At 34.5% G+C, this 72,089-nt stretch overlaps 1 protein-coding gene and 2 long non-coding RNA genes across 4 annotated transcripts; all 3 read left to right on the forward strand.

Moving 5' to 3' along the window:
* Nucleotides 1-1,508: 1,508 nt before the first annotated feature.
* On the forward strand, nucleotides 1,509-28,472 carry LOC123541497 (uncharacterized). Of its 2 annotated transcripts, XM_053527359.1 has the most exons (3): nucleotides 1,509-1,653; nucleotides 24,060-24,236; nucleotides 27,043-28,472. In XM_053527359.1, exons 1-3 carry the CDS (start codon nucleotides 1,539-1,541, stop codon nucleotides 27,075-27,077), a joined length of 327 nt encoding a protein of 108 aa, XP_053383334.1. In that variant the 5' UTR covers nucleotides 1,509-1,538; the 3' UTR covers nucleotides 27,078-28,472. The 2 variants fall into 2 exon arrangements, with proteins under 2 accessions (XP_053383334.1, XP_053383333.1); XM_053527358.1 differs by having other exon boundaries at nucleotides 24,060-28,472.
* An 18,229-nt stretch (nucleotides 28,473-46,701) lies between these two features.
* On the forward strand, nucleotides 46,702-57,625 carry LOC128549783 (uncharacterized). Its single transcript, XR_008367948.1, has 7 exons — nucleotides 46,702-46,963; nucleotides 48,738-49,095; nucleotides 51,145-51,248; nucleotides 51,847-51,932; nucleotides 52,978-53,146; nucleotides 55,747-55,893; nucleotides 57,529-57,625. It is a non-coding gene; the product is annotated as an uncharacterized LOC128549783 (long non-coding RNA).
* A 1,713-nt stretch (nucleotides 57,626-59,338) lies between these two features.
* On the forward strand, nucleotides 59,339-61,756 carry LOC128549784 (uncharacterized). The gene is made up of 2 exons (XR_008367949.1): nucleotides 59,339-59,395; nucleotides 59,878-61,756. It is a non-coding gene; the product is annotated as an uncharacterized LOC128549784 (long non-coding RNA).
* Nucleotides 61,757-72,089: the final 10,333 nt, after the last annotated feature.

Raw genomic sequence — 72,089 nt, forward strand, 5'->3', positions numbered from 1 at the left:
ATCCTCACTGACCGTCTCTAATGCCCGTCCCCATACTTTAGTAGCTGCATTCTTGCTGAATCCCCGCCAAACACACAGCTGCGTCTATGACACGAGATCTTGCTGAATCCCCGCCAAACACACACAGCTGCGTCTATACCACGAGATCTTGCTGAATCCCCGCCAAACACACACAGCTGCGTCTATGCCACGAGATCTTGCTGAGGTTTTATCGCCCTTTCAGCAGGTCAAAGATAGAAAATGATCGGAAGAAGTCTCCAGCTCGTTCAAGTGGTGTAGTTACCAAAAGGTGACTGGTTATGTTCGAACTGATTCATTTCACTATTTTGACTTATCTTGGAAGTTTGTATTACTCGGTGCATGCCTCATGCATGCCGTGACAGCCAGAACAGACACACTTAATGACTTATTCGCCCATACTATACATGGATAAACATGTACATTTTGTGTATATATATTCTTAATTCCTATAGTTTGAAAAGATTCTAGGGTAGGTTGGTATGTTAAAACCGCTGCATGCTTTGTGTAAATAGATGAATCAGCTTCATATTTAAACTATTTAAAGCGGTATGTCTCCAGATCGTTTGACAACAACAAAAAAGAAAAGATATCTTTTTCGGATATTTTCAAATAAATGCTATATTTCTTACGGCTTTAAAACTATTGTGTTATGGAAACACATGAGAATTTGCTGTTTTTAATACTTTTTACGATGAAAATCGAAAAACGTTTGTCACACAGGAAAACTGTCTCGATTATAAATATCTATATTTCAAAGTTATTATTCACTACTTCAGCTATAACGCACGGGAAAGTTATTATTGCCGCGGTGGTCTGGGGTTCGATTTCCGACGCAGTTATCCTTTTTTTCTTGATTTGGAATTTTTATTTTAGAAACAAAAAATCATATTCTAATGTTCATAATATGACCAATTAAAAAAAACTGGAATCTGAAAGAAATATTATTTTCAGGCCAAATCTTTAAGAGTCAAAATAAAATGCTTATATGCTTATGTGTTTAACCGCGATGAGGTTTTTTTCTTTTCGCCTTGACAGGCGGATTGACATTCATGACTGCTTTAAAGCGCACCATTTGTCCTGTAGAACTTTATATTTTTTACCGCGGGAGGACATCCGGTCCCTTTCTATTTTTGGGCACGGAAATACCCGATGTTACTAATCGTTATTTTCCGTTGACGCACGAGCGATTGGAAGATACCATTTATGAAAGAAAGGGTAGAGGGCAGATTTGAAATATGAAAAAACTGAAATGAAACGTAAACATCGACAAGAAGTCAAAATAAGAAGGAAGAAATGCAACATTGTTTAGGATTCGATCAATACAGTGATATGCAGTTATTGAAAAATGACCTGCAAACTGCAAACAATTGTAAATAAACCCTTATTGCAACTACTGTCCATTATCCAATGAAATCGTCCGCTTGATTTGACCTACTATATATACGGAAATTCAAATTTTGACCTTCAGAAATATAGCACTTGCCAAGTATTACACATTGACTAACAAAGTTATCAAGATGGCTTTTCTTAGCAGTTGCTGGATTTCTGTTCACAGTTTTTGTTCTTCCCTGTTCCAGAGGTTGAGGTCTTTTGCCCTGCGGCTTGGCCAGTCGCAGGGCGAGGGTGGGACTTGTAAGTACATTTTCGATTTTCACTTTTCAGTATTTCATTTTCAGTCAATCTTGGTGGCTTTCTTTATCTTCTTATGAATTCAATTATAGAGTTAAAGAGATATGTATGTTTACTGACTGTTTGGAAATATTTGAATGTTCATGCATGTGCAGTTCAGAGCTGCACATAATACTCGCAGAGAGGAGTGCTGCAGTATAAATAGATAGATAGATAGTTAAGAAAATTGTGCTGGCGGACTCGAACTCGCACTGGGTACATTCGGCTACCAACTCCTGATACTGTACTCCTGTGATTTATATACATGTACATGTACTGGATAATCACAACCATATATTTATTACGTATTTTACTGAAGATTTGAAAAGTATTAGCATTGAATGTGTAAGATCATACCTCAACAATCACACTGGCCTAAGCTTAGCTTTCACAGAAGCGGTGGTTCCAACGCCTCGACGGTGGAGGATTCGTCACAGAAATGGTGGAGAAATATGGCCGACTGAAATTATTTACGCTCTCATCAGTACTTTTTCTAACGAGTGTTTCACGTTTGACTGAAAACAATCAGACGGGGGCCCACATGTGTATTCTTCCAGCCACAAACACCTGTTCAGTGCAATTCTTTGTCATTAATGTAAACACTTCTGTATAGTTTGACGAGGGACTTTTTTTCTTGTATAATTCCCATTAAAAATGGTAAAATCTTGTACAAAACGACCCCTGAGCACGTTTACCGCAAAATGTAAGTCTGACACTGTCAAGCAAAAGCTTTTTCTCCATAATCGATGATTTTTCATTGCAAGAATACAAAATGATCAACCAAAAATCATTCCAACGCAGTGTGCATTGGGTACAGTTACAACGCATTAAGGTAGATCTTGTTTCCTTAATTTTGCTATTGACTTTAAAGGTGGATAATCAGACTTTGACCATGTAAGGGATTTGCTTGTAACTTTAACATCTGATCATTTACACTCATTTATGTTCACTAAACACTTAATACAAGTTAGATTTTCACTGGAGGTATTTTTAAAATTTGATTTTCCTATCCTGGTTGCCCAACCAAGATAGAGTTATTTTATCGTAAGTATAAATTTGATAAACATACTTTGCTTAAGGAAAGGTATTAATATTAGATATATTGTAATATATTTGTAAAATATTTTCATTAACAATTATGTATTTAGATGGAATTCGATAGAAACGCAAGTTTAAAAAATTATTATTATCTCCCTTTGCCTATCTTGGTTGCGCAATGCCTATCTTGGTTGCGCAACCAAGATAGATTGGAAATAAATGAATTCAGAAACTAAACACAGATTTAAAGCTTGCATTTTGGTTCAGATTGTTAAATAGTTGGTATGTCTATCAAATGCAAAGTAAAACTAGAAATTGTATCGAAATAAAAAGAAATACTCAGCTTTTTAAATACTTTCATATTAAAGGGGAGTAATTACAAATTTTTATAAAAAATAATAAAACGTACATTTCTAATAGGAATCTAACTCTATGTAATGGGTCTTTTTGTTCCTTAAATAAATCTCTACCAGAATATACAAAAAGTAAAAAATGGCATTAAATGTTGTTTAAATGTGATTGACCACCTTTAAATTGGAGTAAAGAGCATTTTCCCAGAATTTTGATTTGGTAGGAACATGAGATCACTTCCACATTAGGTAGCAACAGAAACTGAATGTTTAGAATAAATATGACATCGATTCACATCCGTAAATGCATAATATCAAGTGACCATATTAATTTTCTATTTTAACAACTGGCATCATATGATAAACCAACTTGACTAAAGTACAATACAATTACTAATATGTAGCATACTTTAACAAAATGCCATTAAGCAGCTGTGTTACTGGAGTTAAGACATTTTACAAGTAGGCTAATTTACCTCTTCTTCAACAATATCATTTTATTATGCCCCCTTCGAAGGAGGGGTATATTGTTTTGCAGATGTCTGTCAGTCTGTCTGTTTGTCGGTCAGTCTGTATGTAGACCAATTAGTTTCTGGATGATAGCCTAGGATCATGAAAGTTTATAGGAAGGTTGGTCATCACCTGTAGATGACCCCTATTGATCTTGAGATCTGTAGGTCGAAGTCCAAGGTCACAGTGACCCTGAACATTAAATGGTTTCCGGATGATAACTCAAGAACGCTTTGGCCTCAGATTCAACAGAACAGAAGTGCAAATCAATAGTATATTATTACTAAAACATTAAGTTTCTGTTGCTGTCTGATGTCAAAGTGATTTCATGGACCTATCCTAATCAGAATCTCAGGAAAATGCTGTTTACTTAAAAGTCCATAACGAACATTAAACAAACAAGATCCACCATAATGCGTTGCAATTTACCCACCGCACACTGCGTTGGAATCATTTTTGGTCGATTTTTTCATATGCCTGTAATGAATATTCACCTTTTACAAAGAAATATTTTTTGCTTGACCGGGCTGAACTTGCGATTTGCTGCAAATGTGCTCAGGGGTCGTTTTGTACAAAATTTTACCATTTTTAATGGGAATTCTACAAAAACGACAGTCCCTCGTCAAACTGTACAGAAGTGTTTTCAATAATGACAAAGAATTGCACTGAACAAGTGTTTCTGGTTGGAAGAGTACACATGTCGGGCTCCTGTCTCACTGGTTGTTTTCAGTCAAACGTGAAAAGGTCATTAGAAAACGTACCGATGATAGCATAAATGTAGTCAGTCGGCCATATTTCTCCACTGCTTCTGCGATGAATCCTACACAGCAGCGGCGTTGGAACCACCGCTTCTGCGAAAGCTATTGCCAGTGTGACTATATCCATGTCAAATTTTAGACAGGCTTACTGTGGCTGAGTAGCTGCTTTTTTATTTCTGACTTTGGCAGCCACCACAGTTTGACCGTCAAATATAAAACAAACTGTACATGTCAGATTAGTTTGACTGTCAAATTTCTATTAATATCTATCTATCTTTGTGGGAAAAATATGATTTGTCGTGAAAATGAAGATATTTTAAGACCATGATATTTTAAGAAAAAGAAATGCAAGCATTCTGTGTGTTAGCCATGCAATGCTTTTGTTCCACAAAATTGGAAGCAAAGTTTTTAAAAATTATAGCGTTTTTTGGAAGGCATTCTCATTGTTTCTGTCAATCGAGCAGATACCATCCTTGTTATTGAAATGAACATAACATTGACACAGACCCCTTTTCTAAAATTTAGCGATAATATGCAATGACCAACCAATATAAAAATAAAACATAGGAGAGATTGTCGTGATGTCATGCATCAACATCTGTTTATCTGGTGGTGGGCAAAACAAATGTTTTTACATTGTGTATGGGATAGGAATTTTACTTCTTAATAACTGTTTCTCTCATTTATGGATTCTAAAAATTCAAAAAGTTTTGAAATATGTACAATTTTCATATTTTTGTATTTAAATATCTTTTTTAAATGAATAATCGTTTTAAATGACATATAAATTTGATAGCGGTGTAGTGATGTTCAAAACTTTTAGAAAAACACTGAGTTAAGTGTTCATAATTCATCCATTTCGAAATAATAGTTAAAAGTAATGAATAAATCACTTGTTTTATAACCTTTGCATTGATAAAAAATATTGTTATGATTTATGTTTTAAGAAAGTTTAGGCCGTTAGAAAGACATCACTGTTTACAAAAAAACATGGACATTCGGCAACAGTCACTCTGCCCACCTGATCGCTGTCTTATCAGTTCTAAAAATAGAAAATACAACGGATCTGTATACAAACATGATCTCTCCTATACCCATACCCTTCAGTATAAACTGCTGCCCATGCAGTGGACTGTTTGCATCTACATCGTTGATAATGATGAATTATGTCTCCCACCACACAGTGGTGTGGGAGACATATTGATTTACTCCAGTCTGTGTGTGTGTGTGTGTCTGTCACAAAGCTTGTCCGCATTCTAAGTCGAACATTTCTCATCTGATCTTCACCAAACTTGAACAAAATGTGTTTGACCATGAGACCTCGGCCAAGTTCGATAACTAGCCAAATCCGCCCAGGCACTTTTGAATTATGGCCCTTGAATTACTAATTGGATCCACTCGTCACATCCATCGAGAAAAACTAGAATTTGATCTGATCCTCACCAAACTTGAACATGAGACCTCGGCCAAGTTCGATAACTAGCCAAATCCTCCCAGGCACTTTTGAATTATGGCCCTTATTACTGATTGGATCTATTTATCATAGCCAATGTTGCAGTTGTGGGAGACATGCGCTTTTCTCAAAGCATCTCTAGTTTTAATTTTAATTAATCCTATTGTTGTTGTCGTGTAAGTTTGACATCTTTTGGGCAAATTTGGCACCCTGATGGGGTTTTAAAAAATATTAAAGTTGAACATTTATTATTTTTTGTATATCTACATTATTAAAAAGCAGCAGATGTCGCAAGCCTGCTTTCAGGGTTTTTTCTAGCTGATTTGGGAACATAGCCTATACCCCCAAAATTGGGAATTTTGACGCGTAAATGTTCCAAATTGGGAAATATTTAGTCCCATAGGATAAAGTAAGGATGTGTTTAAGCACTTTCTCATACACTTGTTTCACATTTTAGAACATCTTTAACATACTTCCATTATAAAATTGTCCATAATTTGGTCAGTTTTTGTGCAATTTTGATGACTTTTTTTTCAGAATGTAGATTGGGAATTTTTGCACTCATTTTGGGAAAAAAACATACTTTTTGTCATTGGGAATATGGCCGAATAACGGCTATAAAAACGTCCGGAAAAAAAACCTGGCTTTTATGCTGACAAGTATCTATGCTCTATTTTTTCAGATTTCATAACTTAAGCTATAAAAAGTAAAACAAAAAATAATCTTAAATTTGTTCAGCAGACTATACCACACCCTATTACCTGATGTCCACCACGCCGAGGGACGTTTATTAAAATTAATCTTAAGAAATTGAAACAAAATTGAGTTAACAAAACGAAGACTTATAGTAGCAAAACAACGTCGAAGATAGATGGAAGTTCAATCTAGACTGATTACCACCGTGTTACAGCGGAGTTCGCCATTGAAAATCGCCCATTATTAAACACAAGTATAAACAATGCATACTACAAATAATTCCATGACCTCCCAGGTCTCAAAAGCAAAACAAACGGCCAAAATAGATATTTTTACACAAAATTTCCCTCTGTCGTAAACGATATCCTATATTTTGACTCCTCGGTGGGATGGGCATCATTTAAAAATGCCCTCTGCGGTAAAGTTTATCATACGTGACTATACCCGGGTCCCTTTGGAGGGTCATAACGTCGGTGTAGATGTACGGACAGACTTGAAACTTGCCAGGATTATCCCCAGATGATTGGTCGTTTGACTTGTGAGGTAAATTTGATCAAAATATTTTGTAAACACTTCGAATTGGGCCGTTGAATATGATTTTCGCATCAATTTTAATAAACGTCCAATTTAAACAGCTGAATACTTCTTTATTTCGCAAAGTTGGCGACCAGGATTAATTCTGTAATATGTTAAGGCATTTACACATATGCTTGCACCAGAATATTTTCATGGAAAGACGAAATGAAAAAATACAGCTCAAAAGACTAACACCACTACTCATCGTTATTGATTTCTGACCTCTGTGGCAGCCGTATTCCTCGGCATGGTGGACATCAGGTAATAGGGTGTGTATACAAGTGCTTGCTTATTGTTTCAGGAAACAATATAATATTATACTCGTAATAATGTACTTTTTTATTTATTGTTGCTGCCTTCTTTTTTTTAGCTTGACTATTCATAGAATAGTGAGCTATTGCACTCGCCCATGCGTCGGCGTCCGCGTCCGCGTCCCGATTTTGGTTAAGGTTTTGTATGTAAGCTGGTATCTCAGTAACCACTTGTGGGAATGGATTGAAACTTCACACACTTATTCACTGTGACAAACTGACTTACATTGCACAGGTTCCATAACTCTATTTTGCTTTTTTACAAAATTATGCCCCTTTTTCAACTTAGAAATTTTTGGTTAAGGTTTTGTATGTAAGCTGGTATCTCAGTACTTACTAATGGGAATGGATTGAAACTTCACATACTTGTTCACTATCATGATCTGACATGCACTAAGCAAGTCCCATAACTCTACTCTCTTTTTTCTCAAAATTATGCCCCTTTTTCGACTTAGCAGTTTTTGGTTAAATTTTTGTATGTAATCTGATATCTCAGTATCCACTAATTGGAATGGATTGAAACTTCACACACTTGTTCACTGTCATGATCTAACATGCACTGTGAAGGTCCCATAACTCTACTTGGCATTTTTACAAAATTATGCCCCTTTGACTTAGCAGTTTTTTGTTAAGTTTTTGTATGTAAGCTGGTATCTCAGTATCCACAAATTGGAAAGGATTGAAACTTCACACACTTGTTCACTGTCATGATATGACATGCAGTACAGAGGTTCAATACCTCTACTTTGCATTTTACAAAATTATGTCCCTTTTTCAACTTTTGTATTCATTCAATTGACAAGGCTGTTGAATAGTGGAGCGTTGCTGTCCTCCGACAGCTCTTGTTACATTTATGGTACCATTTTCAAACATCTGAATGGAGATAATGCAAGATTTGATGGACAGTAGCTCTGTGACATTTTGCACAAATTTGTCTTGACATTTTAACCCGAAAGAGGGCGTTTTTGTTACAGAAACATGTGGAGTACTCGGCTGCAATAGTTTTAAATAACGATAATATGTTCTTATTGTATGCTAGACAATATATTTTGCTTTGCATGAATTTTTATTGTCTTTGACTATTCATACTTTTGCAGAGTCTTCTGTAGTTTAACTATCGCAGATCTAACTCCATTAATATAGATCTAGTTTTTTGTTTTTTATTTTTTTGGTGGGGTTTACGTGTATGTGAACTTATCTACTATTTATTTGAAGTTAAAACATTATTTCAGTAATTTACATACAGGCAGTTGATAAGCATTGTCTTCATTCATGGAAAGAACCAGTTACAGACTCACATAAGTCAAAATAATTCAATGCAAGTTTGTTTTATATTTGTGACAGTCACTCTAAAAGGACCAAAATAATTGAAGATAAATAACAGAACACTGTCATGTAAAGTTTTTGGTTTTTTTAGCTCACCTGTCACATAGTCACAAGGTGAGCTTTTGTGATCACCCTTCGTCCGTTGTCAGTCCGTGCGTCCGTCCGTCTGTCAACTATTTCTTGTCTGCACGCTAGTGGTTTCATTTATGATTTTATTTTAACCAAACTTGCACACAACTTGTATCACCATAAGATCACGGTTCCTTTCTTGAACTGGCCAGATCCCAGTATGGGTTCCAGAGTTATGGCCCCTGAAAGGGCCAAAATTAGCTATTTTGACCTTGTCTGCACAGTAGCAGCTTTATTTATGATTTGATTTTTACCAAACTGGCACACAACTTGTATCACCATAAGATCTTGGTTCCTTTCTTGAACTGGCCAGATTCCTTTATGGGTTCCAGAGTTTTGGCCCCTGAAAGGGCCAGAATTAGCTATTTTGACCTTGTCTGCACAATAGCAGCTTCATTTATGATTTCATTTTAACCAAACTTGCACACAACTTGTATCACCACAAGATCTTGGTTCCTTTCTTGAACTGGCGAGATTCCTTTATGGGTTCCAGAGTGATGGCCCCTGAAAGGGCCAGAATTAGCTATTTTGACCTTGTCTGCACAATAGCAGCTTCATTTATGATTTGAATTTAATCAAACTTGCACAAAACCTGTGTCACCATAAGATCTCGGTTCCTTTCTTGAACCGGCCAGATCCCGTAATGGGTTCCAGAGTTATGGCCCCTGAAAGGGCCAAAATTAGCTATTTTGACCTTGTCTGCATAATAGCAGCTTCATTTATGATTTGATTTTAACCAAACTTGCACACAACTTGTATCACCATAAGATCAATATTTTCAACAACAATAAATCTTGGATTCCATGACAAATCAGATCCAATCATATGTTCCAGAGTTATTTTATATCTGGTTACCTCCCCTGATTGTAATCAAAATGGATTTATATCAGTAAGTACTTACAGGACTTATTTGAAATTTCATTATTGTTATTAGTTGGACTGAGACAATCAGGGTAGATAACTATGGACTGATTTTATGTCATATTACCTCCCTTTATTTCAAATTAAAATTGTTATATCTCCATAACTAATGAAGATACTGATCTGAAATTTCATTTATGTCAACAGATTTATTTGGCAGAACCTTCTTTTGTCCACTTACAATATCTATTTTTTTAATTACTTCCCTTTTACGTTACTATAAATAGCTTTTTTGGTAACTTTTTTATTATTGGCTGTAGAGAAAACACAAGACCAGTTTTCTGTGGTACAACATGGATGGTACCTCCAGTTTTTAGGTGTATTTTAACATATCTATACCTTGTAAGATTTTTTTTCTTTTTGGTTAAATTTCTTCCCTTTGTTGTTCCTGTCCTTTGGACTTAGATATTTTTTCTGAGGACCTTCTTGTCCTCAAGTGCAATGATAACAGTTGAGCGATATAGGGCCATCATGGCCCTCTTGTTTTGCTTGTACTTTATGTGTAACGTTAATCATGCTAAGGGGAATTATGATAACTTTTACATAAATTAATAAGTAATTGAATCCGCCTTTTGATTAGTCTAAATAATGAGACCTCGGGAAGACCGATTTTACATTTGATATTTTATGTTGTCTACCTAAAGGGGATATCGACCAGTCAAAAAACAAACAATATTCAACTCTTGGGTACAATTATTTGGACTCCTTTTTGATACATTGTACATGTAAGTTTTATTTGAATTTATCTCATATGCGCAACAAAATCAGCATTTCAACCCAAGTTTAGCAATGACAATTTTTTCTAGTGGAGAAAACAATTCGTAACTGTTTCCTAGGATCTCGTCAAATTAGACTAAGTCACTCACATATTCCATGTAAAAAAATTGACGACTTTTTTCAACTAAAAAGGCATTGTCGGTTCCCAGATTCAAACTTATGCCCTTCAATCAGTGATGAGCGAATCCAACAACTCGAGTCAGGCACGTTTTATAATTATAGTGAAAACTAAACATGAGAACCATTATTTAAAAGAAAATTCTGCAGCAAAAGGTACTGAAATTTAGGCAGAAAAAGGCATGTAATATATAAGAGTATCTTTTTTTTCACATACACACTACTTAAATATAGTGTGCATTTTGGCAAGATTCATTTAAATTCTAAATAAAGATTATATCTGGTACATTTGTTACAATCGGGTTAAACACCCATTCCAACAGTTTTTATGAGTATTTAAATCGTCACTTCTCAGTCATGCGGCCAGTGTAAACAAGTGCATTCAGTATTTTTTACTCGTATCGGAAAGGCGGAGTTACCTGTATAGACAAGATCAAAAAATAGCTTCAGCATTGCTGATTTTGTGACGTAAAGGTACAAGTCTATCGATTTAAGAAAAGGCGAAAGGGCAATTTGATCTGCAAACAGTAGTATAATGATCTTCAGAAATAGAAAAGATTCATGTTTACGAAGTATTGTAATAACAACTGATGATAAAGTACCAAAGTCACTGATAATTTAATTCTGTTAGTTTTTAGCTCACCTGAGCACAAAGTGCTCAGGGTGAGGTATTGTGATCGCTCACCGTCCGGCGTCCGTCCGGCAGGCGTCCTTCCACACTTTCCTTTAAACAACATCTCTTCCTAAACCAACAGGCCAATTTTGATGAAACTTCACAGGGTTGTTCCTTGGATGGTCTTCTTTAAAAATCGTTCAAAGAATTGAATTCCATACAGAATTCTGGTTGCCATGGCAACCAAAAGGAAAAACTTTAAAAATCTTCTTCTCAAAAACCAGAAGCCCTGGAGCTTAGATATTTGGTGTGAAGCATTGCCTAGTGGACCTCTACCAAGTTTGTACAAATCATGACCCCAGGGTCAAAATTGACCCCGCCCCAGGGGTCACTTGATTTTACATAGGAAAATCTTAAAAAATCTTCTCAAAAACCAGAAGCCCTAGAGCTTAGATATTTGACATGTAGCATTGCCTAGTGGACCTCTACTAAAATTGTTCAAATCATGACCCCGGGTTCAAAATTGACCTCGCCTCAGGGGTCACTTGATTTTACATAGGAAAATCTTCAAAAAAATTATAAAAATAAACCAGAAGGCCTAGAGCTTAGATATTTGACATGTAGCATTGCCTAGTGGACCTCTACAAAATTTGTTCAAACATGACCCCTGGGGTCAAAATTGACCCCACCCCAGGGGTCACTTGATTTTACATAGGAAAATCTTCAAAAATTTTCTAAAAATAAACCAGAAGGCCTAGGTCTTAGATATTTGATATGTAGCATTGCCTAGTAGACTTCTACAAAATTTGTTCAAACATGACCCCGCCCCATGGGGTTACTTGATTGTACATAGAAAAATCTTCAAAATAAAGCGGAAGGCCTAGAGCTTAGATATTTCATATGTAGCATTGCCTAGTGGACCTCTACAAAATTTGTTCAAATCATGACCCCCGGGGTTAAAATTTACCCCACCCCAGGGGTCATTTGATTTTACATAGGAAAATCTTCAAAAATTTTCTAAAAATAAACCAGAAGGCTTAGATCTTAGATATTTGACATGTAGCATTGCCTAGTAGACTTCTACAAAATTTATTCAAATCATGACCCCCGGGGTCAAATTGACCCCACCCCATGGGGTTATTTGTTTAGCTTTAGCAAAGAATTTTTTTCAAGAAAGCAATTAAACTCAGGTGAGCGATATAGGGCCATCATGACCCTCTTGTTAAAAATGTTACAGGATTTTATGATTCTGATATATATGTTTGATATTTGATTATTGTTGTAACATCTTGTTGTTTTGATGATGTGGATGTTTGAAAGTTTGATAGTTGACATGGCAGTATTATAGGTTTTAAAGTGGCTAGCCGCAGCTTCGTTGGACAAAAAAGAAAATAGATATTTTTAGATATATCTGGAAATAAATGCTATATTTCTTAAGAATGTTTTAAAACTTAATTACAAACAACTATAAGTTGCGGAAACATGAAATTTTGCTGTTACTACTTCTAACGATGAAATTTGAAAATCGCTTGTAATGTTAAAGCTTTACTCCAGGTAAACTGTCTCGATTATAAATATCTATATTTTGAAGCCATAATTTAATTCACTATTTCCGTCATAATGCTATTTATTATGACGAAGGGAAAATATCTTTATTGCTGCGGCAGACTGGGTTCGATTCCCAGCATGGTCATCTTTTTTTCTTGAGTTTTATTTTAGAAAAACTTTGTGTTCTAATGTTCATAATTGACCCAACTTTAATTGTGTTAGGCAAATCTGAAGGTCAGTGCCTTTAAACAGATTATTAGCTGTTAGCTTTTTTTAGCTCACCTGAGCCAAAGGCTCATGGTGAGCTTTTGTGACCGCTCAATGTCCGTCGTGCGGTGTGCAAAGTGCGTCCGTCAACAATTTCTAAAAAATCTTCTTGAAAACCACTGGGCAGAATTACACCAAACTTCATAGGAATGATCCTTGGGTGGCCCCCTTTCAAAATTGTTCAGAGAATTGAATTCCATGCAGAACTCTGGTTGCCATGGCAACTGAAAGGAAAAACTTTAAAAATCTTCTTGTCCAAAACCACAGGGCCTAGGGCTTCGATATCTGGTGTGTAGCATCATCTAGTGGTCTTCTACCAAAATTGTTCAAATTATCCCCCTAGGGTCAAATATGGCCCGCCCCGGAGGTCACAAGGTTTATATAGACTTATATAGGGAAAACTTAAAAATCTTCTTGTACAAAACCATATGGCCTAGGGCTTTGATATTTGGAATGTAGCATCATCTAGTGGTCCTCTACCAAGATTGTTCAAATTATCCCCCTAGTGTCAAATATGGCCCTGCCCCGGGGGGTCACATGATTTATATACCGTATTTTCCCGAATTAAGGTCCCTCCCGCTCTAATTAACACCTCCACCCTTTTCTTCGGCAGTTTTAAGAACTTTTAATTTAAAAGCAGGCACATCAGCGTGTCAAACCATTGACATTGTGTATTGCGCTATTAGCTACCCGCATGTACTAAGGAAAATGTTATTGGAGTACACAGCTGTTTGGGTCATGATGTAATGTGTAATGTCACAAGTGTGTCAAAAAGCCAGACATGGAATACATGAGGTACCATATTTAAATGCATAAAAAACACACTGCATTAAATTGGATGCCAAATAAATATGTTTTGGGGGGATTAAACAACACAGAAACACTTTACAGTTAGTTTGAATGATGTTTTTAAGTTTTGTAAAAAAATTTATTTTTTTACCTCAAATGAACCTCTTTGGAAAATGTAACGCCCCCGGGGGCGTTTATTTTGGAAAATACGGTAGACCTATATAGGGAAATCTTTGAAAATCTTCTTGTACAAAACCACATGGCCTAGGGCTTCATATTTGGTATGTTACATCATCTAGTGGTCCTCTACCAAGATTGTTCAAATTATCCCCCTAGGGTCAAATATGGCCCTGCCCTGGGGGTCCCAAGTTTTACATAGACTTATATAGGGAAAAAAGTTTAAAAATCTTCTTGTCTGAAACCAGAACACTTACCGGTAGACCTTTGATATTTGGTTTGTAGCATTGACTTACGGTCCTCAACCAAAATTGTTCAAATTGTACCCCTTGGGTGAAAAGAGGCCCTGCCCTGGGGGTTCCAAGTTTTATATATAGGAAAAAGCTTTAAAAATCTTCATTTGAAACCATACGACCTAGGCTTTTGATATTTGGTATGATGCATTATCTAGTAGTCCTCTACCAAAATTGTTCAAATTATGCCCCTGGGGTGAAGAGGCCCTGCCCTGGGGTCACTTAGTTATTATGTGAGTTATATAGGAAAAATACTTAAAAAACCGTCTGATCCTATTTCCAAGACTGTTTAATTATAATTTGATGACCCCGAATTATATGATGTCACTTGACTGTGACCTTGACCTACTTTCTTGTTTTTTAAGATACAGCCTTGAAATTTACATACACAGTTTTGCACACAAATCGTAAAACTGAATTTCATTGACCATGAATGTGACCTTCTGACTTTCTTAATATATTATCATCATTTTGGCATTTGAAATATGTAGTTCATATTACTCAGGTGAGCAATTCAGGGTCATCATGACCCTTTTGTTTTAAGAAGAGACATGTATTTTAGTGTCATGTTGATGAGTTAATTTAGCATCAAAATGATGTTAGGTTTTAAATAGGCCGTTATACAATTATTGACTGATGTTCAAATATAGTTAGTGTTACTGTTGTGGATGGTGATGGTGATGCTAAGATTCAGGATAATTTTCACCTTTTTCTGTGAAAGTAATGGTGTGATATCATATATCCAAATATGATAGATGCAAATGCCGCTGCTAAGGCCACACCAAATTGAAAAGTTGTTCATCAGTTTTTAGCTTGACTATTTGAAGAATAAGTAGAGCTATCCTGCTCACCATGGTGTCGGCGTCACACCTTGGTTAAGTTTTTCGTAGTCTAGTCCACATTTTGAAAAAGTCTTTTGAGATAAAGCTTTGAAACTTTCAACACTTGTTTACCATCATTATGTCCAGTTAAAGGCAAGTGTACATAACTTATCAAGGATTTTGGCTGAAATATGGCCCCTTTTGACTTAGAAATCATGGTTAAGTTTTTTGTACCAGTTCATATTTTGACAAAGTCTTTTGAGATAAAGCTTTGAAACTTTTAACACTTGTTTGCCATCACCATGTCCAGTTATAGGCAAGTGTACATAACTCCCATTATGGATTTTGGCTGAATTTTGGCCCCTTATGACTTAGAAATCTTGGTCAAGTTTTTCGTACCAGTCCACATTTTGACAAAGTCTTTTGAGATAAAGCTTTGAAACTTTTTTTTTCTTTTTCTAGGTCAATTAAAAACTTCACAGGGTCAAGTTCCATAACTCTGACATTTATTTTGAGCAAATTATGCCCCCCTTTAGACTTTGAAAATTCAAGTAAAAGTTTTACATCAAAGTTACTATCTCCAAGACTAATGCAGATATTGATTTGAAACTTCACATGTGTCTTCAGGTCCCATAAGTTCCACCTAATTTTAGCCAAATTATGCCCAGTTTTGGACTTAGAAAATCCTGGTTAAAGTTTTGCGTGCAAGTACATACAGCTATTACCAAAAGGCATATAGATTTGAAACTTAATTTTTCATTTTATAGATCAATTACCAACCTCACTGACTCAAGTCCCATAACTCTGACATGTACCTTTGGCAAGTTATGCCCCCTTTTGGACTTAAAAAATTCTGGTTAAAGTTTTACATTCAAGTTACTATCTCCAAAACTAATGCAGGTATTGAATTGAAACTTCATGTGTGCCTTTGGGGTTATAAAACTAGTTGATAGCATCAAGTCCAATAACTCTGATATGCATTTTGGTCAAATTATGTCCCCTTTTGAACTTTTGATATTTAAAATTCTGGGTAATATTTCAAATAGTCGAGCTTGGCTGTCTTATGGACAGCTCTTGTTCTCTTTTGTTTTATTTTGTCTGAAAATCTGAGGTAATATTTTGACCCCATTCTTCAGTCAATTCTTTGAATAGTCGAGCGCCCTGTCAAGTGAGCTAAAAAATAATTTAAATATTTTTTGGTTTCTGTTAAACTCGGGGAAGAGCGAAGAAATATAATTGCCTTGATTTGCTTCTCGAGTGACTAATAACAACCTTAAATTTGAATGTATAAGCCATTTTGCATTAAAAATAATTCACCTGGGATTGAAAAAAATTGACCTGCAGATGCACTGCAAAGTGAACTTGTGAAAAAAGGTAATAATATTGGCATACAGCATGTGTGTAATTGAATGATTAGGACGGATTACACCAAACCAGAAGTGACTACTCGGTGTTACATGTGAAGTAGTCCAAAATGTAGTTCCATGCTATGGATGAAATCTGGTATAATGAGTGACATGAGGAGGTGACAGTTAAATTTTTGGCTTATGTTTATTGCTTATTGTATTGAGAATAGACATGGTTCGCACAGGCCATGAAAAGTCCTTGAATTTGATGCCTACTCCTTGAAAACTACTTGAATTTTGTAACAGTCAGAAACTACTTGAAAACTACTTGAATTTAGGAAAAAAGGTACAAAAGATGGCAAATAGTACTTAAATTCGTCAGGTGCGAAGTGAAAACGGACAAACATTATAAACGGACCAAAATAAACTAAAAAACGACAAAAAAACAAAACAACCGTTACCGCCATTAGGGCCTGCCACGGAGTCGGCGATAGTACGGTATGGTACTGTACTTTACGGGTTTTATGCTCTTTCAAGTAATTTTCACAATGTGTAATTTATCCGCGATGCGTTGAAGGTAATCTTGTGTTACATTGTTTAATTTTGTCCTAAATTGGATTTAAATTGGTTATTTCATGTCTCAGCAACAGTGACATTGCGCCCATTTTAGTCCTTGAAAAAGGAGGAAAACTACTTGAAAACTCCTTGAAAACTACTTGAATTTTTTTTGGGAAGGTCTGTATGAACCATGATAGATCTAGACCATTTTCATTGTAAATTTCCTGGAATAAGTTTTATTCTTTGCGAAAAATGTCTACCTACGCGTAATTGCTAAATGGCTGTTTTCGTTGGGGCATTTTTAGACGGTGATGTTTCTCAGAACAGATTATTTTTCTTATATACAACATAACATGTCAATATTTTTCTATTTTTGATAAGAAGACATGTTATACTAAATGACCATATATGGTTTTCATATCATTGAAATGCTCTAAAGTGCTGAAAATGAGGTCTGAATGTTTTGTTATTAATATGAAATAAATAAGGAATTGAATTGGTAGAATGTAACCATTATGCTTTAGTTTGAAAATGCGGCTAGAAAATATGTAATATATATAACAATGTTGCATTCTTTTGACTTTCCGAAGTTTTTGATAAAGTTTAATATCTTTGTTACAATTAAATCTTTTGACTTGAAACTTAAAACAGATATTTACTATCAAAATCTACACCTGGGGAAATAATCCCTATAACTCTGATTTAATTTGACTGAGTTATGCCCATTTTAAACTTAGAATATTTGGCTAAAGTTTTATACAGGGTTCAATAGGTCTGTTACTTTCAAAGTTTTATACTATTATGCCCCTTTAAGTTTTACTGGCAAAGCTCTAATTCTGAGTCCAACACTTAGAAAATTGGACAGCATCTTGTTCTAACTTTATACTTAAATGTTTTTCATCCAATTTTCAATGAAATAAATCCGATAGTAAAGCAGCTCAATTTGGTGAAAGTTTGAAGAAAATGACATATATGCATTTAATTTAGTATATTTTTTGTCTAAACTACGGAATATATAATGGATATATTGAACAGGCACGTGGTACAAATGTGATTCGCTGAGAAAAATATATTTTGAATGATACGTCTATATTCTAGATGCAAATTATAATTAAAATTTAAAATCTCACTGTTTTGAGAAAGCGAAATTTTAAAATATAATCTTCCGTTATATTTCAGTTTTCCACTAGCTTGTCTTCTATTTAAGCCCGCCACATTCAGCACTTTTAGTGCTTTGATTAGATGTGTTTTGACTTAACTTTACCTGGTAAAAAGATTTTTATGGACTTAGAAATTTTTTTATGCCCCCTAAGGGAGTCATGTTAGTTTTCAACTGTCTATCCATTCATTTGTTCATTTGTTCTGCTCCGGACTTGGGGCAGATTGTTTTAATGAGGAATATCTATAAAAATATAATAAGAAAGATTATTATCCTCTTTTTCCAGCAAGTCATAAAAGTATAAGGCAGAATGATCATACATAATACAACAAAGTTTTGTTTTTTTTTGCTTATAACAAGTGTGAATATATCAAATAAAATTGAGATCATGAAAGATTTCCACAGAATAACTCTTTTTGGATATCTTAAGAATCCTCAGCAAAATTTCGGATATCTATTAATCCTCAGTAAAATTTCGGATATCTAAGAATCCTCGGCAAAACCTGAAGTTTTCGATTACTATTGACAGACGTTTTGACATTAAACTGTCCAAAATTTTAACGAACAATTTCTAACACGACTAGCAAATTAATTAGAACTCTAAGTTATTAAACCATAGTCAATTTTTATAATATTTAAAAAACAGATGAATTTCTTAACCATAATTCTAAACTAAAATGATATATACAGAAACAAACACAAAAAATATCACTTACCTATAAAAATATAATAAGAAAGATTATATCCTCTTTTTCTGGCTTTAATGCACTAAGTCATAAAAGTATAAGGCAGAATGATACTGCCTGCTGGAAAAGGGATGTTTTAAGGGGTTCTCTCACTGTCCATTGGTCAACATTCCTTGACCAATTGAAACTTAGCATTTCTGGTGAGGTGGGGCTGAAAAATCCTTGTTTATGGCTTCAAAAAGTGTGAAATACCTTCCATAATTTTTTAATCTAAGTCATCTTACTTAACTGCTAAAGTTTTTATAAGAATTCTACTTAAAAGATGTTATTATTATTATTATTATTATTATTATTATTATTATTATTATTATTATACCAGATTTATATAGCGCCCTTTTCATGATCAATTTCACGTTCAAAGGCGCTTTACATAGTCCAAATGCAGCCACACAGGGCGTATAATTCATCCTCTACTAGTACAGACACAGAGCGATCTGACCAGAGGGACAGAGTGAGACAAAGCCCCCAGGATAGAGAGATCAGAAATCAGATACAGGCTTGTCTGGCTAACTAAACCTAGCTCATTGCGAATATACAGCCTGGTTCTTTAACATGCCCAGTGTTTAGCACTGATACATGCAAGAATTGCCTGGGTTCCTGACCAGTACACCTCTAGTTGGGTGGGAAACACTGAAAAGCGTTTCTGAAAATTTCCGAGTAGCTGCTGGGGATCGAACCCCTGACCTCAGGATTGGAAGGCCAGTGTGCAAACCACAGAGCTATGTTAGAAGGCTAAGCACTTTGTACTTTCTTTGTACCCCTTGATTGTTATCACACTTAAGCTGACTATGTAATTAAATGTCACTGGTTTTGAGACAGTTTAAGTGAAACCAGGAACTAACTTATCAGATGCCAAGCTTGTAGAACAAAGATACTAAAGAAACAGCTTTTAAGAGATTATTGAAGTAGGCTTGGGAAAGAATTTATTCCTAAAAGTGTTCAAAATTTTACCAATGTTTTATATTAAGAAAAATAGAAAATGCCTTTTCTGAAAATAGCCAGTGCAGTCAAAAGATAAATGAATAATAAAGCCAATAATAAATGAATAATAAAATTAATAAAAACACTGAATTTGTATAGCATAACACGACCTCATCCGGCATAAAACATTCATCACAACGTTAACTTTTTACATGAAGGCACTTTACTCGTGAACCACTGCACCCAGGACCTTCAAACTTCACATGCTGTTAGTACTTATTGAGTACAGGATCCCTACTGACTTTGGGGTCACCAGGTCAAAGGTCAAGGTCACAGGGGCCAATGTTAACTTTTTGCATGAAGGCATTTTACTCACGAACCACTGCACCCAGGACCTTCAAACTTCACTTGCTGATAGTACTTATTGAGTACAGGACCCCTAATGACTTTGGGGTCACCAGGTCAAAGGTCAAGGTCACAGGGGCCAATGTTAACTTTTTGCATGAAGGCACTTTACTCGCGAACTACTGCACCCAGGACCTTCAAACTTCACATGCTGATAATACTTACTGAGTACACAAACCTTTTTGACTTTGGGGTCACCAGGTCAAAGGTCAAGGTCACCAGGTCAAAGGTCAGGGTGGTGCGGCAGGCATTTGTCACCATTAGTGAAGCTCTTGTTTTTTTTTGAGTTTCTTCTTTTTGTTGTTCCTGTCCTTTGGGCTTCAACAGTCAAGTTCTTTAAATTTTGCTCTCATCCTCAGTGCCTTTAACTCCAGTTTCAAACTTCAGGAGAAGTAAAACATTTTTTAAATAAAAATTTATAGTCACTGAATTGATATTTCTGTGTACATTGAACAGTGATTATTTATAATCTGTTAATTGACATTCATCAAAGACTATGTATGAAAAGACTTTACTAAAAAATTATTTAGAATCTGCCACTGAAAGTCTTGGTGCAGAAACAAAGTAGGTAAGAGCCCTGATCAACTTTTTGCAAAAAATTATATTTGTCAAGTAATGGACTAATTGTCTATATAGGGTTTCTGTACAAACGTTTTACCCAAGCCCTGCTAAATTTCTATAATGAACTTGTCCATCTTTCAGGTTGGAATACACCATTAACTGTTAAAGGTGGATAATCAGATTTTGGCCATGTAACGGATTTGTTCGAAACTTTAGCATCTGATCATTTACACTCATTTATGTTCACTTAACACTTAATACAAATTAGATTTTCACTGGAGGTATTTTTAAAATATCATTTTCCTATCCTGGTTGCCCAACCAAGATAGAGTTATTTTATCATAAGTATAAATTTGATAAACATACTTTGCCTAAGGAAATGTATAAATATTAGACATATTTGTAATATATTTGTAAAATATTTGCATTAAAAATTATGTATTTAGATGGAATTCATTAGAAATGCAAGTTTGAAAAATTATTATTACCTCCCTTTGCCTATCTTGGTTGCGTAACCAAGATAGATTGGAAATAAATTAATTCAGAAGCTACACACAGCTTTTAAACTTGCATTTTGGTTCAGATTGTTCAATAGTTGAAATGTCTATCAAATGCAAATGTAAAACTAGACATTGTATCGAAATAAAAAGAAATACCCAGCTTTTTATATACTTTCATATTAGAGGGGAGTAATTACAAAATTTTATAAAAATAATAAAATATACATTTCAAATAGGAATCTAACTCTATGTAATCAGTCTTTTTGTTCCTTAAATAATTCTCTACCAGAATATACAAAAAGTAAAAAATGTCATTAAATGTTGTTTAAATGTGATTGACCACCTTTAAAAGGAGTGCTTACCTAAAAGATACTGACTGAATGGCAAACATTGCAGATCTTGATCAGACTGCATGGATGTGCAGGCTAATCATAATCTACACTGGTGTTTGTTCTTATTCCAAAGTGTACTCTACTTTTTACTATAAAAAATATTTCATTTTGTATTAAAATCTAAACATAGTACAGACAGAAAAGTTTGTGGGTATCTGTGTGGTGTGGTCTACATTATGAACCTGCACACTTCCGAAAGATAATTTATTGTTGAACACTTCCGAAAGATAATTTATTGTTGAGCCAGCTTGCAGAAGCGAAGACATAGTTGTCCAAATGGCTGTTCGGTGTATGTGCATGCGTGTGTCAGTGCATGCGTGCGTCTGTCAGGATTTGTTTGTCCGGACCATAACTTTGACATGCATGGAGCAATCTCGTTTATATTTGGCATGAATGTTAACCTCAGTGAGACGGAGTGTCATGTGCAAACCACAGGTTCCTGTCTCAAAGGTCGAGGTCATACTTGGAGGTCAAAGGTTAAATTCAATGATGACTTTGTGTGGAGCATTTCTTCTTCATGCATGGAGGGATTTTGATGTAACTTGGCACAAATGCCCCCTTTAGGACTTAGAAAGTTCTGGTTAAAGTTTTGCATGCACGTTTCTATCTCCAAAACTAATGCAGATACTGGATAGAAACTCTATCAATATTTTAACATGTAGGGTACCATTTTCCTGCTTCTGGGACAATAATATGAATAGTCGGGCATTGGCTGTCTTATGGACAGCTCTTGTTATGCTTGCTGTTGTGACTGGTGTTGGATGATGATGACTATAACATTGTATGGCAAATGAATCTGATCTAGATAATCCTGATTGAAGGTTCACAATGTGGGTTTTATGCTTGTTTTCATGACTGCCATTGCTGCTGATGATGATGATAACTGTAACTTTGTATTGCAATATCAGTTTGACATTGAAACTGTTGCTTGAAAATCTATAATGTGGAATTAGTGTGATTGTTGTTGTGATTGCTGCTCTGTTTCTTGTCCGGTCCATAACTCTGCCATTGATGAAGGGATTTTAAAATTACTTGATATAAATGTTCACCATAATAAGACGACATGTCATGAGCAAGACCCAGACCCCTAGCTCCAAGGTCAAGGTCACACTTACAAGTCAAAGGTTAACATGGTCTTTTTCTTGTCCAGTCCTTAACTCTGCCATTGATGAAGGGATTTTGAAATTATTTAGCATAAATGTTCCCTATATTGAGATGAGGTGTCATGTGCAAGACCCAGACCCCTAATTCCAAGTTCAAGGTCACACTCAGAAGTCAAAGGTGTTTCTTGTCTGGTCCATAACTGTGCCATTTATCAAGGGATTTGAAAATAATTTGACACAAATGTTAACCATATTGAGAAGATGTGTCACACTTATGACCGAGGACTCACTCATTCACTCCACACTGGAGTGACGGGCTCCAGTTTCCTCAAATGTGCCCAGTTTCACTGTCAAGCATCGAAATAGTCTAGCATGCTGTCTCCTGTGACAGCTCTTGTTGTGACTACTACTGCTACTGTAGATGATGATGATGATGCAGAATTTGGAATTGTTTAAGCTTGTGTTATCACTGTTGCTGCTGCTGCTGATACTGATGATAGTAATGATGACTGCTGCTTCGAATTCTTAATTATTCAACTGTTATTGTCACTGGTCTGAAAAGGTGAAAATGATGATCAAGATGTTCATGATAGAAACAAAGTCACAATGCTAAATAATTTACTACGCATAATGGTTGTCAATTTAATATCAAGATTATTCTTAGAAATTTTAATGCTGCTGCTGCTGATGATGATACAGTTACTACTGCTAACTTTCAGTGGTGATGCTGATGATGATACTTAAACAAAATTTCTGATAATTTACAAGGTGCTATCAATTTGAAAGTAAGAATATTCTTAGGAAGATAAAAATGTGAAATTGGTTGTGATTGCTGTTAGTGATTTTAATGGCATTGTATTCCATATCAGTAACCAGGTATTACCTGTTTAGTATGTACAATGTTTCAAGATTGTAAAAATGTGGCATTGTTTACATGTATATTGTTTAAGGTGATGTTGTTTTTTGTTGCTGAAGAGTTTGCTGCTTTTACTGATAATTATCACAATGATTTCCTAATTTTGGTTAATGGGGTGCTGGTATTAAAAATGTGTGCTCTGAAGGCTTATCATTATGTGATATTTAAGAGATTATGGATTTGAAAGTCTTGTTACAACAGTTTTATAACTTTCAGGATTAAATTTATGACTAGAGCATTATGTACAAAATCAAGGCTGCTTTTTTCTTATTACATATTTTTTCTACTTTCAGGTACTGAGGTGACCGAGGCTATGAGGGCACTACCTCCCGGTAGTGATGAGGTCGTTGCTTTGGCTGTGACGGAGGAGCTGTCTACTGAGGTGACTCCCTTCGCTAGCCAGGACCCCGTCCGCCCTGTTGTAGATGTTGCGGTAATCCCAGAGGATACGCCCGCCGCTGACGTCGAAGGTATTGGGGAAGGGGCTCCTCAGGGTGGCCATCCTGAGGAGCATGAGGTGGGTCCTGTACCCCAGGTGGATCCTTTCCCTTTTGTACCTGAGGTAGAGGTGCCTCTCCCACCTCTTCTTGTCCCAGAGGTAGAGGTGCCCGATCCTTTTGTGCCACAGGTATCCCAGGTATTCCCAGGGAACACCAGAGACAGGGAGTCTCTGGGAGGGGTGGTTCAGGGATTAGAGGTTAATCCTGAGGGTAGGCCAGAGTTAGATGTACAGGGTTTTGTCCCACGCAGGTCAACTAGGCCCCGTCGACCTCATGTGCCTATGCAGATTATTTGGGGCAGGGGGGTTAAGTCCTATGATTAGCCAATGGCCTCACACCTCCTCCCTTCTTGTGGTTGAGGAGAACATGACAGAAATAAGGGTGTTTAGTATACTTTAACATTAAGCTACTTCATCATCATACATTATCATCATCTGTTCGTCGTCATCCATTGATCATTATAATCATCCATTCATCATCATCATCCATTCATCATCCATTTATCATCATCTGCACATTATCATCATCATCTAGCCAGCATCATCATCTGTTCATCATTATCATCATCCATTCATCATCATCTCTATTCATCATCATCTGTCATCATCATCATCTAGTCATCATCTATTCATCGTCATCATCATCTTTTCATCACCATCATCTCTGTTCATCATCTTCTGTATCTATCTATCATCATCTGTTTAGCCATCAGTACTTGATTTTTCTACAGACACTTGTTGGTTAGTCCCAATCCCCCCCTCCCCTCCTCTGCCCCATGCCATTTGTCAGCATCAAGATTTAGAACATGATCAAAGATGTACTCTTATTTTCCATCATGTTCTGCGTTGGTCGAGTAGGCTTATGTGATGGTTTGTTTGCATTTTTCTGGTCATGGCTGCTGTTTCCTTGCTGTTGGGGGCCGTCTTTTTTCTCTTAAAAGAGAAATTAGATTGACGGGAAGTGAATCTGTGGCCATGACAAAGAAACATGCCTATAGACCAACACCTTAGTCTGCTCAGCTCTTGCAGAACATGACTGAAGATGACAGCTCATCTCTGATAACCAAATACTACTACTAATAATAATAAATTTGAATATAGCATGTTTTATAATCACAACCATTTCTCAGTTTATTTTAAAAGACTAAAAGTTTGCCGATAGTTGTCAGGGTCTTAGGAGGGGAGTTGGGCGAACCCACCGGTGAATGTGGATTTTCCAAGGAAACTGGCATCACTGCTTATCATTCATGTCCATCAATCATCATCCAGTCTTCATCATCATCATCCATTTATCATCATCTACTCATTATCATCATCCATTCATCCTCAACCATTCATCATCATCTACTTATCATCATCATTATCTCTATTCATCATCATCTGTCATCATCATCATCATCTAGTCATCATCTATTCATCGTCATCATCATCTAGTCATCACCATCATCTCTTTTCATCATCTTCTTCTCTATTCATCATCATCATCTTCATCTAGTCATCATCTATTCATCGTCATCATCATCTGGTCATCACCATCATCTCTATTCATCATCATCTTCTCTATTCATCATCATCATCTGTTTAGTCATCAGTACTTGATTTTTCTGCAGACACTTGTTGGTTAGTCCCAATCCCCCCTCCCCTCCTCCGCCCCATGCCATTTGTCAGCCTTTTAAAAAACTAAAAGTTTGCTGATAGTTGTCAGGGTCTTAGGAGGGGAGTTGGGCAAACCCACCGGTGTATGTGGATTTTCCAAGGAAACAGAATTGGCATCACTGCTTATCACCATCATCAGTCATTATCATCCTCCTCCTCCACTTCCTTCTCCACCTCCTCCTCCTCATCTTCATCTGTTTTATCATCATTCTTATCATCCTTATCCTTATCATTTATCATCATCATTATCATCAAACATTATCATATCTATCTGTAAATCATGCCCAAACTACATTTATTCAAGGTGTTAAATGTATACTAAACAGTCAGATTTCTTGCCAGTTCTTTGAAACCATTTCTTAGTTAAGTGGTGTGATTGTTGTTGTTGTATGTGTGGAGTTTGAAAGCTTGTATTATATGTTACCAGTGACACTATGTGTACTATAAATACTTAAAAGACAATACTAAATTAGCCAAGGAGGCTTTGTTAATAATGGCAAACATTGCATGCAGTACTGGATTGTCCCAGGACCCAGCAATTTCCAGGACCCTGCAAAATTAGTATTTATGGTAACTATCTTCTATGCACGGTACTGGTTTTTTTCCAGGAAGTGAAAAGAAGAATGTGTGAAAAGTCATGTGTGCTTGTTTTGTATGGTAGTGTGTGTGGTGTGATTGTTGTTGTTGTATGTGTATGTTGTTTGTGTATGTGGAGTTTGAAAGCTTGTGTTATATGTTACCAGTAACACTATGTGTACTATAAATACTTAAAAAGACAATACTAAATTAGCCAAGGAGGCTTTGATAATAATGGCAAACATTGCATGCAGTACTGGATTGTCCCAGGACCCAGCAATTTCCAGGACCCTGCAACATTAGTATTTATGGTAACTATCTTCTTTGCACGGTACTGGTTTTTTTCCAGGAGTGAAAAGGAGAATGTGTGAAAAGTCATGTGTGCTTGTTTTGTATGGTAGTGTGTGTAGTGTGATTGTTGTTTTTACAAAAAATACAAAAAATACAAAAAAAAAAAAAAAAAAAAAAAAATAAAAAAAAAAAATTTGTGCATGTTCTTGTTTGTAGTATTTATTTAATGTAATAATTTATTGTGACCATTGCAGGCTGCAAGAAAGAGCATCATAATGCAGTTAACTGAATTCTGTTATGAGCAGGAAAGCGACACCAAAGAACAGTGGACAAGATTTTTTATGAAGCAAAAGAAGGGACATCAGAGTGCAGTGTACAAGATTTTTTAAGAAGGAAGAAAGGAATATTAAAATGCAGTGGATTGGATTTAATTATGAATCGAGAAAAGGAACATCAAAGTACAGTGAATGGAATTTTATTATGAAATGCAAGGAAGGGACATCAAAGTGCAATGGACTGGAGACTACTGGGGAGAAGATGTTGCTTCAAAAGATTGGCAGAGTTGCTTTTTGCTACAGGTGCAAAGCCGTGACAGATTCCTTTACTATTTATTGAGACATGCTAACGTTACCTTGAGGACAATCCGGTGTCTATATGTCAGCTGGATTGTGGCATTTTTTGAAGCGACTGGTCTGCAACATTGTGTCGGCAATGTTAAGATGATGGTTGTTCCTCTTTGTTTTGAGAGATGGAATCGGGGATTGTGAGGATTTGCATTTCTTCCATATCAACAGACTGCCAATGACAACTGACTTTATGTCCCATTCATATGTACAGTCAGGGATTGATCTGACTTTTTTATGAAGCAGTAGAGGAATATCAAAGTGCAATCAACTAGATTTAACATAAAGCAAGGAAGGATTATCAAAGTGTTATGAATTAAACTTTTTCAGGACAGGATCGAATAAACAACATCAAATTCTAATTGACTGGATTTTCTCAGGAAGAAAAGAAAGAACATGAGGAAGGAACATAAAAGTGCAATTAATTCAATTTTATTATGGAGAAAGGAAGAAACATCAAAGTGCAATCTTCTTGGATTTTATTTAAGTGCAGTGGACGGACTGGATTTTCTCAGAATGAAGAGAGGATATTCTGATGTTAATGTGACCCATAAAAGTGACTGTATTCATTTATAGCATTTAAAGTGAAGAAATAACATAAAAATGTAAATCATTGGAATTGATACTTTTTGTGGGGGTGGGAATATCTGTCCTGTGTATACCATTTCTTCCCATTCATCCTATCTTATTTCATCCTGACCAGGCCCATCCCATCCCTGATTGGTTACCCAGATATTATTGCACATATAATAAATAATATAGCATATTTGAATTAAAATATAAATGTAGAACATGGCCACAAAATAAACAGAGAAAAGATGTGTATAAATCAGTTTAATATGAAATATGTTGATATGAAATCATGTCTTATTCATGCAATTGACACTTTCTATATTCAGACTATATGAAGTGGTAAAAGTACACTTTTTTATAAGCAAATGTATGTATATGATAGAAAAGGTCGAAAACTTGAATTTTTCGAGACATTCATAATATTATTATGGATACAGTCTATTATGTGAAGTGGAATAATTATTAAATCTGGAACCACGCTTGTACGGTTTTTCTAGAAGTTACACTCCTCGCGATATTTTGAAAAGAATTATTTTTTAAAGGTAATTATGTTTTTCTCTTTCTTACATATATGCAGAATTACAGGAGTAATTTATATTTCTTGTTGCCATGCTTATTTACAGTACTTATACCAGTTCATTTTCATTCAGTTTGAGCTGCAAGGTGAAGCAAGAAAATGGTGTAAAGTGTCAAGGCAAGCCAAAGATGCAGTCCTGGATTTTCCTTGGAAAAGTATGAAGAATGTCTGTGAAAAAAGTGACTGTGTTCATTTGAAGTGTTTAAAGTGAAGAAAGAAAAAAAAGTTTAAGACAGCAAAAGAAGACCATCGAACTTAAATAGATTATATCACTTTGTATGAAAGAGCATTATTATGCAGTGAACTGGAATTTATTATGAAGCAAGAAAAGGACATCAAAGTGCAGAGGACGGGATTGAATTATGACACAAGAAAGGAACATCAAAGTACAGTGAATGGAATTTTATTATGAAGAAAGGAAGAGACATCAAAGTCCAATGGACTGGAGACTACTTGGCAGAAGATGTTGCTTTAAAATATTGGCAGAGTTGCTTTTTGCTACAGGTGCAAAGCCCTGACAGATTCCTTTACTATTAATTGAGACATGCTAACGTTGCCTTCGAGGACAATCCGGTGTCTATATGTCCGCTAGATTGTGGCGTTTTTTGGAGCGACTGGTCTGCAACATTGTGCCGGCAATGTTAAGATGATGGTTGTTCCTCTGTGTTTTGAGAGATGGAATCGGGGATTGTGAGGATTTGCATTTCTTCCATATCAACAGACTGCCTGAATGACAACTGACTTTATGTCCGTTCATATGTACAGTCAGCGATCGATTTGACTTTATTATGAAGCAGTAGAGGAATATCAAAGTGCAATTAACTGGATTTAACATAAAGCAAGGAAGGATTATCAAAGTGTTATGAATTAAACTTTTTCAGGACAGGATCGAATAAACAACATCAAATTCTAATTGAATGGATTTTTTCAGGAAGATAATAAAGAACATGAGGACGGAACATAAAAGTGCAATTAATTCAATTTTATTATGGAGAAAGGAAGAAACATCAAAGTGCAATCGACTTGGATTTTATTTAAGTGCAGTGGACGGACTGGATTTTCTCAGAATGAAGAGAGGATATTCTGATGTTAATGTGACCCATAAAAGTGACTGTATTCATTTATAGTGTTAAAAGTGAAGAAATAACATAAAAATGTTAATCATTGGAATTGATACTTTTTGTGGGGGTGGGAATATCTGTCCTGTGTATACCATTTCTTCCCATTCATCCTATCTTATTTCATCCTGACCAGGCCCATCCCATCCCTGATTGGTTACCCAGATATTATTGTACATATAATAAATAATATAGCATATTTGAATTAAAATATAAATGTAGAACATGGCCACAAAATAAACAGAGAAAAGATGTGTATAAATCAATTTAATATGAAATATGTTGATATGAAATCATGTCTTATTCATGCAATTGACACTTTCTATATTCAGACTATATGAAGTGGTAAAAGTACACTTTTTTATAAGCAAATGTATGTATATGATAGAAAAGGTCGAAAACTTGAATTTTTCGAGACATTCATAATATTATTATGGATACAGTCTATTATGTGAAGTGGAATAATTATTAAATCTGGAACCACGCTTGTACAGTTTTTCTAGGAAGTTACACTCTCGCGATATTTTGAAAAGAATTATTTTTTAAAGGTAATTATGTTTTTCTCTTTCTTACATATATGCAGAATTACAGGAGTAATTTATATTTCTTGTTGCCATGCTTATTTACAGTACTTATACCAGTTCATTTTCATTCAGTTTGAGCTGCAAGGTGAAGCAAGAAAATGGTGTCAAGTGTCAAGGCAAGCCAAAGATGCAGTCCTGGATTTTCCTTGGAAAAGTATGAAGAATGTCTGTGAAAAAAGTGACTGTGTTCATTTATAGCGTTTAAAGTGAAGAAATAACATAAAAATGTTAATCATTGGAATTGATACTTTTTGTGGGGGTGGGAATATCTGTCCTGTGTATACCATTTCTTCCCATTCATCCTATCTTATTTCATCCTGACCAGGCCCATCCCATCCCTGATTGGTTACCCAGATATTATTGTACATATAATAAATAATATAGCATATTTGAATTAAAATATAAATGTAGAACATGGCCACAAAATAAACAGAGAAAAGATGTGTATAAATCAATTTAATATGAAATATGTTGATATGAAATCATGTCTTATTCATGCAATTGACACTTTCTATATTCAGACTATATGAAGTGGTAAAAGTACACTTTTTTATAAGCAAATGTATGTATATGATAGAAAAGGTCGAAAACTTGAATTTTTCGAGACATTCATAATATTATTATGGATACAGTCTATTATGTGAAGTAGAATAATTATTAAATCTGGAACCACGCTTGTACGGTTTTTCTAGGAAGTTACACTCTCGCGATATTTTGAAAAGAATTATTTTTTAAAGGTAATTATGTTTTTCTCTTTCTTACATATATGCAGAATTACAGGAGTAATTTATATTTCTTGTTGCCATGCTTATTTACAGTACTTATACCAGTTCATTTTCATTCAGTTTGAGCTGCAAGGTGAAACAAGAAAATGGTGTAAAGAGTCAAGGAAAGCCAAAGATGCAGTCCTGGATTTTCCTTGGAAAAGTATGAAGAATGTCTGTGAAAAAAGTGACTGTGTTCATTTGCAGTGTTTAAAGTGAAGAAAGAAAAAAAGTTTAAGACAGCAAAAGAAGACAATCGAACTTACATAGATTATATCACTTTGTATGAAAGAGCATTATTATGCAGTGAACTGGAATTTTAATTAAGCAAGAAAAGGACATCAAAATGCAGAGGACGGGATTGAATTATGACACAAGAAAGGAACATCAAAGTACAGTGAATGGAATTTTATTATGAAGAAATGAAGAGACATCAAAGTCCAATGGACTGGAGACTACTTGGCAGAAGATGTTGCTTTAAAATATTGGCAGAGTTGCTTTTTGCTACAGGTGCAAAGCCCTGACAGATTCCTTTACTATTAATTGAGACATGCTAACGTTGCCTTCGAGGACAATCCGGTGTCTATATGTCCGCTAGATTGTGGCGTTTTTTGGAGCGACTGGTCTGCAACATTGTGCCGGCAATGTTAAGATGATGGTTGTTCCTCTGTGTTTTGAGAGATGGAATCGGGGATTGTGAGGATTTGCATTTCTTCCATATCAACAGACTGCCTGAATGACAACTGACTTTATGTCCGTTCATATGTACAGTCAGCGATCGATTTGACTTTATTATGAAGCAGTAGAGGAATATCAAAGTGCAATTAACTGGATTTAACATAAAGCAAGGAAGGATTATCAAAGTGTTATGAATTAAACTTTTTCAGGACAGGATCGAATAAACAACATCAAATTCTAATTGACTGGATTTTTTCAGGAAGATAATAAAGAACATGAGGAAGGAACATAAAAGTGCAATTAATTCAATTTTATTATGGAGAAAGGAAGAAACATCAAAGTGCAATCTTCTTGGATTTTATTTAAGTGCAGTGGATGGACTGGATTTTCTCAGAATGAAGAGAGGATATTCTGATGTTAATGTGACCCATAAAAGTGACTGTATTCATTTATAGCGTTTAAAGTGAAGAAATAACATAAAAATGTTAATCATTGGAATTGATACTTTTTGTGGGGGTGGGAATATCTGTCCTGTGTATACCATTTCTTCCCATTCATCCTATCTTATTTCATCCTGACCAGGCCCATCCCATCCCTGATTGGTTACCCAGATATTATTGTACATATAATAAATAATATAGCATATTTGAATTAAAATATAAATGTAGAACATGGCCACAAAATAAACAGAGAAAAGATGTGTATAAATCAATTTAATATGAAATATGTTGATATGAAATCATGTCTTATTCATGCAATTGACACTTTCTATATTCAGACTATATGAAGTGGTAAAAGTACACTTTTTTTATAAGCAAATGTATGTATATGATAGAAAAGGTCGAAAACTTGAATTTTTCGAGACATTCATAATATTATTATGGATACAGTCTATTATGTGAAGTGGAATAATTATTAAATCTGGAACCACGCTTGTACAGTTTTTCTAGGAAGTTACACTCTCGCGATATTTTGAAAAGAATTATTTTTTAAAGGTAATTATGTTTTTCTCTTTCTTACATATATGCAGAATTACAGGAGTAATTTATATTTCTTGTTGCCATGCTTATTTACAGTACTTATACCAGTTCATTTTCATTCAGTTTGAGCTGCAAGGTGAAGCAAGAAAATGGTGTCAAGTGTCAAGGCAAGCCAAAGATGCAGTCCTGGATTTTCCTTGGAAAAGTATGAAGAATGTCTGTGAAAAAAGTGACTGTGTTCATTTATAGCGTTTAAAGTGAAGAAATAACATAAAAATGTTAATCATTGGAATTGATACTTTTTGTGGGGGTGGGAATATCTGTCCTGTGTATACCATTTCTTCCCATTCATCCTATCTTATTTCATCCTGACCAGGCCCATCCCATCCCTGATTGGTTACCCAGATATTATTGTACATATAATAAATAATATAGCATATTTGAATTAAAATATAAATGTAGAACATGGCCACAAAATAAACAGAGAAAAGATGTGTATAAATCAATTTAATATGAAATATGTTGATATGAAATCGTGTCTTATTCATGCAATTGACACTTTCTATATTCAGACTATATGAAGTGGTAAAAGTACACTTTTTTATAAGCAAATGTATGTATATGATAGAAAAGGTCGAAAACTTGAATTTTTCGAGACATTCATAATATTATTATGGATACAGTCTATTATGTGAAGTGGAATAATTATTAAATCTGGAACCACGCTTGTACAGTTTTTCTAGGAAGTTACACTCTCGCGATATTTTGAAAAGAATTATTTTTTAAAGGTAATTATGTTTTTCTCTTTCTTACATATATGCAGAATTACAGGAGTAATTTATATTTCTTGTTGCCATGCTTATTTACAGTACTTATACCAGTTCATTTTCATTCAGTTTGAGCTGCAAGGTGAAGCAAGAAAATGGTGTCAAGTGTCAAGGCAAGCCAAAGATGCAGTCCTGGATTTTCCTTGGAAAAGTATGAAGAATGTCTGTGAAAAAAGTGACTGTGTTCATTTATAGCGTTTAAAGTGAAGAAATAACATAAAAATGTTAATCATTGGAATTGATACTTTTTGTGGGGGTGGGAATATCTGTCCTGTGTATACCATTTCTTCCCATTCATCCTATCTTATTTCATCCTGACCAGGCCCATCCCATCCCTGATTGGTTACCCAGATATTATTGTACATATAATAAATAATATAGCATATTTGAATTAAAATATAAATGTAGAACATGGCCACAAAATAAACAGAGAAAAGATGTGTATAAATCAATTTAATATGAAATATGTTGATATGAAATCATGTCTTATTCATGCAATTGACACTTTCTATATTCAGACTATATGAAGTGGTAAAAGTACACTTTTTTATAAGCAAATGTATGTATATGATAGAAAAGGTCGAAAACTTGAATTTTTCGAGACATTCATAATATTATTATGGATACAGTCTATTATGTGAAGTGGAATAATTATTAAATCTGGAACCACGCTTGTACAGTTTTTCTAGGAAGTTACACTCTCGCGATATTTTGAAAAGAATTATTTTTTAAAGGTAATTACAGTAAAACACCGCTCGCTCGAGGTCGCAAGGGGATGAGCAAAATGCTCGAGTTATCCATGGTTTCGAGCGACCCAAACATTGACCAACATACGAAGAAAACTAAAGTTTGTTTTACTAATTGTCATCGGGACCGTTTGCAGAGTAAACGGTGATGCGTAATGATAACATACCTGTGGCATTTTCAAAAACAAACGTATTACAAACATTATCTATTGATAGACGTTTCAATATGTAATTTGTAATGGCACATGTGAAGAAACAACTGAGATTTTGTTTATTTTTTATTCATCAACAAGTGCATATCATAATTATTGTCTCAATTTTATGAAACGGCTATATTATTTCCTTCATTTGCATGCAAACAACTGCTGATTAAAATACTAAGATCTCATAACTATCTTCTCGATCCCGCAGAAAAGACGCTTTAAGTAATTAGTAATTGATCGATATTTGATCAATAAAACTTTTCTTTAAGCTTTTATCAATAATTAATTTCATAAGATCAAATATACCGACAAACAAACATTTAAGATAGTCTGGGAATAGACTACGCAATTCTCACGGTGTGTGAAAATGTTTAATTAACCGATACATTCTGACCGCCGAAGGTGTGAAAATTTTTGACACCTCTGCTCGAGTTAGCCAGAAGCAACAAAGAGTAAATTAATACACAGGGACCAGGTGTCATGCTCGAGCGATCGAGTTATCGATGCACGACCCAGCCATGGTAATATCACATAGAAAATAGAAGGAAATCGGCCGGGACCACATGAATTGCTCGAGCTAGCCGGGGTGCTCGAGTCACCGATGCTCGAGCGAGCGGTGTTTCACTGTATGTTTTTCTCTTTCTTACATATATGCAGAATTACAGGAGTAATTTATATTTCTTGTTGCCATGCTTATTTACAGTACTTATACCAGTTCATTTTCATTCAGTTTGAGCTGCAAGGTGAAGCAAGAAAATGGTGTCAAGTGTCAAGGCAAGCCAAAGATGCAGTCCTGGATTTTCCTTGGAAAAGTATGAAGAATGTCTGTGAAAAAAGTGACTGTGTTCATTTGCAGTGTTTAAAGTGAAGAAAGAAAAAAAAGTTTAAGACAGCAAAAGAAGACCATCGAACTTAAATAGATTATATCACTTTGTATGAAAGAGCATTATTATGCAGTGAACTGGAATTTATTATGAAGCAAGAAAAGGACATCAAAGTGCAGAGGACGGGATTGAATTATGACACAAGAAAGGAACATCAAAGTACAGTGAATGGAATTTTATTATGAAGAAAGGAAGAGACACCAAAGTCCAATGGACTGGAGACTACTTGGCAGAAGATGTTGCTTTAAAATATTGGCAGAGTTGCTTTTTGCTACAGGTGCAAAGCCCTGACAGATTCCTTTACTGTTGATTGAGACATGCTAACGTTGCCTTCGAGGACAATCCGGTGTCTATATGTCCGCTAGATTGTGGCGTTTTTTGGAGCGACTGGTCTGCAACATTGTGCCGGCAATGTTAAGATGATGGTTGTTCCTCTGTGTTTTGAGAGATGGAATCGGGGATTGTGAGGATTTGCATTTCTTCCATATCAACAGACTGCCTGAATGACAACTGACTTTATGTCCGTTCATATGTACAGTCAGCGATCGATTTGACTTTATTATGAAGCAGTAGAGGAATATCAAAGTGCAATTAACTGGATTTAACATAAAGCAAGGAAGGATTATCAAAGTGTTATGAATTAAACTTTTTCAGGACAGGATCGAATAAACAACATCAAATTCTAATTGACTGGATTTTTTCAGGAAGATAATAAAGAACATGAGGAAGGAACATAAAAGTGCAATTAATTCAATTTTATTATGGAGCAAGGAAGAAACATCAAAGTGCAATCGACTTGGATTTTATTTAAGTGCAGTGGATGGACTGGATTTTCTCAGAATGAAGAGAGGATATTCTGATGTTAATGTGACCCATAAAAGTGATTGTATTCATTTTTAGTGTTAAAAGTGAAAAAATAATATAAAAATGTTAATCATAGGAATTGATACTTTTTGTGGGGGTGGGAATATCTGTCCTGTGTATACCATTTCTTCCCATTCATCCTATCTTATTTCATCCTGACCAGGCCCATCCCATTTCTGATTGGTTACCCAGATATGATTGTACAAATAATATATAATATAGCATATTTGAATTAAAATATAAATGTAGAGCATGGCCACAAAATAAACAGAGAAAAGATGTGTATAAATCAATTTAATGTGAAATATGTTAGTGTGAAAATATGTCTTATTCATGCAATTGACACTTTCTATATTCACACTTTATATGAAGTAGTGTAAGTACACTTCTTTATAAGTAGATGTATGTATATGATAGAAAAAAACATGAATTTTTTCGAGACGTTCATAATATTATTATGGATACAGTCTATTATCTGAAGTGGAATAATTATTAAATCTGGAACCACGCTTGTACAGCTGTTTTCAGAAGTTACACTCTCGCGATATTTTGAAAAGTCTGGAAAAAGAATTGTTTGAAAGGTAATATGTTATTCTACTTGGTACATATATGCAGAATTACAGGAGAAATTTATCTGTGTTGTTGCCATGCTTATTTACAGTACTTATACCAGTTCATTTTTTCTTCAGTTTGAGCTGCAAGTTGAAGCAGGAAAATGGTGTCAAGTGTCAAGGCAAGCCAAAGAAGCAGTACTGGATTTTCCCCAGAAAAGTATGAAGAATGTTTGTGAAAAAAGTGACTGTGTTCATTTGTAGTATTTAAAGTGAAGAAAGAACATAAAAATTTTAATCATTGGAATTGATACTTTTTGTGGGGGTGGGAATCTGTGTCCTTTGTAGTCCAGTTCCTTCCCATCAGTCCTAACCCCATTTCATCTTGACCCGGCCCATCCCATTCCTGATTTGTAATCCAGATATGAATGTACAAATAATATATATCATTTGAATTAAAATATTAATATAGAGCATGGCCACAAAATAAGCAGAGAGATGTATATAGATGAATTTAATATGAAATATGTTAGTATGAAAATATGTCTTATGCATGGAATTGACACATACAATAGTAACACTTTATAAGAATTGATAAAAGTACACTTCTTTGTAAGTAAATATATGTGTATGATAGAAAAGGTTGAAAACATGAGTTTTTGGAAATGTTTTTAATATTGTTATGGATTCAGTCTATTATCTTATATGGAAATAGACAAAAGTGGAAACTTCACAGGTCGCTCAACAGGATAAAACGAAAATGTTGCAGGCTAGGTTTGATTGAGCCTGTTCATGGACTGTAGTGGAAATGCATGCTACGGTCCATGCCCTCTAGCCCTGGGTTGAGCAGAACTCAACATTTACACATGCTAAAAGTACAAAAAGCAATAATTATTGAATCTGGAACCACTCTTGTAGAGTATGGGAACAAAATAAGCAGAGAATGGATTTGTATAAATGAATTCAATATTAAATAATTGTTCATGTGAAAATATGTCTTATTAATGCAATGAACATTTGCTATAGTTAAACTTGATTAGAAGTGGTAAAAGTAAATTTCTTTGTAAAAATGTATATATATGATAGAAAAGGTCAATAGACTGCCAATGACAACTGACTTTATTTCCCGTTCATATGTATAGTCAGCGATTGATTGGACTTTATTATGAAGCAGAAAAGGAGTATTAAAGTGCAATAGAAAGGATTTAATATGAAGCAAGGAAAGATAATATAAATGTTATAAAAAGTGACATAATTAAAAATGTTAATTATTTGAATTGATACTTTTGTGGGGTGGGAATCTCTGTCCTGTCTATACCATTTATTCCGATTCATCCTATCCAATTCCAACTTGACCCTGCCCATCCCATTTCTGATTGGTTACCCAGATATGATTGTATAAATAATACATAATATAGCATACTTGAATTAAAATATTAATGTGGAACATGGCCAAAAAATAAGCAGCAAAAAGATGTGTATAAATCAATTTGATATGAAATGTGTTAGTGTGAAATCATGTCTTATTCATCCAATTGACACTTTCTATAGTCACACATTATATAAAGTGTTAACTTTACACTTCTTTATAAGTAGATATATGTATATGATAGAAAAGGTTGAAAACATGAATTTTTTGAGACATTCTTAATATTATTATAAATAGTTTATTATCTGAAGTGGAATAGTTATTCAATCTGGAACCACACTTGTACAGTTTTCAGAAGTTACGCGCCAACGATATTTTGAAAGGTCTGGAAAAAGAATTGAAAGGTAATATGTTATTCTACTTGGTACATATATGCAGAATTACAGGAGTAATTTATATTTCTTGTTGCCATGCTTATTTACAGTACTTATACCAGTCCATTTTTTCTTCAGTTTGAGCTGCAAGTTGAAGGAGGAAAATGGTGTCAAGTGTCAAGGCAAGCCAAAGAAGCAGTACTGGATTTCCCCCAGAAAAGTATGAAGAATGTCTGTGAAAAAAGTGACTGTGTTCATTTGTAGTATTTAAAGTGAAGAAAGAACATAAAAATTTTAATCATTGGAATTGATACTTTTTGTGGGGGTGGGAATCTGTGTCCTTTGTAGTCCAGTTCCTTCCCATCAGTTAGGACTGATGGGAAGGAACTGAACTACCCATTTCATCTTGACCCAGCCCATCCCATTCCTGATTTGTAATCCAGATATGACTGTACAAATGATATATATCATATTTGAATTAAAATATTAATATAGAGCATGGCCACAAAATAAGTAGAGAGATGTGTACAGATGAATTTATTATGAAATATGTTAGTATGAAAATATGTCTTATGCAAGCAATTGTCACGTACAATAGTTACACTTTATAAGTATTCATAAAAGTACACTTCTTTGTAAGTAAATATATGTATATGATAGAAAAGGTTGAAAACATGAGTTTTTGGGAGACATTTATAATATTGTTACGGATTCAGTCTTATTATCTTAAATGGAATAATTATTGAATCTGGAACCACTCTTGCGTAGAGCATGGGAACAAAATAAGCAGAGTATGGACTTGTATAAATGAATTTAATATGAAATAATTGTTCATGTGTAATTATGTCTTATTAATGCAATGAACATTAAATTTTGCTATAGTTAAACTTGATTAGAAGTGGTGAAAATACATTTCTTTGTAAAAATGTATATATGATAGAAAAGGTCAATAGACTGCCAATGACAACCGACTTTATTTCCTGTTCATATGTATAGTCAGTGATTGATTGGACTTCATTATGAAGCAGAAAAGGAATATTAAAGTGCAATAGAAAGGATTTAATATGAAGCAAGGAAAGATAATCTAAATGTTATAGAAAGTGACATAATTAAAAATGTTAATTATTTGAATTGATACTTTTGTGGGGGTGGGAATCTCTGTCCTGTCTATACCATTTATTCCGATTCATTCTATCCAATTCCAACTTGACCCTGCCCATCCCATTTCTGATTGGTTACCCAGATATGATTGTATAAATAATACATAATATAGCATACTTGAATTAAAATATTAATGTGGAACATGGCCAAAAAATAAGCAGAGAAAAGATGTGTATAAATCAATTTGATATGAAATATGTTAGTGTGAAATCATGTCTTATTCATCCAATTGACACTTTCTATAGTCACACATTATATAAAGTGTTAATAGTACACTTCTTTATAAGTAGATGTATGTATATGATAGAAAAGGTTGAAAACATGAATTTTTTGAGACATTCTTAATATTATTATAAATAGTTTATTATCTGAAGTGGAATAGTTATGACATCTGGAACCACACTTGTACAGTTTTCAGAAGTTAGGCTCCAACGATATTTTGAAAAGTCTGGAAAAAGAATTGTTTGAAAGGTAATATGTTATTCTATTTGGTACATATATGCAGAATTACAGGAGTAATTTATATTTCTTATTGCCATGCTTAGTTACAGTACTTGTACCAGTGCATTCTTTCTTCAGTTTGAGCTGCAAGTTGAAGGAGGAAAATGGTGTCAAGGCAAGCCAAAGAAGCAGTACTGGATTTCCCCCAGAAAAGTATGAAGAATGTCTGTGAAAAAAGTGACTTTTGTTCATTTGTAGTATTTAAAGTGAAGAAAGAACATAAAAATTTTAATCATTGGAATTGATACTTTTTGTGGGGGGTGGGAATCTGTGTCCTTTGTAGTCCAGTTCCTTCCCATCAGTTAGGACTGATGGGAAGGAACTGAACTACCCATTTCATCTTGACCCAGCCCATCCCATTCCTGATTTGTAATCCAGATATGACTGTACAAATGATATATATCATATTTGAATTAAAATATTAATATAGAGCATGGCCACAAAATAAGCAGAGAGGTGTGTATAGATGAATTTATTATGAAATAATAATGTCTTATGCATGCAATTGTCACATACAGTAGTAACACTTTATAAGAATTGATAAAAGTACACTTCTTTGTAAGTAAATATATGTATATGATAGAAAAGGTTGAAAACATGAGTTTTTGGGAGACCTTTATAATATTGTTACGGATTCAGTCTATTATCTTAAATGGAATAATTATTGAATCTGGAACCACTCTTGTGTAGAGCATGGGAACAAAATAAGCAGAGTATGGATTTGTATAAATGAATTCAATATGAAATAATTGTTCATGTGAAAATATGTCTTATTATTGCAATGAACATTAAATTTTGCTATAGTTAAACTTGATTAGAAGTGGTAAAAGTACATTTCTGTGTAAAAATGTATATATGATAGAAAAGGTCAATAGACTGCCAATGACAACTGACTTTATGTCCCGTTCATATGTATAGTCAGTGATTGATTGGACTTTATTATGAAGCAGAAAAGGAGTATTAAAGTGCAATAGAAAGGATTTAATATGAAGCAAGGAAAGATAATATAAATGTTATAAAAAGTGACATAATTAAAAATGTTAATTATTTGAATTGATACTTTTGTGGGGGTGGGAATCTCTGTCCTGTCTATACCATTTATTCCGATTCATCCTATCCAATTCCAACTTGACCCTGCCCATCCCATTTCTGATTGGTTACCCAGAATGATATGATTGTATAAATAATACATAATATAGCATACTTGAATTAAAATATTAATGTGGAACATGGCCAAAAAATAAGCAGCGAAAAGATGTGTATAAATCAATTTAATATGAAATATGTTAGTGTGAAATCATGTCTTATTCATCCAATTGACACTTTCTATAGTCACTAATTAAAAAATAAAGTGTTAATAGTACACTTCTTTATAAGTAGATATATGTATATGATAGAAAAGGTTGAAAACATGAATTTTTTGAGACATTCTTAATATTATTATAAATAGTTTATTATCTGAAGTGGAATAGTTATGCAATCTGGAACCACACTTATACAGTTTTCAGAAGTTACGCTCCAACGATATTTTGAAAAGTCTGGAAAAAGAATTGTTTGAAAGGTAATATGTTATTCTATTTGGTACATATATGCAGAATTACAGGAGTAATTTATATTTCTTGTTGCCATGCTTATTTACAGTACTTGTACCAGTCCATTTTTTCTTCAGTTTGAGCTGCAAGTTGAAGGAGGAAAATGGTGTCAAGTGTGAAGGCAAGCCAAAGAAGCAGTACTGGATTTCCCCCAGAAAAGTATGAAGAATGTCTGTGAAAAAGTGACTGTGTACATTTGTAGTATTTAAGGTTTCGATGAAGGCCTTGAGAAACAAAAATCAAACAACACCAAATCATAGAAAGAAAGAGTTGTTTGACATGAAAATTGAACAGCATGTAAAACATGTATATTACTTTACGAAACAAGTGTCAGTATACTGATATAAACATTGAATTCCGGAAAAGGGCTGCCTAAAGGGGCTCCACTTCCGGACAGTTAAACGCCTTTAAAAACTCACCATTTTCAAAGAACTGTTACACATGTTTGTTTTGATGCATTTGCAATAGCGTGCGAGTGGTGAAATTCACGTAACAAGGTGGAACATAGTTTTTCAGCAATTGTTTTATCTTTTTTTCTTTACAAATGGCATTCATTTTCAAAGGGAGACAACTTTTTCTCAAAGATTACTTAAAATAATCGGAAAAAGTTGTTTCCCTTTGAAAATGAATGTCATTTGTACTTAAAATAATCAGGAACAGTTGTCTCCCTTTGAAAATGAATGCCACTTGTAAATAAATAAAGATAAACAATTGCTGAAAACTGTGTTCCACCTTGTTATGCGAAATTTCACCACTCGCACGCTATTGCAAATGCATCAAAACAAACATGTGTAACAGTTCTTTGAAAATGGTGAGTTTTTAAAGGCGTTTAACTGTCCGAAAGTGGAGCCCCTTTAGGCAGCCCTTTTCCGGAATTCAATGTTTATATCAGTATACTGACACTTGTTTCGTAAAGTAATATACATGTTTTACATGCTGTTCAATTTTCATGTCAAACAACTCTTTCTTTCTATGATTTGGTGTTGTTTGATTTTTGTTTCTCAAGGCCTCCATCGAAACCTTAAAGTGAAGAAAGAACATAAAAATTTTAATCATTGGAATTGATACTTTTTGTGGGGGTGGGAACTGTGTCCTTTGTAGTCCAGTTCCTTCCCATCAGTTAGGACTGATGGGAAGGAACTGAACTACCCTTTACATCTTGACCCAGCCCATCCCTTTCCTGATTTGTAATCCAGTAAATGTAAAATGATATAATTTATATCATATTTAAATTTAAAATATAAAGTAAGCATGGCCAAAAAATAAGCAGAGGATTGTATAGATGAATTTATTATGAAATATTTAGTAGAAATATGTCTTTGCATGCTTTTCACAACAATGTAAACTTATAAAAATTGATAGAAGTGCATTCTTTGAAGTAATATATGTATATGATAAAAAAAGGTTGAAAACATGGTTTTTGGAGATGTTTATAAATTTTTTTACGGATTCTTATATTTTTGGGGAAAATTATTGAATCGTAAATTCATCCTGACCCCTCCCCCATGCATTACTGGGTTGTCCTGATTTTTTTAAAAAATAATATAATATAACATCCCTAATAAAAATTTAAGTAAACATAGTTGCTTTAAAAAGCAGAAAAAAGATTGAATGATAAATTGATAAAAAATTTTTTTGTGTGAAAAATGTCTTTTCATGAGTTGACATTTTTTGCCCTTTTCTATAGTCACACTTTTAAAAGTGGTAAAAGTTACTTCTGAAATGTATTTTTATATTTTTATTTGGGAAAGAACAAAAAATTTTAAAATTGAAATTGATTTTTTGTAGGGAGGGGAACATTCCGTTTTCCAGTTCCTTCCCTTATGCCTATCCTAACCAACAGGACCCGGTCCCGCCCCATTTCATGGTAATTGTGTATGAAAGTAAAAAAAATATAAAATTTGCAATTAGAATTAAAATTTTTGTTAGCTGGCCCAAATAAAGAAGAAAAATATGTTTAAATAGAAAAATTTATAAATATGTTTTATTTGTGCAATTGAAAACTTACTATGGTAATCTTTATAAGAAGTGGTAAAGGAATTGTACTTTTTGTAGGGGGGGGAATTTATCTGTCCTTTTACCTTTCCTTCCCATTCACCCATCTTTTTGTCCTAACCAGGCCACCCCTTTTCCTGATTGGTTACCAATTGATTGAACAAAAAATAAATAAATATTTAAATTTAAAAATTAAATGTAGGCTGGTCACAAAAAAAGAAAAAAGATGTGTATAAATAAATTTAATTGGAAATTGTTGTGTAAAAAATGTTTTTATTCATGAAAATTGCACTTTCTAAATTACACTTTATATGAAGTAGGTAAGTACATTTCTTTAAATAGTTTAATTTTGATAAAAGGTTAAAAAATTTTTTTTTTTGAGCTTTTTAAAAAATTTTAAGGGAAAAGTTATTCCCTAAAGACAAAATTATTAAATCTGGAACCCATTTGTAGGGGAAAAATGAAGGCCCATGTACAGTTGTTAAAAAGTTCATTTTCTGTATTTTGAAAGTATGGAAAAAAAGAATTGTTTGATAGGAAAAATACTTTTTTTTTTTTTTCATATTTTTGCAAAATTGCTGCCCCAATGTTGAAGCTGTGGATTTTCCTGGGAAAGAATGAAAAATTTTTTTAAAGAAGAGACTGATTCTTTGTAGTGTTTGAAAGGAGAAAGAACCCAAAAATTTGGTATTTTACTGGATTTTTTTTTTTTTTTTTTGTGAGTTGGAAAATCTCTGCCCTGTTTTTCCTGTTCCCCCCCTTTTGTTTTTTTCCTATCCTGTCGGCCCCCATCCATCCTGTTGATAATCTAAAAGTGTTTGTAAATAAACTGTTGCATATTTGCATGGTTTTTTTAAAATGATTTGTGTTTAGAATAGGGCCAAAAAATATGCGAAAAAAAGGACATGTAAAAAAATTTTAATACCAAGTGCTTTTTTTATGCATGGATACTTATTTTTAGTTTTATTGTATAAAAAAAAAGTTGTTCAGGAAAAGTATTTTTATAAGTCTGTACGAATTTTTTTAAAACATTGGATACAGTTATCAGTATTATAGTATATTACCCGATATAAGATAAATAAAAATTAAACCCGAATGAATTTGTAGCATATTAAAGGGGAAAAATATTTGGGGATAAACATTTAATGTAAAACATGACAATTCTTTCTTATCCTTTTTTAAGACAGAGCAAAAGATGTTGAATTGACACTGGGGAATGTAAGTAGCAGGGTACAAAAATGATTTAAAACCCAAAAGATGGCCTGTTGTAGTTGTTTATAAAAAATTTATTTTATGTTCAACCCGTTCAACACAGGTAAAAAGTCAACTTCTCCACTCATATTGAGGTGGAGGTGATTGATTTAAACTTTATTTTGGTATTAACTAAAACTTCCCTGTAACTTTTTCCATGATTTTAGATCCTAAATTCCAAACATTAACATTTTTAGCAGAAATGCCCTGGGTGAAAAATCGAAGGCTTAATAAGGATGGTGAAAATTGTCACATGTGTAAGAAAAATGCCAGCTGGAAGGATAATCCCCAACCACCCCACCAAACCCTGGACAAATTTGTGATTCACGGTGATCTCATAAGGGAATAAGCTGGTCAAATCATCAAGAATGTGTGGTAAGAAACTTAAAAAATTTTAAAAATTTTTTTTTCAAAACAGCCATTTTCATTCGAACTTCTGCGATGGGAGTACACACAAAGAACATTTTAAAATTTGACGCTGCCGGCAAATGTTCTGCCTTTTGCCAGTGCAGACCAAGATGCTTCCTCAGTGCAGGTAATCTGGTCTGCGCGTTGCTATTCAGTCAGTAAATTTCAAGTGGGGCACCCCTTGAAAACATAAGTGGTAATGCCAAAAAAAATGATTGCCAGTCCCTTAAAAAAAAAAAAGCAGGGTAAAGGTTTTAAAACCTATTGCATTGCCAAAAAAAAAATGAAGTTAACTGTTTTAATTAGATTTATTTGGTAAGGAGAGCACAACATGGACAATTAAAAAACATGTATATAAAATACAACAAAATAACAATGTACATGAAATTAAAAAAGCATGACAGGGCCACCGTCAACAAGGGTTACACAAAAAAAAAGAAAAATCTTTTTTTTCCCTTTGGGGGCCCTTGTGTTTTTGGGATGACTGAGAGGCATAAAAAAGTTTTAAAAATTTTTGTGACTAGATGGAAATTGAATTAGACAGTTGAAATTGCCCAAACTATAAAAAAAGTAAATGGGTTTAAATTTAAAAAAATTCAACATCGAAAGCCCTAAGATAGTTTTTTAAAAACCCCTTAAAGTAATTTGTAAAGTCTAGTAAAAAATTTTTTTATAACGTTTTAAAAACAGGTAATTTTCGCTTCTTACTAGCAGGCAAATTATTCCATAGGGAATACCCATTTTTTATCTTAAAAACATGACACAGGATAATCTGGTGTACACGTTTGTTGACTGGTAACCAGTTGAGAGATTTAAAGTGCTCTGGGACAATGTGCGACCTAGCATCAAGGTCCAGAACAAACCTCATTAACTTATTCTGTGGTCTGGAGCTTGGATTTAAGTAACTGAGTCAGACTATGGTACCATATAGAACAGGTGTAATCAAAATGACATTGGATTAGGGCCATGACAAGAAGTTTCTTGGTGTGCTGAGTAAGATAACGTTTCTTCCGAGATATTCTAACCTTGCGTTAGCCTTTTTTAATATGGAGCGAGCCATTGAATCGAAAGATAGGGTCTGATAAAGGGATGCACCAAGATAAGTTAAGGTTCTAATGCTAACTGCTACAAAGTTTTATTGCTTTTTTTTTCATTTAAAAACAGAACGGCATCAGTTATTAAAAAATTCAAAATTCTGAGTTCAACTTAAACAGTCACTTTTTCCCTACTCTTACTGTACGCTGATTTTAAAGACAGTGTCAGCTTTTTTAAAAATGTTGTTGCTTTTTGTAAAAATAGGGTGTTGATGATACCGATTCTGTTTCTGGTAAACAATTAAATGAATGCTAGGCAAGTTTCTCGAACATTATCTTCTTTCCCTGACAAAAAACATTGATATGAACAAAAAAATTCATTACTTCAGACATGGATAGTTGGTTTCCTGTGAAGAAGAATGTATAATGTAACACCTGCAGTCAAAGAGTTCGGATAAAGGGATCAGCTCAAAGAACATTGGAGAGGTCTGATGACAATATTGATATAGGTTATGAAGGTAAGTCTGGTATCATTTAACAAGATTTTGGGTTATTTAAAATACTTGTGCTGCTGTATATTTACTTTACAGTCTGACGGAAGTGTGCACACTATTTTTCAGCTTCAGCTAATTGAATGATCAAGTTTAACGTCGATCTTTTAAGACGAAGATTGCAGCAAAGTGAAATAGTAGCAGATATACAAATAATAATAATTCTGTGAAATTCATCATCAATTTGTGCATTAAGAACACAGAGTTGTGTTGTCTTGATTAATAATTTAATATATACAAGTACCATTTTAAGTTCTTTGTTATTTTTGTAGTATACTTAACTCATTCTGCCCTAAAGCCTTATCTCCACTTCTGCCCTGCTGAAGTTTCTCTTTCACTCACCTAGGAGATATATTGATATTGTCAATACAGTAAATCCTAAAGCCAACAAAGGGAGTTGGAAAAAGTGGCTGCTTAATGCAGGTAGTTTATAGAATGAATGACCATTTTGGAAAATGAGACACTGGCTGCTTTAAGACAGGTTGGCTGCTTAATAGAGGAGACTGTGACAGCAGGTTTTAATGTATACCACTGAATACCTGGAGATATTATGAGACATGTAGTTTGTTGCTTGGGGTATTTTTGTTAATTTGCGACATGATATTGTATGATATCAGATTTTAATAGGTATGGAATTTTTACTCTTTGAAAATTAATTTAATGCAGCTGTGCAATACAGTAATTTTTAGCTCACTTCAGCACAAAGTGTTCAAAAGTGAGCTTTTGTGATCGTCCTGTGTCTGTCGTCCGTACGTCGTCAACAGTTTGACTGTTTACAATGTAGAGGTCACAGTTTTGGCCCAATCTTAATGAAACTTGGTCAGAATGTTACCCTTGATAAAACCGTGGACTAGTTCCATATTTGGTCATCTGGGTTCAAAAACTAGGTCACTGGGTCAAATCAAAGGAAAAGCTTGTTAACACTCTAAAGGTCAAAATTTTGATCAAATTTTAATGAATTTTGGTCAGAATGTTACCCTCATAAAATCTTGGACAAGTTATATATTGGGTCATGTTAAAAACTAGGTCACCAGTTCAAATCTAAAGAAAAGCTTGTTAACACTCTAGAGGCCACATTTATGACTGTATCTTCATGAAACTTAGAATGTTAATCATGATGATCTCAAAGTCCAGTTTGAATCTGGGTCATGTAGGGTTAAAAACTAGGTCACCAGGTCAAATCAAAGGAAAAGCTAGTTAACACTCTAGAGGCCACATTTATGACCATATCTTAATGAAACTTGGTCAGAATGTAAATCTTGGTGATTTTTAGATCAAGTTTGAATCTGGGTCATGTGAGGTCGAAGACTAGTTCACTGGGTCAAATCAAATGAAAAGTTAATTAACACTTTAGTTGCATCATTTATGACCATATCTTAATGAAACTATCTTGATGATCTTTAGGTCAATATGTCAGGTGAGTGATACAGGGCCTTCATGGCCGTCTTGTTTTTGTTGTTGGTTTTGGATTATAACTTCACCTCATTTTATATTTTTTTTATTTGGCTTGCTTGTTTAAATCCTAAATTGTACATTTTGTATTAATGATGCTTGATAATGTTTGTTTAATGTTGTGTATATACTGTATATAAACTCAATGTGTAGCCCTTGGAAATAAAGTGGTTACTTACTTACTTACTTACTTGAGTATAATGTTGCACTGCAAGCTTATAAGATCACAATTTAGAAATATTATTTGAGCAGACAAAAGAAACAGCAATATTTTCTGGTTTATTCAAAGGTGATCTACAACATGATTCTACAACTGCCAATGAACTTCGGTAGAAGAGCTGGAGGGGAGGGAAGGGAGCAGATTGCAGTACAGTCAAACCTGTCTATAAAGACCACCCTTGGGAGAGTCAAAATGTGGTCTTTATTGGGAGGTGGTCATTATTCACAGGTTAAAATACACTGTTAATGTTAAAATGGGAAACAAAACACATGTTCTTTAGAGCCAGGTGGTCTCTGTTCAGAGGTGATCTTTAAGACAGGTTTGACTGTATACACATCAGTGGAAGTGGAACAGGCAGATTTCAATACATACTACATCAGTGGGAAAAGCGCAATGAAGTTCAGCTGTTTCCAGTTTGAAACACATGGTATGATTTGTTTTTAGCTCAACTATTATGAAGTATATGGAGAGCAATCCTACTTGATTCAAACTTAAAACAACTGTCCCATATCATCACCAAGATCATTCGACACAAGATCCATAAATCTGGCATCAATATATTATGAATTATGCCTCATTTTTTTTCTTAGAATTTCAGGTCAATTTATGATGCTTTTTTTCTCAACCTTCTTGCAGAAATATTTCATGAAGCATACCTAGTAAATGATTAGATGCTGTTCCACTTGAAAGCCGCCCCCCCCCCCCCCCTTCCCGCTAAGCTCAGTAGAGAGAGCATAGATATACAGATTGATTACAGGGTTGTCAGTTTGATACCTGGGCGGTGCATATGTTGTCTGTGATGATTTGATAAAAGACACTGTGTCTGAAATCATTCATCCCCCACCGCTGATTCATTTGGAGAAATGAGCAGTTACTTGCGGAGAGCAGGTTTGTACTGGTACAGAATTCAGGAACACTGGTTAGATTAACTGGCTGCCAAGTAACTGAAATATTGTTGAAAAAATGGTGTTAAACCCAAACAAACTCACCACTCGATCTTTGTTACTAAGTACATTTTATTTAGACTCCCAGGAGTCTAGGTAGTCTGTGTTCAGACTGTATGTTTTGTTCAAGGGAGATAACTCCTGAGGCTATTCAAATTTTGTATATTTCTTTCCCTTCTCAAAATCGATAATCAGAGCCAAGACTGATGAAGTCAGAATTTTTTACGGAATTATTTTTTTCTAAAATAAAAAAGATTATCTAGTTGGTAGCCAGACTAGAGTCTAAGAATCATTAAGGTTAGTCTGCATATTTGAATAATCTGAGGTGTTGGTGTAAAGTCATTAAAGAATGAAGACTAGATACGGAAATGAAAATCATTCAATGAATTGATAGCAGTATGTATGTAAATCTATTACAATGGTAAGTTTACTTTCCTTCTAAAGTAAAAATACCATTTTAAAACATCTGAGACATTGAATTAATAATAAAAAAAAATGTCTTTAAATCAGTTTGAAATGCTTGGATCTCTTTATGGGCAAAATTATACCTTAAAATCAAGCAACGGTGCCTATGAATTTTAGTTCACCATAATTATAGGCGACATTTTCAATTACGACTGTGAGAAGTTTCATTAAAATATTGTATATTGTAGAAAAAATTCTTTTGATAAAAATGTTACCAAAATGTTGTATTTTTCCCATTACAAACATTTTCAAATGAATCTAGAAAAAAAAATGGCCAAATTTTTAAATATATTCTGTTTTGGAAAATCAGGGTTTTATAGATACTACAAAAAATTTGACCTGAATGTGCAGAACTACCATAAAGTCCATAATGCTTTAAATTTTTATCGTAAGAATTTTTCATATTCATGTTATACATACTTACATGGTTAGAAAAACACTACTTTTAATAGTGCACATGAACATTTTAACTAGATCATTAAAGGGAGGTAATAAAAACATTTGATTCAACAAAAGATTCTAGTATATTTAGCAATATTCAAACTTTTGACTAACTTGAAAGAAAGTAATTATCAGAAATGGGATTTGACAAGAAATTAATGTATTTATGTTCATAACGGAAAATGTAGCAGCCACATTTTCAACAAAGACATAACGAGCCTTAAGCATGCCAGTGATAACTTCCTCAGATGTGGCTTCTTTCACTATCCAGCACTGCAGTAGTTGAGCATGCTGTCTGCTGTGACAGCTGTTTCTTTATATATTTACACATACATTAAATTTTGCCATATCAACAAAAACTTTGGTACTCAGTGATTTTTGTGATTCATTGTAGAATTGCCTATTAAAAATAAAAATACAGATTTTATTTAAAGACAGTGAAATTGTAAATTCCTAAAATCATACCTAGTTAGAAAGGTAATTAAGGTGTCACAGTTTCTAATTTGATATGGTTTTATAGCTAGAGCCAGTTTCAAGAACTTGGGCTTTATTCCTGTTCTGGTTTTCATATTTGTTGAACCTTTTGGCCTAAATACAAAACAGATCAATGAAATGTTTCATTTCAGCCAATGTGGACAGCCTAGGAGGTCCTCATCAAGTTGCAGTAGATTCATTAAAAAAAAATGGAGTAAGCTGTACTTAATGTCTTCTGCTACCTGTAAAAAATGGGGTAAGCTTTACTTATTGTGTTCTGTAAAAAAAAAAAACAACAACAAAAAATATCTCAGTTTACAAAAACCCTGAATAGTTTCCATCATTGTTATGTGGTAGAATCTTTGCATACAGATCCAAAAGTATTTCACATCAATTCAATGGGGAGGTTGTAAGTTTGATGTCAAAAATGCAGAAAGTTTACCTCCTTGTGAGACACCAGTACTGTTCTTATCCCACTGCTAGAGGAATCAAAATTATAAAAAACGGTTTCAAATTTTCTTCACAGTCCAGCTGAAAATACATTTTAGTGAACTATTAAGATAAAAGAATTTGTATACTGTGAAATCATAAATATTCATGAGGGACTATTTTTGTGGATTTCATGGTTGAGTCACTCCATGAAATTTAATATCCAAATGAACAAGTAAAGTTCCCATCCATTTTATGTTCAGAATTTGAAATCCATGAATTCATATCCCCATGAAATTGCAGTTTTGACCAAAACCACTAAAGTCCGTGCCGACGAATTCAAATGATTTTACAGTAATCTATTTTGTTTTATTGAGGTTTATATGTGCTGTTATATTTTGTTTCATTGAGATATTTCTATCCAGGAATCTTCAGAAGCACATAATGGTATGGTCGACATTATGGAAGTTCATGGAGTATGCCCGTATCCAGACAGATCTTCATCTCTTAGGTATATATGAAATTTTGATGTTCTTCAGTGTTAATTAGCAACAGACAAATAAGTATTTCTTTTTTTAGTAGGGCTGGGATGATTTAAAAATTTTGAAAGCAGTTAATCATTTGTTTGAAATCGTATTAAACTGGTTAATCAGCCGCTTTATTAAAACTGCTGTTTCCTTTCCTGACAACCGTATCAAGGTACTTCCAGCAGCTGACTTCATAAATAACTTTATTGCTTGCTAGCAGTCTGACGATAAATGAGTCACATTTTGGTGTATCTTATTTTAAATAATTCACAACATTTAAATCCGAGAGAATTGATTATGTTAAGTTGATGTGTTTAGTGGAAATATACTGTGGATCTATGTGCTGGTCAAAGAAATGTATAAAATACAACTCCTGTTTTCTATTGTTTGTTCATTCACAGTTGGAGTCATTAAACACTCCAGTGACAGCTCTAGTTTTCTCAGATGTGCCCAGTTCATTATCCAGCATCGAAATAGTCGAGCGCACTGTCTCCTGTGACAGCTCTTGTTCATATATTCTGTTAGAGATTTATTTTGGTAATAAAAAGACCTATTACCTAGACATAGATCCCTATTGGAAATGTATATTTTATTACTTTTTGTGAAAATTTGTAATTACCTCCCTTTTATATAAAAGTTTTTAAAAAGTTATTTCTTTTGATTTCAACATAATTTCTAGTCTTGCGCAACCGAGATAGACAAATTGTGGTAGTAATTGTGCTTATATTCATATGATTCCTTAGGAAAAAATGTTTATTTAATTTATACTTACACTAAAATAATGCTGTCTTGGTTTGGCAACCAGGATAAGGAAATCAAATTTTACGAATACTTCCAGTGAAAAGGTGATGTGTATTAAGAACTGGCTGAACAGAAATAAGTATAAATGATCACCTGATAAAGTTTTGAATGAATTCATCTTTTAACCACCAGTGATCTTTAAGTGTAACAAATGGCCATTGTAGAGCTGAAACACAAATGGAAAAGTTTTACAACACTAATTAACAACAGATTAATTTATGTTTACAGCCCACAAGAAGCAATACCAGGAAATATGTGGCATTCATCAGCCAGGTTGATATTTATCCCAAGTGGCAAAGTTAGATACAGCCTGACAGCAAAATACCCATTCTTGGAAAAGGAGTGAATTGTTTTGTGCTGCGGACACTGCAGAATTGTGGATTTGACAGTTTAACTTGTAGGTATCATGTTTCAACAATTTGTATTGTTACCTATTAAATTACTATATATGTTAGCAAGTGCACTTATTAGCTTAGCTATTCAAAGAAATGGTAGAGCTTTTGGACACAGCCGTTTGACTGCATTGGCGTCCCAGTTTAGTTGTTTTTGTATGCAAGCTTGTACCTCAGTAACTAATTGTGGGAATAATTGAAACTTTACACACTATTTCACTTTGATAAACTGACTTACATTGCACAGGTTTCATAATACTATCTTATTTTTTACAAAATTATGCTCCTTTTTTGACTTAAGAAAAATTTTGCTGAAGGTTTTGTATGTAAGCTGTTTATCTCAGTACCCACTAATTGATTTAAACATCATACACTTCCCTTCTTTCATGAGTTGATATGCATTGTATGGGTTCTACAACCCTGTTTTGCATTTTGACGAGGCTGTTGAACAGTCAAGCATTGCTGTCCTCTGATAGCTCTGTTTTTTTTTTGTATTGAAGATTTTAGACGTGATATGGATTTTATCTTAAAATAAATTGTTTTGGGAACCAAGAGACAGGTCCTTGATGCACTCTGTTATAGTAATTATGTTGCAACAAACAATTTAATATACTTTGTTCTTAAGAAAGTAACTTGAATTCAGAATTACTATGTAGTAGATTATAGCAGTTAAACAGGACTGGATAAGGTGTAAAAAAAAATTGTTTCTGGTATAACAATTGACCCTAAATGTTTGGCCCTAAATGAATTTATCGCCTTGGAGAATATTTTTTTCAACTTTTTGACAAAAAGTTGCAAAATGGTACATTTTATGCTTTAAACATGGTCAGTGATGTTAAAAATCACCTTACTGATGCTCTAAAGGCATAACCCTTTTATTAGCTCACCTGAGCACAAAGTGCTCGGGGTGAGCTATTGTGATTGCTCACCGTCCGGCGTCCATCCGTCCACACTTTCCTTTAAACAACATCTCCTCCTAAACCAAAAGGCCAATTTTGGCCAGGTTTTCTTTAAAAATTGTTCAAAGAATTGAATTCCATGCAGAACTCTGGTTGCCATGGCAACCGAAAGGAAAAACTTTAAAAATCTTCTTCTCAAAAACCAGAATCCCTAGAGCTTAGATATATTTGGTGTGAAGCATTGCCTAGTGGTCCTCTACCAAGTTTGTTCAAGTCATGACCCCAGGGTCAAAATTGACCCCACCCCAGGGTCACTTGATTTTTCATAGGAAAATGTAAAAAAATCTTCTTCTGAGAAACCAGAAGCTCCAGAGCTTAGTTATTTGACATGTAGCATTGTCTAGTGGACCTCTACTAAAGTTGTTCAAATCATAACGCCGGGGTCAAAATTGACCCCGCCCAGGGGTCACTTGATTTTACATAGATTTCTATAGGAAAATCTTCAAAAAATTAAAAAATAACCCAGAAGGCCTAGAGCTTAGATATTTGACATGTAGCATTGCCTAGTGGACCTCTACAAAATTTGTTCAAATCATGACCCCCGCTCAAAATTGACCTGTCCCAGGGGTCACTTGATTTTATATAGGAAAATCTTCAAAAAATTTCTAAAAATAAATCAGAAGGCCTAATCTTAGTTATTTGACATGTAGCATTGCCTAGTAGACTTCTACAAAATTTGAAATCATGACCCCCGGGGTCAAATTGACCCTGCCCCTTTGGGTTACTTGATTGTACATAGAAAAATCTTCAAAATGTTCTAAAATAAACCAGAAGGCATAGAGCTTAGATATTTGACATGTAGCATTGCCTAAAGGACCTCTACAAAATTTGTTCAAATCTTGACCCCCCCCCCCCCAGGGTCAAATTGACCCAGCCCCAAGGGTTACTTAATTGTATATAGGGAAATCTTCATAAATTTGCTAAAAATAAACCAGAAGGGTTAGATCTTAGATATTTGATATGTAACATTGCCTAGTAGACTTCTACAAACTTTGTTCAAATCATGACCCCTGGGGTAAAATGGCCCAGCCCCAGGGGTTACTTGATTGTACATCTGAAAATCTTCCAAAAAATTTCTAAAAATTATCAGTTTGACATTTGAAACATGTAGCTCATATTACTCAGGTGAGCGATCCAGGGTCATCATGACCCTCTTGTTTGTATTCATTTTTATTTTTTTTTAACACAAAAATGATTTCCGAAAAGTCTCCCTTAATAAAAAATAATTCCAAAAAAAAATTTTTATGCCCCCCAAAGGGAGGCATATTAGTTTTCAACTGTCCGTCTGTTCATTCGTTCGTTCGTTAGTTCATTCGTCATAACGTTAACTTTTTGCATGAAGGCACTTTACTCGTGAACCACTGCACCCAGGACCTTCAAACTTCACATGCTGATAGTACTTATTGAGTACACGACCCCTACTGACTTTGGGGTCACCAGGTGATAGGTCAAGGTCACCAGGTCAAAGGTCAAGGTGCTGCGGGGCATTTGTCACCATTAGTGACAGCTCTTGTTTCAGACCTACTTCCCTAATTTTTTTTAGCATGTTACCGAAAAACAAAGATTTTTTTTTACGGCCTAACTATATAATAAGGTGTGGTAAGATTTTCTTATATTGGCTATCAAATTTTCAAACTTTTTTACAGCTCACACACAGTAGGAAGTTGTCAAGAGTGTAATTAGCCATTGGACATGTGGTACATACATTTAGTGGTGGAGAAATGGACCTGGTCAGACAATTGGACAATAAATGTGTATGAAACGATCACCATGGTGCTTTACTAATGGAAAGGGTGAGTGATGTAAAGCTTATTCAGCAGACACAAATATATACCCCTGTAGAATGTATTGTGGGGGATGGGACAACTCGGTGTACCCCTGTAGAATATATTGTTGGGGATGGGACAACTCAGTGTACCCCTGTAGAATGTATTGTGGGGGATGGGACAACTCAGTGTACCCCTGTAGAATATATTGTGGGGGGTGGGGACAACTCTATGTACTCCTGTAGAATATATTGTGGGGGATGGGGACAACACAATGTTCCCCTGTAGAATATATTGTGGGGGATGGGACAACTCAGTGTACCCCTGTAGAATATGTTGTGGGGGATGGGACAACTCCAGGTACTCGTGTAGAATATATTGTGGGGGGATGGGGACAACACAATGTATCCCTGTAGAATATATTGTGGGGGATGGGACAACTTGATGTACTTCTGTAGAATATATATTGTTGGGGATGGGGACAACTCAGTGTACTCCTGTAGAATATATTGTGGGGGATGGGGACAACTCTGTTTACTCCTGTAGAATATATTGTGGGGATGGGGACAACTCAATGTACCCCTGTAAAATATACTGTTGGGGTTGTGGACAACGCAATGTACCTCTGTAGAATATGAAATGTTTTCACATGTTATTGTTAGTCTCAGTTTGGTTACTTTATTTTTGTTGTTGACTTGTTATGTCTCCCACCACACAGTGGTGTGGGAGACATTATATGATTGATTTACTCCAGTCTGTGTGTGTGTGTGTCTGTCACAAAGCTTGCCCGCACTCTAAGTCAAACATTTCTCATCCGATTTTCACCAAACTTGAACAAAATGTGTTTGACCATGAGACCTCGGCCAAGTTCGATAACTAGCCAAATCGGTCCAGGCGTCTTGGAGTTATGTCCCTTGAATTACCAAAAATCGGTCTTTTTACTCTTGTCCGCACTCTAATTCAAATGTTTCTCATCCAATCTTCACCAAACTTAAACAAAATGTGTTTGACCATGAGACCTCAGCCAAGTTCGATAACTAGCCAAATCGGTCCAGGCATTTTGGAGTTACGGCCCTTGAATTATCGAAAAATTGGCCTTTTTACTCATGTCCGCACTCTTAAACATTTCTCATCCGATCTTCACCAAACTTGAACAAAATGTGTTTGACCATGAGACCTCAGCCAAGTTCGATAAATAGCCAAATCGGTCCAGGCATTTTGGAGTTACGGCCCTTGAATTATCGAAAAATCGGCCTTTTTACTCTTGTCCGCACTCTTAATCAAACATTTCTCATCCGATCTTCACCAAACTTGAACAAAATGTGTTTGACCTTGAGACCTCGGCCAAGTTTGATAACTAGCCAAATCGGTCCAGGCATTTTAGAGTTCCTGATTCTTCGTAGAAGTAAGTATATCTTTAAAAAGCTAGAACAGAACTATAACTATTGTGTATGGAAGCATTTAGTGGTATAACCATCAAAAGATATTATCATGCAGACTGGATGTTTCTTCAGCATTCATAATAGGAAGAAAGTAAAAACAAGTAATATTAAATTTTATGTAATATTAAATTTTATGCATAATAGTTTTATATTTTAATTTAGATAAGTAACAGTATTCAACTTTTAAGGTTTTGTTGACATTTACCCATTTGTCTGTTAGGTTAACTTAAAGCAGGACTTGCACTGTCATGCGAGGGGAAAAACACGAAATGGAGACGATCACTTACCAGTGCACACAGTTGACTATAGAAGTCAGGTGATTTTTTAAACATTACTTTCTTACATCATTGTGCAAATGTTGAGTATAAATCAAGCCTAGAAATTTAGATGGGAATATTCTGCATATGAATTTGACTGAAAGAAATATGTCTCAAGTCATTTCTTACCCATAGCATCATATGAGAAAATTGTTGTCTGTTGACAGAGGATAGGTCAGTAACAGGAGAAATACTGGACAGCTGAATATACAATATACACTAGTTTAACCCTTACCCTGCTAATTTTCTATAATAAACTGTTAAAAAGGGGTGCTAACCAAAAAGTTTCTGACTGAATGGCAAACAGTTCAGATCTTGATCAGACTGCACAGATATACAGGTTGATCATTATCTACACTGGTAGCTAAAGCAGATTTGTGTCCAGCAGGATAAGGGTTAATGGCCAGCTGGTTAATAGTCAAGTATGAAAGACCAAGGGCAACAGTTTTGACTATTTACTGCCTAGCCACTCGTTAAATGTGTTTTATCATATTAATTCAGAAATGAGTTTTTATAATTTTTTCTACAAACTGTTGACCAGTGATTAATATGAGGGGAATAATAGTCTGTACTTAATTAATGGCTTACCAGTCAATAGTCAGATTCAGCTCAGTGTGAATGTGGCTATGGCATTGAAGATGCTGAGCATTTCTTTTTTAAATGCAATCGTTTCCGAGATCAAAGACACCAATTATTTACATCCACAAGCCTTATTACCCCCAAGTACAACACGCATTATGTATTTGGTAAAGAAGATTTAACAATGAAGGAAAATTCAGAGATATTCAACTAATGCAAAAAGTTCATAAAACATGCAGAAAGGTTTAAATAATACATAATATTAACAACAGACCAAACAACATCTTACTAATATCTGACGAAATTAATCCACCATTGTTCAAAATTATATAAACGTTTAACATCTCGTGACAGTCGCAGACAGACAGAGAAACTCATGTCATCACATCGAAAGTGTTTTTTTCTTTCTTTGTATTATTCTTCTGTGTTCATTTTTCTTTTTTTTTCATCATGAATAAGTGCTCTCATCTTCATTACTTTTAACTCTTATAAACATTGTACATCCGCCATCGTAGTATATTATTGCTCGAGTGTATATGTTTTTTTTTTTTGTGTGTTCGTTTTTTCTAACAATCACATCTATGGGAAGGACAGTCTGTCTAATGTTGTCAGAACTGTTGTCCAGACCCTTTTGCCCTTTGATTATGTATGTTTGAATTGTAATTGTAATATTATCAAAGAGCAATAAAATATGATTAAATCAGTCAAAACTATTGCCAGAAATAAAATTTCACACTTTAATTCCTAATGTTTTGACTTATTTGCCCAGTATGTAGTGAATACAGACTGGTCATACAACATTAATACAGACTGGTCATACAATATTAAACTGATGACCTGCACTTTATATAAGGACTTGTGTTATAGTATTATCAGTGTTAACAACATCCATGTAGAGAAAACTGATCTCTGCAAGGGCAAATTTTTCTGAAGTAGATCTGTATCATCTTTTCTTAGGCCTTTTTTACAAAATAAAGATTGCAACTAAATAAAGATATAGCTGGTAAATTTTCTGAAGTGGAGCAACAGAAATTAATTATTGCACACATTAATAGATTTTCTTCAATTTTCCTTTACAGAATTGGCTATGAAAAGGATGTTGATTTGATGCACTTCCTCGTTAGCAACTTCAGTCTACAGAACTAGGGGAGGCAACAATTATCACTGTTGACCTAGAAACCATTGACCTAAGTAAGTTGCTTCTGATGCTTTTTAGCTCACCTAAGCCAAAGGCTCAGGGTGAGTTATTGTGATCGCTGACTGTCCGGCGTCCACCCGGCGTCCATCTGTCCACACTTTCCTTCAAACAACATCTCAACCACCAAACCAATTTTGATGAAACTTCACAGGGATGATCCTTTGAAGGTCTTCTTTAAAAATTATCCAGAGAATTGATTCCATACAGAACTATTTTAGTAGTATTGTGTTTTGGTGAAGATAACATTTAATATTTTGTTTCATAGCTTTATATACATGAAATTGATTTTCAATAATGGGAAATTCATGGTTTTCAACCAATTAAAGAAATAAAACTTGTTCCTGCTTCTTTAATATCAATTTGATAAAGATGTTTTCTGTTTGAGTTTTATACATTTTGTCTAAGTGCTTGTCGGTTTTACACATAGTTTTTTTTAGAGTGATATACAGTTAATTGAGATATTTCTTTTATATAGTTCAATATGGGAAGATGCCACATGTCACACAGCCGCATACCACAACAAATCGCTGTAGCACAGAATATCTATGTCACACCTAAAAAGGAAATTTCACCAGAGGCACAAAGGATCACCAGGATTGCATGGAATATTCAGACATGATGATGATAAAAAGCACAATAGTCCGACACATCTGTACCTGGAATTAAGTCGACTTTAGAGAAATTGTGTACTTGGCTTGAAAAGATCCTAAAGTGATTTTGGTTGCCCGTTATGGAAGACAAGTTGATTTTCCAGTTCTTGTCTCGGCTCTACTGTGCACAAAAATAACTAGGACATTATTCAGCTGAGTTTCTTCTAAAAAGTATTCTTTTACCAGTGTTCAAGAAACTGTACCCTAAACAGTCATACTTGCTATGACACTACTTGGAAAAACTGGGAAGGCCTGCCAAGGGTTTTCATATGTTAAAGAAAAATTTCAAGCAGTGACCTATACTCATGATAAATTTGGTACCATCATGTTCATTATCTTAAGTAGAAAATGACAATTGTAATTGGAAATTCGAATTATGTTATTTTACTCTATATTTAAGAAAATTAATATATTAAAACTTGTAAATTTTTTCATTTGTTAAAATGTTATATTATAGCTTTAAGCCTTAATGCCCTCTTTTTACAGTCTGCCTAAAGAAACACTTTAGTTGTTCTTGTTTATTATTTAGCCATTTCCTTGATTAAAAATACACAACAGACTTCTAGCTCAAGACTTTCCAAGGTTGACAAGTTATTACTTTCTTTGATTTTGTTTAAGTTTGTTACTTATTGTTAAATATTTTTGTTCAAAATTTATTAAGGTGTATAATGTTACCTTTTAATAGTAAAGTAAGGAGAAGACAACCTTTACTGTAAGCTAATATAGCTTTCTGTCCAATGCCTGGAACATTTTTTGTAAATATTTCATGACTTTCAGAATAAAAATGTTTAATTTAAAACTATAAGTAATGTATATAAACCCCAAACTTTTAAGGAGCAAGAAGACAAAATTCCATTTCAACTCTTGTATAAAATGAACTTTGTGATATTTTTCTTAGTGATAAGTTTCTCAGTGATAACTAGACATTTAATTTTATATCTGTTTAGATTTTTGTACAGTTAATTCAGGTGTATACAAGATAATATTTATAAAGATTTTTTTAATGTTTTAAGCTACCTAATTATTTATATTAAAGAAAACTGTTAAATTTTAATTACTAAAAATGTAAGTGTACATGTAAATTCTATTTCACTATACTTACATATTATTGAAAGCTAAGGGACTCCATTGGAAATAAGTGAAATTGTTACTTTATGGTTTATCCCAGGCAGAAAGATCGTCTTTTTTTCCTTATATTTATATATTAGCTTGATTACAATTGTAAAGTACAAACATATAAGGGTTTACTGCATATTTATTAATTCAAATATTTTTGATTTCTGTACCACTTTGTATTTCTGTTATAACTGGATCTTATATGCCTTAATAAAATTGAATTGAATTGAACTGAATTGGATTTTTAAACTGAAACTGAACTGAGTTGAATTTTAAACTGGAACCAAACTGAACTGAACTGAATTTGAAACAGAAACTGAACTGAATTTTACACTGAAACTGAACTGAATAAACTACAGTACAGCTTGCATAAAGAGACCACCAAAGTGAAGGAAAAGACATGTTCTCTTTATTCAAAATAATTTCTTCTTTGATAACATAAAAGGGATCTGAAAAACTGGTCTCTTAATGCAAGAAGCCTCTAAATCAAATGTACTTTATGAAACTTATTATGCCTTTGTGTTGCAAATTTTGTAATGTAGTTTTGTTGTGTCTATGATGATTTCTCTAAATAAACTTTAAACATTATTTCTCTTATTTATTACAATATTTACCATTGACAGATGCATATTAGCTCAAATAGAATGACATGAGATTTGTGTGCCATTAACCAGTCCAATTATTTTTGCTAATACTTTGTCATCATTTTCATCAAAATTTCCAGTAATCACCTCCTTTTTGAAGAGTATACTCACAATTTGATTAAGGTAGTGTTCTTGCGTGGCTGTAATGGACAAAAAATTATGTCTCCCACATCACTGATTTACTGCTGTCTGTCCGTCTGTCACAAATCTTGTCCGCAATCTTAAATCAAACATTTCTCATGCAGTTTGCACCAGATTTGAACAAAATGTGTCTGCATGACCATTAGTCCATAATGAAGTTTTATTGCTAGCCAAACCACTTTGGAATTACGGCCCTTGAAAACCAGCCTTTTTAGCTCGACTTTTAGAAGAAAAAGTAGAGCTGTTGTACTGGCCCCGGCGTCGGCTTAAAGTTTTTGATAAAGTCAAATATTTCTGTTGTACTATTAAAGCAATTGACTCGAAACTATCAAAGTCTACACCAGGAGAAACAATCCCCATAACTCTGATTTGAATTTTGACTTTTTAACTTAGAATTTTTGGTTAAAGTTTTTGATAAAGTCAGATATCTCTGTTACTATCAAAGCTATTGACTTGAAACTTAAAATACTTGTTTACCATCAAAGTCTACACCAGGACAAACAATCCCCATAAATCTGATTTCAATTTTGACAGAACTATTTGTTAAAATTTTTGATAAAGTCAAATATCTCTGTTACTATTAAAGCTTTCGACTTGAAACTCAAAAGCAGTTATTTACTATGAAAATCTACACCAGGAGACACAATCCCATAACTCTGATTTGAATTTGGACAGAATTATGCCCCTTTTTAACTTAGAATTTTTGGCTAAAGTTTTTGATAGTCTATCTGTTACTATCAAAGCTTTTGACTTGAAACTTAAAATACTTGTTTACAGTCAAAGTCTACACCAGGTGAAACAATCCCCATAACTCTGATTCAAATTTTGACAGAATTATGTCCCTTTTTAACTTTGATTTTTTTTGTTAAAATTTTTGATCAAGTCAAATATCTCTGTTACTATTAAAGCTTTTGACTTGAAACTTAAAATACTTGTTTACTGTCAACGTCTACACCAGGAGACACAATCCCATAACTCTGATTTGAATTTTGACTGAATTATGCGCCTTTTTAACTTAGAAGTTTTGGCTAAAGTTTTTGATAAAGTCAAATATCTCTGTTACTATTAAAGCTTTGGACTTGAAACTCAAAATAGTTATGTACTATCACTAAGTTGAACATTTCTCATCTGATCTTCACCAAACTTGAAAAATTTGTATTTGCGAATAAGTCCTCTGCCAAGTTTGATTACTAGCCGAATCCCCCTAGGCACTTAATAATTATGGCTCTTGAACTACCCAAAACTGGCCTTTTTACTCTTCAAAAGTGTATTTGTAGTGAGTAAACAGTACATTTGTTTATGAAAACTGACTTACTATTCAGATGATTAGGCAGTTGTGGAAGACATGTGCTTTTCTCAAAAGCAGCTCTGATTTTTGTCGAGCCAGCTTGCGGAAGGGAAGACATAGTTGTCTAAATGGCTGTTTGGTGTATGTGCATGCGTCAGTGCGTGTGTCCGTCCGGATTTGTTTGTCCGGACCATAACTTTGACATGCAGCGAGCAGTCTTGTTTATATTTGGCATGAATGTTAACTTTAGTGAGACGGAGTGTCTTGCGCAAACCTCATGTTCCTATCTCAAAGGTCAAGGTCACACTTAGAGGTCAAAGGTCAAATTCAATAACGACTTGTCTGGAGCATTTCTTTTTCATGCATAGAGGGATTTTGATGTAACTTGGCACAATTGTTCACTATCATGAGACGGAGTGTCATGAGCAAGAACCTAGAATTATTTCCCTTTGTTGTTACTATAAATAGCTTATATTGTAACTTTTTATTACTGGTCGTAGGGAAAAATCAGGACCACTTTTCTGTAGTACAACATGCATGTTACATCCAATTTTGAGGTGTATTTTGACCTACTAGTATCTCTACTGGTAAAGATTTTTGTGTGGAATGTTTTTGTTTTTTTAATTTACTTCCCTTTGTTGTTACTACAAATAACTTATATTGTAACTTTTTGCAATTTTTAGCTCGACTATTCGAAGAATAAGTAGAGCTATCCTACTCACCACGGCGTCGGCGTCGGTGTCGGCGTCGGCGTCGGCGTCAGCGTCACACCTTGGGTTAAGTTTTTCGTACCAGTCCACATTTTGACAAAGTCTTTTGAGATAAAGCTTTGAAACTTTCAACACTTGTTTACCATCATCATGGCCAGTTATAGGCAAGAGCACATAACTCCATCAAGGATTTTGGCTGAATTATAGCCCCTTTTGACTTAGAAATCATGGTTAAGTTTTTCGTACCAGTTCATATTTTGACAAAGTCTTTTGAGATAAAGCTTTGAAACTTTCAACACTTGTTTACCATCACCATGTCCAGTTATAGGCAAGAGCACATAACTTCATCAAGGATTTTGGCTGAATTATGGCCCTTTTTGACTTAGAAATCTGGGTTAATATTTCGTACCAGTCCACATCTTGACAAAGTCTTTTGAGATAAAGCTTTGAAACTTTCAACACTTGTTTACCATCACCATGTCCAGTTATAGGCAAGAGCACATAACTCCATCAAGGATTTTGACTGAATTATGGCCCCTTTTTGACTTAGAAATCATGGTTAAGTTTTTCGTACCAGTTCATATTTTGACAAAGTCTTTTGAGATAAAGCTTTGAAACTTTCAACACTTGGTTACCATCACCATGTCCAGTTATAGGCAAGAGTACATAACTCCATCAAGGATTTTGGCTGAATTATGGCCCTTTTTGTTTTAGAAATCTGGGTTAATATTTCGTACCAGTTCATATTTTGACAAAGTCTTTTGAGATAAAGCTTTGAAACTTTCAACATCTGTTTACCATCACCATGTCCAGTTATAGGCAAGAGTACATAACTCCATCAAGGATTTTGGCTGAATTATGGCCCTTTTTGACTGAGAAATCTTGGTAAAGTTTTTCGTACCAGTTCATATTTTTTGTAAAGTGTTTGACATATGGCTTTGAAACTTTTATCACTTGTTTAGTATAATAGTCTCTATCTGTAGGAAAGAGAACATAACTCTGTCATCTATTTTGGCTGAATCATGGCCCATTTTGGACTTTGAAATTGGTTCTGTTTCCATACAAGTCCATGTTTTGTCAACACTATTTGACATATGGCTTTTAAACTTTGAACACTTGTTTATCATTATGATTTCCATCTGTAGGCAAGAGTACATAACTATTTTGACTGAATTATGGCCCTTTTTGGACTTTGAAATTGGCTCATATATTGCATTTAGTGCAAGACTTATCGAAATCAAAGTGTAACAGGTCAGATTTACGCTTAAAATATTTTCTTTAACTATTCTTGTTTCATTTGTTGTTGTAATTCATGGGCGCCGCCATATTGTCTTCTTCGCCGAATGTGTTTTACTACGGATCAATTCATTGGTTAATAATAATGTTTAAAGTATTTTCATTGGTTTATGTTAGATCCAATTATTAATTGTTTATACCTGTCATGTGACTATGCGCGGGAAATTTCATTTATATACCCGTGCATAGTATTTTGTTAGTTAGATAGGCTGTACCGGGCAACCGGTACGTCACCGAAGCCTAAGAGCTTCATTTGTTTAATTGAGATCATTCTCACATAAAACTTGCTTATAGCAAAACTCAAAAACTGAAACATCAGATTAATTTCCCTTCTCTTCTTTAGATTAATAATTAAAATTCTACTTTTATTCTTTAAGTTTCTTTGTTTATTTAAATTTAAATAAATTCTGAATAAATATAGATTTATATAGCCTAGATTAATTCTATAAATAAAAGTGTAGCACTAAGTTGTTGACTCTTGTCTTCATTGTAGTTTAGAGAAATTCCCCAGAAATATATCGGTCATTATAGATCATAAATCAGTTCTACCACATACGATCACCCATCATTCTACATAAAGATATATTCCCAGCTGAGGTTTGAGCCAGTCTAACTAGAGCCTGGTACACAAAGTAATACAGGAACATTGTTTGTCTAATCTATTTATTTCTTTTGTCTGAATATCCGTGGAAATATTTTGACACCATTCTTCAATCAATTCTTCAAATAGTCGAGCGCGCTGTCATCAGACAGCTCTTGTTTTTTTATTTGGCATTAATGTTTCCCTCAATGCGACAGAGTGTCGTCTGCAGCTCCCTGTGGTTTTGACAGCTGACGGGCTCGACATGTTGCCCGTGGGCATCTAGTAATTAATCTAAAAAGTCTCATTTTTAGCTCAGCTATACAAAGTATATGGAGGACTATCCTACTCACCTTTGGGTCGCTTTTTAGCTCGACTATTCGAAGAATAGTCTAGCTATTCTACTCACCCTGGCGTCGGCGTCTGCGTCGGCGTCGGCGTCACACCTTGGTTAAGTTTTTGCATGCAAGTACATACAGCCATCAATTAAAGGCATATAGCTTTGAAACTTATTTTTTCTTTTTCTAGGTCAATTACCAACCTCTCTGGGTCAAGTCCCATAACTCTGACATGTATTTTGAGCAAATTATGCCCCCTTTTGGACTTAGAAAATTTTGGTTAAAGTTTTACATGCAAGTTACTATCTCCAAAACTAATGCAGATATTGATTTGAAACTTCACATGTGTCTTCGGGGTTATAAAACTAGTTGATAGCAGCAAGTCCCATAACTCTGACTTTCATTTTGGCCAAATTATGCCCCCTTTTGGACTTAGAAAATTCTGGTTAAAGTTTTGCGTGCAAGTACATACAGCTATTTCTAAAAGGCATATAGATTTGAAACTTATTTTTTCTTTTTCTAGATCAATTACCAACCTCACTGGGTCAAGACCGATAACTCTGACATGTATTTTGAGCAAATTATGCCCCCTTTTAGACTTAGAAAATTTTGGTTAAAGTTTTACATGCAAGTTATTATCTCCAAAACTAATGCAGATATTGATTTGAAACTTCACATGTGTCTTCGGGGTTATAAAACTAGTTGATAGCAGCAAGTCCAATAACTCTGACCTTCATTTTGGCCAAATTATGCCCCCTTTTGGACTTAGAAAATTCTGGTTAAAGTTTTACATGCAAGTTATTATCTCCAAAACTAATGCAGATATTGATTTGAAACTTCACATGTGTCTTCGGGGTTATAAAACTAGTTGATAGCAGCAAGTCCCATAACTCTGAATTTCATTTTGGCCAAATTATGCCCCCTTTTGGACTTAGAAAATTCTGGTTAAAGTTTTGCGTGCAAGTACATACAGCTATTTCTAAAAGGCATATAGATTTGAAACTTATTTTTTCTTTTTCTAGATCAATTACCAACCTCACTGGGTCAAGACCGATAACTCTGACATGTATTTTGAGCAAATTATGCCCCTTTTTAGACTTAGAAAATTTTGGTTAAAGTTTTACATGCAAGTTATTATCTCCAAAACTAATGCAGATATTGATTTGAAACTTCACATGTGTCTTCAGGGTTATAAAACTAGTTGATAGCAGCAAGTCCGATAACTCTGACCTTCATTTTGGCCAAATTATGCCTACTTTTGGACTTAGAAAATTCTGGTTAAAGTTTTGCGTGCAAGTACATACAGCTATTTCTAAAAGGCATATAGATTTGAAATTTTTTTTTTCTTTTTCTAGATCAATTACCAACCTCACTGGGTCAAGTTCCATAACTCTGACATGTTTTTTGAGCAAATTTTGCCCCCTTTTAGACTTAGAAAATTTTGGTTAAAGTTTTACATGAAAGTTATTATCTCCAAAACTAATGCAGATATTGGTTTCAAACTTCACATGTGTCTTCGGGGTTATAAAACTAGTTGATAGCAGCAAGTCCCATAACTCTGACCTTCATTTTGGCCAAATTATGCCCCCTTTTGGACTTAGCAAATTCTGGTTAAAGTTTTGCGTGCAAGTACATACAGCTATTACTAAAAGGCATATAGATTTGAAACTTATTTTTTCTTTTTCAAGATCAATTACTAACCTTACTGGATCAAGTTCCATAACTCTGGCATGTATTTTGGGCAAATTATGCCCCCTTTTGGACTTTGAAAATTCTGGTTAAAGTTTTACATGCGAGTTTCTATCTCCAAAACTAATGCAGATATTGAATTGAAACTTCACATGTGCCTTAGGGGTTATAAAACTAGTTGATAGCAGCAAGTCCCATAACTGATATGCATTTTGTCAAATTATTCCCCCTTTTGAACTTAAAACTCTTTTGATATTTAACCTTTTTAGGTAATATTTTCCTGCCTCTGGGACAATATTTCGAATAGTCGAGCTTGGCTGTCTTACGGACAGCTCTTGTTATATACACTATCTCTTTTTTTCTCTATCTCTGTAATTACCTAATGGATTTGCTTAAAACTTAAAATAGTTTTTCCTCATTATCACCCACATCATCTGGCATAAGGGCCATAACACTCACACCAATATTTTATTAATTATCTCCCCTTTTTACTTAGAATTTCAGGTTAAAGTTTTCATGCACTTTCACTCATATCTCAGTTATTACTAAATGGATTTGATTCAAACTTTAAATGGTCATTTAACATCATCACTCACATCATATAACTCAAGAGCCATAACTTTTGCACTAATATTTCAAGAATAATCTCCCCTTTTTACTTAGAATTTCAGGTTAAAGTTTAGATGTACTTTCACTCTTATCTCAGTTATTACTAAATGGATTTGATTCAAACTTAAAATAGTTGTTCCACCCACATCATATGACACAAGGTCCATAACTCTGGTACCAGTATTTCACGATTGATGGCTCCCCACTTTTGCCTAGACTTTCAGGTTAATTTTGATGCATTTTCACTTTATCTGTTATTACTGAATGAATTTGCTTCTAACAAAACCAAAGGGCCTAGGGCTTTGATATTGTGTATGAAACATCATCTAATAGTCCTCTATCAAGATTGTTCAGATTACCCCCTAGGATAAAGTATGGCCTCGTCCTTGGAGTCACATGGTTTATGTAGACTTATATAGGGAAAACTATGAAAATCATCTTGTACAAAACCACATAGCCTAGGGCTTTGATATTTGGTATTTACCATCGTGTAGTAGTCCTTTACCAAGATATTTAAAATTATATCCGTGGAGTTAAAACTGGCCCCGCCCCTTGGTGCACATGGTTTAAATAGACTTGTATAGGGAAAAAACTTAAGGCCCAGAGCTTAGTCTTAGTACGTGGCAAGCTCTAGTGGTTCTCTACCAAGATAGTTCAAATCATGACCTTGGGGTCAATATATGCCACGCCTAGGGCGTCCCTTGTTTTACATTGACTTATATAGGAAAAATCTTGTAGAGAGCCATAAGACCCAGACCTCAGATATTTGGTATTGCCTAGTGGTCAGCTAACAAATTTGTTAATCCCCACCACCTCCCCAAAGTGGTGTGGGGTTATAGGAATGGTCTCCGTCCGTCCTTCCATCTACCATCCTTCCGTAACATTTTGTGTCCGCTCTGTGTCTCATAAACCCCTTGAATGATTTTCATGAAACTTCGGTCAAATGATCACTTCATCAAGATGATATGCTGAACCCATGAGTCGGAAGTGTTGGCTCAAGGTCAAGGTCACAACCCCGGGTCAAAGTTTGTGTCCGCTCTGTATCTCCTAAACCCCTTGAAGGATAATCATTAAACTTAGGTCAAATGATCACCTCATCAAGACGATGTGCAGAGCCCATGAGTCAGCCATGTCATCTCAAGCTTAAGGTCACAACTCGAGGTCAAAAGTTTGAGCCTTCCATTTTGTGTCCGCTCTGTATCTCCTAAACTCCTTGAAGGAATTTTATAAAACTTGGGTCAAATGATTACCTCATCAAGACAATATGCAGAATTGATGAGTCAGCCATGCCGGCTCAAGGTCAAGGTCACAACTTGGAGTCAAAGGTTTGAGCCTTCCATTTTGTGTCCGCTCTGTATCTCCTAAACTCCTTGAAGGAATTTTATAAAACTTGGGTCAAATGATTACCTCATCAAGACAATATGCAGAATTGATGAGTCAGCCATGTCAACTCAAGGTCAAGGTCACAGTTCAAGGTCAAAGGTTTGAGCTCTCTATCTCCTAAACCATCATTTACCGTTTTAGTATAGGTTACTGTAACATTAACATTTCAGTGACCCCCAAACGCCAATTAACACCAACCCATTAAAAAAGTAGAAGTCATCAACGGAACATAGAAAATAAAGTTAAGAATGTTGGCCATATGTAATGACTGCTAAACAATCTGGGTTATAAACTGGTAATCACCTCATGAAATTTGATGATTCTTATTCAAAGTTGTTATTGATCGGATTTTTTTCTTAACCGCGAGGTAACTTTGACTACTAGTATTAGCATCAAGAACAACTGAAGATCCGGTTATTGACTGGAAATAGTTTTCAGATCATACCACAAAAATGAGAAAATGTTCAGATATCATAACATTTATATAGGTCTGTCCTTATAGGCCCTATCCCATTATATGAAACTGAACAGCAACCAACATCCATGACAGAATAAGGCTCACTAAACCTGTCCAACTTACGTCAGTATTGTATTTTTAACCCTTAGCCTGCTGGTCTCGACTGATTCTGCCTTTGCGACCAGTGTAGATCATATGTGTAGTCTGATCATGATCTGCACTGTACGCCATTCAGTCAGTATGTTTTTAGTAAGCACCCCTTTAAACAGTTACTGGTACTGTCCAAACTGAAGGATGGACAAGTTCATTATAGAAATATAGCAGGGTAATGGTTAATAAGCGCCAGGCCACGCAGATCTGTCCAACACTTGAAACACTACAGCCAGCACCAGAGGCCGGCAATGATGGCAACAACAAGTAAATATGACAGCTGCAGTGCGATCAGCGAAGAAAAAAATCTTAAGACACTGTACTTCAGAGATTTCGCGGCATTATTTTAAATTTTTGATAACTGTTTATCATGCGAAATCAGCAGGTGATAGTTCTTCTTTTGTAAAAGATTTTACATTTCAGTATTTATATCTCCAAGGTTCGCAATTGTTTTAATAAACACACTTGTTGGTAAGGCTGTATGGATAAGGAAGTGTGTAGTATTTCTTTCTTAAATAGAATATGATGGCACTATTAGCCAGGAGGTTTGAACCTCTATATGCAGCCCGTCTGGGCGTACCAGGTACTGTAAACACTGGTATTGGCAATAGGGGTAAAATGTCCTCAAGGGGAGGGGTGCGATCAGGACTGTTTATTACAATAAGGCTGTTGCTATTATTATTGTCATTATTAAAATTGTTATAATAACTATTATTATCATTAGTATGTACAACGCCATTGAATATATCATTGTATAAAGTAGGCATTTAATCAAATTATTCAGTTTCAACGTTCTTAGATGACGTCGAAAGTTGTTCCGCGATTCGCGATTCATGCATTCTGTCCCTCATTTCGCATGAACACCGTAAAAAAGTTTCATTTTTTAAATACACGCCTTATTTTTTTGAAGACAGAATAAAACTATTTAGAGAGCATATGATTACAAAAGATTATCCGTCACTGTTTTTTCTTGCAAGTTCATAATACAGTATTGCTGAGGTTTTTTGGGGGGGAGGGGACAAAATCGATTAACTTCAATGTTATGAACCGCCGCCCATATATAAACCCTCTATCACTGCACATCGTAGGACATAACATTTAATGTGAAAATATATATGTATCAGTGTGAAGCGGTTGTGTTTTGCTCCTTTTTGTTCCTAGGTTGTTATTTGATTGACAGCTAGCCAACCTTGCACTTGTATTATATAACGCATTATTTTCATGTTTTAACATCGGCAGAATCCCGAGGGACTGGTTGGTGCCCGAGCCTGGTAGGGCGAGGGTTCTGGTCAACGTGTCCCGAGGGATTCTGAAGTTGTTACAACACATTAAATGAATATGCGTTATCGCCATTCTAGCATTAAGGTGAAGAAGGTGTAATGAGCGGGATTTTCAAAAACAAGTTGCACCCTTGATAACATACATAAATAACAGCAAAAGTTGATCTTTATCCGATGTACAATTATTGAAAAGGTCAAATGCACACTTTACGCAAATGACGTCGAAATTTCACGTTTTAGCCTAGTCGGAAATAGTTGTAACGTTGCCGTTTTCATGGCGATTAATTTCAGTTTCGGGCATTCATTTTATTAAAAAAGTTTTTTTTTTCATTTTATATAATATGCCAGTCGAAACC

Source organism: Mercenaria mercenaria, chromosome 16, assembly GCF_021730395.1.
Source record: "Mercenaria mercenaria strain notata chromosome 16, MADL_Memer_1, whole genome shotgun sequence".
NCBI lineage: Eukaryota > Metazoa > Mollusca > Bivalvia > Venerida > Veneridae > Mercenaria > Mercenaria mercenaria.

Excerpts from the sequence above, each read along its gene's own strand:
- LOC123541497 (XM_053527358.1), top strand. The coding sequence starts at position 1,539 with ATGGCTTTTCTTAGCAGTTGCTGGATTTCTGTTCACAGTTTTTGTTCT. Across the intron at positions 1,654-24,059 it reads GCAGGGCGAGGGTGGGACTT|GTACTGAGGTGACCGAGGCT; the intron begins GTAAGTACATTT and ends TTCTACTTTCAG.